General features: G+C 32.9%; 2 protein-coding genes across 2 annotated transcripts; one reads left to right on the forward strand and one right to left on the reverse strand.

Moving 5' to 3' along the window:
* The first annotated feature begins 5,113 nt into the window (after positions 1-5,113).
* LOC127712047 (uncharacterized) lies at positions 5,114-7,440 on the forward strand. Its single transcript, XM_052218239.1, has 4 exons — positions 5,114-5,230; positions 5,914-6,115; positions 6,451-6,463; positions 7,161-7,440. The coding sequence occupies exons 1-4, from the start codon at positions 5,115-5,117 to the stop codon at positions 7,346-7,348; spliced, it is 519 nt and encodes a 172-aa protein (XP_052074199.1). The 5' UTR covers position 5,114; the 3' UTR covers positions 7,349-7,440.
* A 16,853-nt stretch (positions 7,441-24,293) lies between these two features.
* Positions 24,294-46,533, reverse strand: LOC127712048 (solute carrier family 23 member 2-like). The gene is made up of 11 exons (XM_052218240.1): positions 46,405-46,533; positions 45,570-45,727; positions 39,970-40,064; positions 38,392-38,477; positions 34,689-34,870; positions 34,176-34,296; positions 32,423-32,579; positions 31,221-31,474; positions 28,568-28,841; positions 25,464-25,559; positions 24,294-24,530 (listed from the first exon to the last, which is right to left on the reverse strand). The coding sequence occupies exons 1-11, from the start codon at positions 46,531-46,533 to the stop codon at positions 24,307-24,309; spliced, it is 1,776 nt and encodes a 591-aa protein (XP_052074200.1). The 3' UTR covers positions 24,294-24,306.
* Positions 46,534-72,089: the final 25,556 nt, after the last annotated feature.

Genomic DNA, 72,089 nt, shown 5'->3' on the forward strand with positions numbered 1-72,089 from the left:
TGCAACTGCAGTGTGTATCATGAAGATTCGCTTCATTTCTTTTTTAAATGTATATTATATTTAGAAATACGAGGTAAGCTTTTTTGGAATATCTTAGCTCAAAATAACTGTCCATTAAATATACAACTATTAACCTCTGGTAATTGTCTACTTACTCAGGAGAAAAATGAAAATATTTTAAGAATGCGTTTGAGTTTATTAGAAGGTCGAACAGATTCCTTATTGTTTAGATAGTAAAACATGACCGCACACATCATCTAAGTTCATTTATCTTTATTTTTATTATTTTTTTTTTATTTCGTTGTTGATTTTTATGTTCTGTCTATCTTTCTTTTTTTTTTTTTTTTTTTTCCTCTTCTTTTGTGCCACTTTAATTTTCTGTCCAATTTATACAAATGCTGAAATGATATGTAATGTATGCATGCTCTTATATATTGTATTGTTAAATAGGTTAAATGGAGAAGACTTCATAAGTCTGTTTGACTTGTGTCTTTTCCAATTTGTGCTTATGCAATAAGATATGTTTAAACTAAAACTCCGAAGTGTAATAAGCAGATCCTGTTCAACTAGAAGCATTCATCATGTTACTCAATGTAAATACAAATTTGGTGATGTCTCATGCGGTGATGTTACAATCGAGATAAAAAGGAAATGACTGTGATTCCGACAATTGGAACATATCCATGGTCATCTATGACACAGATATTCCATAAACGTCAATCTACGCGTGATGGCAACGGTAAAACCTTCGAATGGATAACTTGAACTTTACCACTTGGAACCCTTGGTTCAATATCTTCCTTGGCGCCATTTTTTTTTAAAGTTTCTTACTTTTTATGAGAGGCTGCCATACTTTCCTAAAAGCATCTGACATGAATTATTATAATTGTAGATACCATATAGTATCTGAAGCCTGAATTTAGAGATCAATCTCAATTTAAATTTATTAGCGTAAACTCTAGGTCCGAATGACCTACTTTATATGCAAGATTAAAGGTGGGTGAAAGTCTGGGATCTGAACTTGGGCGTGCAAAATATAAGTTATGAAAAAAGTCATCAAAGACACGAAGCTTATACATACATTCCCATCCCCAAAAAACTGTTTTCTTCAAACTTACAAAGAAGCATACAGTTTGAAAAGTTGGTTATTTGCATTGATTCTCTTCTGCAACTTTTAGATATTTACTTGACACTGTGTCTTTTCAAAATGTTTTCGCTAAGTTTGCTTATGAGTGATTTGCAAATTTAAAATGTGTGTTTGTAACTATGATTATTTTATTGTATTTTATATTTCATAGCTATCATATTATCCTATGTTAAATTATATCTATACACAGAAGAATTGAAAGCATAGTGATTCCGTATATGAATCCATGGCAATCATACCAATCTTCTATTTTTTTTTTTCTAAATGTATATTTTTTCTATTGTAGTTCCTTGCATCTACCTGTTTGAGTGTACACAAAGACCGACGTGATAGATATGCTATTTTTAGACGGACAATGCTACAACTTGTACAATAACAAGCATATTGGACGAAACTGGACATTCGAATCTTTTAACGACTTATTTTCATTAAAAAAATATATCCTATTTTTTTCTGCTATTATTCTTTCCTCAGTCAAAAAATGAATAGTAAGCCTTTAGACCAAGAAGTATAACATATCACTTAAGACCGAGTTTTATTTATACATGTACAATAAACCACAAGACGACGAAGATTTGGACCTTGACATTTTCAAGTATTCATGTTTAGCTCGTCAAAACATCCTCTTAAAATGCACTTTTATGAATCCTGTTAACGGATTTTGCTTACATCACTTTGTAGAAAATTGACATTTCTTCGGAAGGAATTATAATATTTCTTAGGAAAATGAAAGTTACCCTACCTAAGTTGGATATGAGTCTCATTTCCTACAAGTGTATGCATACAAAAGGATTGGAATATATTCCCAGTCTGTAAACTTGTTTAGAGAAGGTAAGGATATTTATATATTGTGTTAGAGGTACATGTACTAAGTATTCAGTTAAACATTTAAAAAATTAAATGTTAATGTATGTAGTACAACTGATAGTTATTATATAAAAACGAATGAGGGATAAATACTTGTGTGTGGGGGAGGTGGAGGAGGGGATCGAGTGCTTTGTTTGATCATCAAAAATTGTTATTCTAATTCTTCATTTTTCTGTAAAAACATGCACTAAATTTACCAGATATTTCTCATACATTTCTTCGAGAAATCGATCGCGAACTTCATGCCAATTTCATGTTGTATTTTTAGCGCATATTCATTATACTATTTTCTAACGTATTGTTTGCGAAAATGTTTATCCGAAATCAGTTGCTATTCTTATTGACATATTGTGACGAAATTGGAATGAAATTATTATTATCAATATAAATATATTAGATTGAAAAGAACAATTATGCAAATTTATTGAAGAACAAATTACATCCGTGTTTTGAAGAAAAATTTACGAAATGGAACAAATGTAGTCAGGTAAATGACATAAAGGAAATTCCTATAGTTTTTGCACAAATTTCTTAGTAAGGCTGTTCAACAGAGCATAATGTTGATGATATGTAATTTCTCTTTGAATCTGTACAATTTATATAAGTTTGGAGTGCCGTTTTGTGATTTTGAAATGTTTAAAGGAATTTCAAACTATTTTCTCCACATTTTTAAGAGAATTGTTTAAATCTTAAAAAATACTAGGCAATTGACACATATGATTTTTTTAAACTGGTATGTCAATTTTCTACATTCTTTGAAAAAAATAAATGGTATTGATTCATATGGAGAATTGATTCAATTTTGGATTACTTCATGATGTTAAGAAAGTTCCGTAGTCTATTTATTACCGATTGCCTCAACACTTTAACATGTTTAAGTGTTTATATATATATATATATATATATAGAAGAAACAAAATGGAGCGTTAACATATTGAATATGTAGATTTTGGTTTTTACCATTCTAATATCAAAATATTTGAGTTATACATCGTCTAATTGTATATTTTCCACAATCCATTCAGTTTCGCAAATCAACGCTATTGTGCTAATTATAAGTCATGTGGAAAGCCAGTCCAAGGTGTGTCAGTGACGCTGCCGTCTGTAAACTTCTACAATGTACACTTTCCGACAAACCATGCAATGACTACGGTTTCTGTGAATGGCTGTGGACAGAAACCAAAGACACAAGGATGAAAGCATTAAACACCAACTTTGTTCAAGGTGTTAAAGATGGAATGCTACATCCAACATCTTTTGGTAAGGTAAACCTCTGGCGCAGGAAATTTATAGAGTGTTATGTATATTTAATTCGAGTAACGCACGGTGTATTTCCTGACATATGATGTAATAATAGTATGGCGATTGTACCATTCTCACAAAATTTTGGAACTTAAACATATCATAAGTTAATTATTCCTTTTTATGACGTACAAGTAAAACAACTGGTTAGATCTAAGGTTACGTTTTGAAAATGGCAACTGTATTTGTTCAATTGGAAAGTTCACTTTGCAAGGGTTTACGTGCAGGAGGACACCGGTTGGTTCTGGGGAAATGTTTTATTTCCTTCGCAATAATCTTATACAAAAAAGGGATATTTCTTTTCAAATTTGTAATAGATCATGCAAATAAACGTCTGTGTGCATATATATATTGTATGCCTTTTTTAAGGAAGCTATTGCACCAATGTTTACTGTTGGTAAAGTATAGGGTCATCTCTAAGAAATTTTAACGAACGTCAGCATTATTGGATAGTTATTGAATATCTATGTCAGAGATACTGATGGGTATGTTCTTACTGTCGTTGCTACAATCCCGTCCTTTATTTGTCGTTCATGTTATCACTCAATCTGACTTATTACCGACCTTTACTTGTCATGAGCAACATGACAGATAGAACTAGAAGAGCACGAAAAAAGAAACACATCGAATGTTGTTCGTTCTTGGTTATGTAACAAAATAACATATTTGACCAATAAGAGGGAAATTCTGGTTATGCATATGCAAACAAAAATATTTTGAAATTTTGTGGTAAGTATGAGTGAAGACAATGTTCGGATTCACTGAATTTAATTCTTTTTTCTTGAAATTTGCCTAGCATTCATTCCTCACTGAAATTAGCAGAATTTTGCAGGTTGAGACCAAAGTTGTATACGGACATCAATTTTGCCTGATTTGCAGTTCAATTATAAATGGTAAAATCTGCACACTGGACATACACAAAATTTCCAGCTATCACGTATACGTATGCAAGCAACACGTATCGTAATTTTATTGCTGAATTTGTTATGATGGATTTTCAGAAAAAATAAATCATAAATCAATGTTTTTTGGCAGATTTAATGTAAGATAACTGATTTTTTTATTTAGACCGAAGTGTCTGGCGTTCCAAAAACTATAAACCGGGCATATTTGAACAGTTTTAACAACTACTGGGACGATGTCACTGTGGTAGACGTTTAGTCACGAGGTATCATCAGCACAGCAATCAGTACTTTTGTGTTGACATAAAATATCATGATATTTTTCTGTAAATTTACTGTTTATTAGATGTTGAACTATCGGAAACATTAAGGTTTCTCTACTCCAGGCATGTATTACCTTGGTCGTTTTTTGCACACCTTTTTCAGAATTTTTATTGCTCTTCATTTTTTCATTCGATTTGGCCTTACATCTGATTTTAATTCGAGCGTAACTAATGAGTCTTATATAGACGTAACGCGCGTCTGGCGTACCAAAATTCTGTTGACAGGAGAACTCAATGCCTTCCACAAGATATATCCCAAATGAGTATATTATGCGCAGTAACCCTACACAAAAATGACATAATAAAAATAAAACGAACCTAGAACAACAATGCTAAATATAAAGCTGTATTGAAAAATAAGCAAACAAAAATAGAAAACGAGTATATGCAGGTTTATACATATTTTAGGCTTTAGGGATTCGAATACTCTATGACATAAACAGTTTGTGTATATCTTCATGAAATGTCCTCTTATAACTGAAAGTTGTGGTCTTTGTCATGGGAATTTACAATTGTCAATGTTTTGTTTTCTTCTTTTGTTTTAAGTGTAATTTCTTTTTAGGGGCTTACATGATGCAAGATGCAGTTTGTTGCCTAAAAGCACACGAACCTCTTTCAGTGGCTGCGAAACGAGCAGAAATGAGTCCATTAAAAATATTTTTAGAACATGAATCGAGTGATTACAAAAGGTATTATTATATGTATGCTTAACTTTAGCTTTAACTTTTCATAAAAAATTATTACTTTGCTATTAGTCTGATTTTTTAAGCAAATATGGAACAACTATTATATATATAATATATAGTTTTTTTAAATATAATATTTTCACGATGCTTATAAACAGGTTGAACACAGGGATTTGCCAAACATTTCTGTCCTGTCTTGAACCAAATACAAATAAACTTTAAATTGCCCTTTCGTATCTCCTTACTTTGTAAAAGAGAGAGATGAAAGATAACGAAGGGATATTCACACTCTTAAGTCGAAAACAAACTGAAAACGCCATGGCCAAATAAGAAACACGACCAAAAGACAAACAACAGTACACAAAACACAACACAGAAAACAAAAGACTGAGCAAGACGAACCTAATCAAATACCGGGGTGGTCTCAACAAGAGTCACCCGTCGTGTTGCTCATGTAACTTTGTTACCTAATTTTAGAGCAAAAGGTCTCATTTCACTTAGTACAGGTGATGGCTTTTATTTAATGTTTTAAAAAATGCAAACATTTGTTAAGTTTTAAGATATCCCACTCAATTCTAAATTCACGAAAATTCTGTTATTTTCATATCCATGTTTACTTGTTTATACCGCAACTTGTCATATCTTAGTGGCATGGCAAGCTACCTTTAAAATCGCTTTTATTACAGCTATTACGAAGATTTATTTGACAAATGGCATATAAGAGATGGAGAGGCCATCTACTTGGGAAAAGAATGTCAAGAATATGTTGATACTGTGGCGGATGTGGCATCTAAGGATGATGCATATTACATGTTAGTGGCATTGATTCCATGTGCACGTTTGTGGCCATGGCTTGGACAACAACTGACTGCAGCAAAGGTATGTAAGGTGTATTCCTACTATTAAGTTTACAGTTTACTTTTTCATTTTTATTTCTATATTAAATAAACTGATTGATGTATACCCTACATCTCCTTTTATTCATATGACATATTTTAACGTATACGTGAACTCTCTGTCATTCTTTGGTGCTTTAGTTTATATCTAGAAAATTTAATCCACCGAAAAGAAACTTCTAGAGAAAACATCATGCAAATCAATTATTATATTATATGTATGAAATAAGTATCAATTATAATGCGATAGTCTGGAATCTTTCTTTGTCGAAAATAAGTTTTTTGAAAGAAGAAAAGACGCAGAAAGATTCTTATTATTTCAAACAGATTGTGATAAACGGTATAAGTAGCCGATATTGGTTGCTTTAAAGTTGATATATAGTCAATTTGAAAATAACACTTTGCAAATTTGTTTATACTAAAACCCTTTTTAGGTAAAAAAACAAAATTCATCTTAGACATAGTAGAGACCTTTTTATAACAATAGACATGACTTTGCTCCTTGATCTTGTTGCTATAAATAGTGTTAAAGTATCATAAGGGCTGATTGAAAAATCTTTTCTTCAATAATTTGATGATGTCCTATTGCTTCATGTGTATAATATTATGCATCCAGAAATTATCTTATATTGGAATAATTTATTTTCCTCCTTTCAGAGTTATCAAATTGAAAATGCATACTTGAATTTTAATGGGTTTTTTCCCCATTTACTGCTCTTAAAAATCGCTTCCATTGTTTCTATCATACACTATCGATGTACGCGTACATAGTTATGTCATTAAATAATGATTTTCTTTATTTTTTTCTACATCCGCCAATTTACATTGAATTATACTGCCTTATGAAAAGAAAAAAAGGCTTTCTATGTTTACATTGTAATTATTACTTACGATAAAATATACTATTAAATTTTATCATTATAACAATTTAATGTGGAATGTCGTATCACATGATAATGTTTCCTATATTATCAAAATATCATTTAAACATTATCAAAATCATGCATTACAATTTATACTTTCTTTTTATTTGTAAGATGATTTTGGGGCATACACTGACTGGGTCAATTCAAATTTTAATCCTTCTTCTGAAGGATATAAGAAGTTGGAGGTCCGTGTGAATGCTGCTTTCTCAAAGCAGGAAATAGATGAAAAGAAAGCTCTGAGTATCTATTCCAAATGCATGAATGGAGAAGCTGGCTTTTTTGGTTCAGTACCGATATGAAGACATTGAGCTGGGTTTTTACTCATTATGTAACGAAAAAGAATGCAAAGAAATTTCAAATCAAATTATACAATAAAGACTTTAGGGTATAATATACGTTGCTTTTTATTGCATATGTTGGGTGGTTAATGCTAAAAAGGTGTTTAATATACAAATAATTAGTGTTAAGAAAAAAATATAATGTCATCGAGAAAAGTTGTCAAGGAAAATAGTAACTTTTTTCACATTCCTATGTTTTTAACTATGTAATTGTCAATATAAAAACATTGTTTGTTATGAATTTATATCAAACATCACATGTTAAAATTAGATTACTTTCATTAAGTGTCAGTTTTCCTGGTTTGTACAAAGGGTTGTTTGTTTCCGCTTCACATTAACAAAACATTATTTGCACATAAGCTTGCAAAAATAAGTAAAGGTAGTACTTTGTGTATGTATAATATACTTGAGTGACAGACTTATGGTGAACTCCTTTTCATTTCTTCGAAATACTAAAGATTTTCTACACCAGGAATAAATTGCCTTAACTGTATTTAACAAAACCTTTGGTAATTTTGGGTCCTCAATATTCCTCAACTTCGTACTTTATTTTGCCTTTTAACTTGTTTTATTGGAGCGTCACCAATGAGACTTTAGTAGACGAAACGCGAGTCAGGCGTAAGTAAGAAAGAAAGAAAGGAACTTTTAAACTATTGCCAAAGATGAAAAATTGCTGAAAATGTTGTAAATTTCATTTTGTTGTAACGTTTGACCTGGTATTTACTTATTTACTTATTTGAATATATATTACAACGGCATACTTCTTTTAAAATTGATCAACACTCGAAAAAGCAATATCTCTGTCCTTCAATGTCTGTCTTCTTATTTTTCTCCGGATTGGTTACTTTCTTATTTTCTTCTTGTTCCTCATTCTCCTCGCTGTCATCCTCTAACAATATTCCTGATGTTGAAGGCGATAATGGATTTGGACTGGTTGTTGGTTGTTGTTTTCCTAGAAATAATTCATCAGTTTTGATGCCTGCAATATACTTCTCGGTGATAAATTTTTCTAGCCACTCCTGCTGTTATGACTGACCTCAACTCCCCGTCTATCGTGGTAGAGTAGGAATGCACACCAATGTATTTTACATTTACAAGTGCAGTCATTCTTCTAATCAAAGCATCCGAATCTTGTGATCATTCAGAACATTGTCTTTCTGGTTGATTGATACACCAAGATCCAGTTTGAATATGGAAGTTGAGTCTCTTAATCCTAACGTAAGTTGTTGTAAAGCCAATCCCTCATAAATAGTTGGTCTCGTTTGGGGATTGTTGGTTCTTGCTCAACTTCCTCCTCTTGTGTTCTCTTAGCCATTTCTTTGGGGCATTTCCAACCAATTATCCAATCTTCCTGCATTATTGTTGTTTCCTACTCTGTTGATAAACTCGAATACCTCGATCTTTGCCTTCATATCCTCTTGAGAATTCTCGTTGGATTTGAGAAATTACCTCAGCATAGGTATCCGGATAATTGGCTATCCAAAATCCGTTTTTTTCAGAGAGAAAGTTGTATGGCATCAGTTCAATTATGCTCCTATGGTTTGCCATGATATGTTCTTTCAGATAAATATTTTTTGTTTTACTTTTGTAATTTATTAATATCCTCTGTTCACATGAATATAATTTCAGTCTGTACAGTAGGAGACAATTGATGCACTGTCTACTCATTAGTACAGTCAAGACAGCCATGTATAAGAGGCATCAGTGTTTAAGCTTTCTAAAATGAAAGTACTGAATTTCTTCTTAGGCCTAAGTACCAGAAGAAATCCCTGTAAAAGTTTAACCCCTGTGAGATGCCAGTGAACCCACGGCATGTGTGCATATTATTCACTGTATGTCCTGGAGAGGTAGAACTTTTGAGAGATAACATAGTAAGATCACAAAATGAATCTTCAACTGACGATACAACATTCGAGATTTGAAAAGAGATATAGAATCAAGCAGACACTTTACAAAGACAAATACTGTATATTAGTGTTCAACATCATTTTTTTGAAGATGCAACAGAGGTAAACAAGGGTAAACTAAAAGTCATGTAAATAGACATTTGCGGAAACTGTCATACACCTACGATTAGGATAACAATTACACTTACAGGTAGCATTTATATCTTGGGTCGTCTCAAAGTGTAATTATAAACCGTCGTTCTAAAAAAAAGTCTAACTCGTATGATAATTTTATACAGCTGAACAACGGGGATTTTAAAGAAATATAAGTTGTAATGTTTACACATTAATTATTGCACATGGTGTTACCCAGGTTGAACATGCTGTAAATGTACGGCGTATGATAGAATGGACAAAACACAATTTAATAAATTGTACACGCGACATGAAAAAAAAAAATCGCAATTGACGTTGGCTAGGTCAAGACATTTCAAAATTATTTTCAGCAAGACTTGGTGTTAAGAATTGGGCGATCAATTAAGGAGCATGTTTACAATGTTAAATTTCTATGCTAAGACATACATTTTCCATTCTTTAAAAGAGAATGAGGGGATCCAGCGGGTGGGTGTTTAAGAATTGTTTATTCTTCATGGCATTATACTTGCCGTTCGGGATATTTTTATTATCTTTTATTTTTTTATTGAATTGGTCAAATACTTTTGTCCACTTTTTTGGTTTTAAAAAAATCAAAAATATACGAAAAAAAACACTACTATCAATGAACATCTTTGTGTTGAATATATAATTTAAACTATTCGTCAGACTCTGTTGGAATGTAAAATAGGTGTACTAAAATAGTTGGAATTTTACAATCTATCTTTTCAAATTAAATAAGACCAATACCGGGTCTGTCCCTGCGTCGCTTAATGTTATTTATTGACGTTGGATGTTTACTGAAGCATACCTGATCATTCCCGTTCATTGAAGGCAAGAAAAATTTGACGAGAATTCTCATTTTACAATGAGTATTGTAAAATTTTAAACTACTGGAAAACATGTAGCGGCTGCATGGCTGATGTAAAAATTGCATACACGCTACTTCTCATCATTATGAAGCTGCAGACCAAATATGAAATCATACCTTTTAATACAAGCAACGAAATTTTTCTTGTGCAGTGAAAATTGTCAAATTTCAAACTATCTGCAAACAGGAAGTAGCTGCACGGCAATCTCCTGCGCAGAGTTCATATCCGTTCCGTACATGCTCCGCCATACTACACTTAATATTTGTGTAGTGTTACGTAGTATGGAACGGAACGGATATGAACTCTGCGCCGGAGATTGGCTGCACGACAGATGTAAAAATAGCTTACACGCTGCAACTCGTAATTATTAAGCTACAGACTAAATATAAAATCATTCCCTTCAATAGAAACCAAGAAAAAATATTTTGAGGAAAGTTTTCTACCAAAGGTCTTTCGCACTGATGGACGGACGGATGGACGCACGGATGGACGGACAGACAGGGTCGAGCGGTTACTAGACCTGCTTTCGCCTTCAGCGACGCAGGTAAAAAAAGACTACCGGATTCTGAGTTGTTTGCTTTTATAGAGATCTTGGGAGTCATTTGAGTATGGACGAGTTTTTTTTTCACGGTGTCGATAACACTCTACCATGAACATAGGTGGGGCTGGACTGCTCGAAGCAAGATCAGTAACTCATGATCCGAGACCGGTACAGTTTTCCTGAAATTGTACGATATGGTGCACTTATGACGGTCACACAAATTTTATCTGCAAAATCAATCCGTTGATTAAAAGGGATTAAAGGTGCAAAGGTATGTCAGACGAGAAGAAATTGTTGAAAAAATCACACTATTTAGTTCGGTTAGGGAGCAGTTGCGGATACAAAGATTTAATTGTGAAAACGAAGGACATTAATATTTCAAAAGCACTGCCCTGCGGCGGGTTTAATATTTATATTGTGTAACTTGCTTATCCCATTTCCCGTGATTTTCAAGTTCACCGTTTGTAGAGTACCCTGTTAACGATTTTTTTTTTATTTTTCTTTACTAAATTAAGGTAAGACACAATTTTGGAATTATAACATAAAAAGATGTACTGTGTTTTTCGGGAAACGCGTATGGTTCTCTGCTGTTTTTGGTGGGCGATAAAATATATCCGAACAGACATACAATATTGACACGTCATACATGTAAGACAACAGATTGTTCGAAAAACCCCAGAATATGTAGAGGAAGTGAAGACAATTAAATAGACTTATAACAAACCATAGAATAAACGTTGAACACGCCATCGGAGAATTAAAAAAATATAAAGTTATGGGGATTTTTAGGTGACATCCAATACAGCGATTCAAATCTGTCATGACCATTTGCGCTGCATTAGTGTGTCGTCGAAAAGATTTATATACATAACCCCAAAAAAAATCATTTGGCTAGACTGTGTATCTCTAGTGTTGCTTTTTTTAAATTTTGAGATTACCCCTTGTCTTTCGTCAACTGTAATCGTCAGTCTAAGTATAATCCTAGGTATAGACCTAGTTTCTGCAAATGTCTATTAGTCATATAACACTTTTAACAGTTTTAATTGCTTTTTTAACTGTATACAAAGCTCATTCTGAATAACATTAATTTGTTTAAAATTTAAGACATATTAGCTTATTTTATCTGTTAATAGTATTGTAGAGCAACAAAATAAGATAGCTGGCATACCAGGCTCAACAGCCAACTAAATTTATTGATATTGTTTTCTATGAACCTTTATATTTCTTTTCCTCTTTTCAACTATCTGTAATCTGTAAACGATTTTTTTCAAAACATGGCACACCCCCAAACACTCGGCGGATAATGTAAATACACAATATCAATATGTTATACGGCTATCACCACTTGATATATATATATATATGACTTGTTTATATTTTTTCGTTTGGGCTTGTATTATATTTTCCTTCGGGTTTATATGATCCGTTCATCCTATTTCGACTCTTTAAAATTCAAGAGTCTATCCTAAATTGAGGTAAATTTTATGGCCTTCCAAATACTGTTTCGATCCCTACCATCACTGAAGAGACATTAATTGTCGAAATCCGGATATGGTGTACTCATTTTTGCACCTTTTGTTTGCGGTATACCATCTTTTCCGCAAGTTTATTGTTTTCTGTTTGGTATTAGATTATTAATTTTTAAAGATCCATTTTGTTACATCTTGTGATCCGTTTATTTGGCAATCGCCAATGGCAGTCAGCAGGGTTTAAGAACATCAGTTGTTCGACCTGTTAGTCAAATGCGTTTTGTTAAAATATACTTTTTCACTCTTTTGGTTTATTGGAAAATGTTGTTTGTGCTACCAAGAAATTTGTTTTGCATGCACACGTATAAAAATTGCGGTTTTTATCCAACGCAATCATAGGTTTGAACGTCGTTTTCAATTTAGACTTGTATATATATATATATATATATATATATATATGTATCTATAAATGTTGCCACCACCACTACAATGAATACACTCCCGAATTTATTTAAATTATTAAAATCGTTCGGCGGTAAGGACTTATACGTTCTTTGAATACAAAATTAAATGATTCTACGACCATGTGTGCCCATGCAAGCTACTTATATGAAGTTTTATTTTTAGAAATTAGATTTTTTTCTACTGCCTGTTATCGAGACTAGATAATAAAGGCATTACGTTAATTATGCAAATCATATAGTAACTGTCTACACTGGGGTTCTATTTTAGCTGTATTATACAGTCTCTACATTTTTCATGAAAGAGTATGTAATCTATATCTGGAGATGAGTTGCCGCTTGCATGTGTATAGGTTATTCCTACTTCTGTGGTTGTCAAATTGTTGTGATCAGACATAAAGTTAAGTATATACTATTAGAATTATTTTTATTAAAAATATTTTAATTGAAAAATCTCCCAAATAATAATCTTGCGAGTGGCATTATAAACTTCCATGATTTCATGTAGTTGGTCAATAAATTTGTAAATGTTATTTAGATGATTATACGCAGATTTAAAGGGAAGATACATATATATATACAATAATATATTCTGTTTTCCAGACAACTCAATACATTGTATTCTCTCATTTCCAATTGGTAAGGTTGTAGCAAGTTTATCAAGATTCTTTTTCCATCAATCAAATGCTTTAACCGTTCCAGTGAAATCATTGTGTAGTTCTTGAAGGATATTGAGTTGACAGTCATATAACCAGTGTTCTTGAAGAAGAAATATATCAATTTGTCTCTCTAACTATTTAAATAGTGGACCACAGGTCAATATATGTTTGCATAAGCAACATGATGTTTGTCTTTTTATTTTTGGCTATGGCGTTGTAAGTTTGTTTTCGATCTATGAGTTTGACTGTCCCTCTGGTATCTTTCGTCCCCCTTTGCAATTAAAATCTAAAATCTTCATTGTAGAGGCACTGGATACATCTTAAACTTTTTTTGCACAATGCACATTTATACAGTCATTTTTAAAATCTAAAACGTTATGTTCTAGTTTTGTATCTTTACATGACTTTATATTGTCTGCGTTAGCAAGCCTAGATAGTTTTGTAACTTTAAAACAGGACAAGATCGTGTGTTTCAATAAAACTGAATTGCACGTGAAATTATGATCTATTTCACTTTACTGAATTGTTAGTAATTATTTCACTTGGAAATTACAATAATTTATTCACCATACAACTTAATAAATGTAATAATTATAGGAAAGTAAAGTTAGTGCTATATCAGTTGTACCATAGGCGATGTCGGGTTGATGTGAATAAGTCAATACCCGAAACACCACCAAAAACAACCATATTCTGAAAATACTGCCTCATATACTGAAGCATGAAAGTTTTGTTCTAAAAAACAAACTATATAAAACCAACGTTTGTAACTATTTTCCTTATTTTATTTTGTATTTAGGCAATTGAATAGACAAACAAACGACATCCTTTTGAACGTTTCAGTGAAGAAAAGTAACAGTCCTGCCATTTCTCAGTTATACAACTTTGTATATGGTATAGACTGTGGAGAGCATTTGACATTGGTTCAGGTAAAACAAACAGTCATTAAGATTTTTAATATTTTGGCATATTGCCCATTGTTTTGATCAATTAAAGCGACAGTAGTTTACCGATGTTCAATCTCATCAATCGATTAGGAACAGAAAAATAAAGGTAACAAATAGAAACTGACTTAATAACTATTTTTAACAGTTCCAGAATTTAAGTTTGACTAAGATAAGTTTTATTGGGTATATTGTATAATCTGTTTGAAAGGGCGTTAGCTGTCAAATTCGTGTTTCCCGAATTGACAACAGTTCTCATGTTTGATTTATAACGTACTAAAGCGCAGATCTTTTCCGGACCATATGAGTATTTGAACCATACGCGTATGGTCATGACCATCTGCGTATACTCATATGGTCCGATCATACGCGTATGGTCGGACCATATGAGTAAATACTCATTTGGTTATAAACATGCCGGACAAATTAGCATTTAGACCATATAGGTGTTTCTCTAAGGGATTCTTACTTCCTTCGCAGGAACGCACAGCTCGCTCTCCAAACCAAAATCAGCATACATTAAATCCTTTATCTTTGACAGTCTAACTGAAATCCTTTATCATTGACATATTATCTTGATATCTTCGCTAAAGTCAATTTAATGCGCATTAATCATGTCAACATTTTCATATGTAAGTGAAACCTCTGGCGCAATCGGCAATCCTAAGGTGAATCCGCTACTCTCCTTCTATGAAGGTTCGGAATCGGCCGAGTTGTGACGAATGACCTCTGGCGTTTTGGACATGAATCTTCCTTTCCGGTGTTTAGATTGTTTTTTTTTTCTTTTTAATTTCTTCTAATTTTAACTTGTTTTCACTTAATTGTTGTTTTTTTGTTCCTATTTATACGATCTTACAATAACAGTATGAAATTCATGCTGTCCCTCAAACTTAGTTTCCACATAAGAATAGAAGGACAGCACGTATCATCTATAATAATTGTAGGATCGAATGAATAGGAGCAAGCTAGAACACATTAAATTACTAACGAAAAATGAAATATTTAAGAAATTTGAATTTACTAAAAACAAAATAACACACCAAAATAAAAAAAAATAAATATAAAAAAGAAGGTATAATGCCCCAAAGAGCCTGTGAGTTAAATAGTAATGTTGGCTTCTTGTTTAAGAATTCATTTAGATATGTCTTGAAAATATATTTCGAAGTCGACATATTTCGTTTCGTAAGTATTTTGATAATGACCATGTAAAAATACATTTATTATAATTTTAATTTGTAAGTAAAATTCACTTTACTTCATTACTTATATAACAATAAATTAAAATATGATTAAATAAGTCAAAATTTCATTTTAAAAACACTTCATTCGTGACACCTTGAAGGGTTATATTTTCAACGTTTATCGCCTTAAATACCCGGACCATACGCGTATGGTTGGACCATATGAGTATATAAGCATATGGTCATTACCATACGCGTATGGTCCGAATACCCATATGTTCTGGAACATATTCAAATTATAAAAACTCCCACAGAAACAATTTACAATGATTGATTGATTGATGGTTGGTTGCTAAACTTCCAGTGGAAAATATTTCATGCATGTTTAGGAAGAGATCAAGTTAGCAATAAATACAATAGGTAGGTACTATAAGAGGGATCGTCCAGGATGAAAGTCGGGGACATTCGGACTGCCACTGGAAAATGAGGATATATTGGGTAGGGACAGCAATATAGCCGTGCAACAGGTCACCTACGGACCCCTTAAGGAATTGTTGCAAGGGTTCTTAACGTACCGAGTGTGGCACATTCTACACACGAGGCATCGGATTTAAAGTTCCCTTTTTTGACCGGACTTGGCTGCGTTTGTATGCATCCCGCACAGCTAAACGGACGCCCAACTTTGGCAAGGATTTACTGCCTGTCGGACGAAGACCAAGTGTGACCATATTTCTATTTTCCATTCACATTTTGGAGCAGTTTGCAATTCATGGACTCATTATAATGGAACAGCAATAAACGCAATTTCAATAACCATCAATATGACCTCCAAAGGATGCCGATTGTCATTTGATTCGATATAAGCATTAACATAAACAACTTCACCAAGATGTCGTTAAATGAAATTGGATACTCTGCATTTATCATGCTTTTCAAAAACATATGATCAAATCGCTGAAAGACACCATTCTAAATTATTGTAAACTATCATTTTGCATTGACAATAATATCTTGGTGTAAATTTGACACATCCATTCGAGCTAACGCCCTCAATGTGTATCTAATACATGTACACCGACAGGCACGAGCAATCGTATAACGTCGGTTTTTTCTAGGTCTGTTTGATTTCATGTCATTGATTTAAAATATGTAAATCATCGTTTTACCTGAATAAGAATGATTTTTAGTGTAAAGAATCAGTCAACAAAATGAATCTTCCCCGTGGCTCCCTAGTTTCACTTTCCAATGTTGACATTCTTATCTTTTTAATAACTGAACATGCTTTACACATGCATGACCCATCTCTAGCTGATGTTCAATTGAATTTCGAATGATTATGTATTCAAATGAGTAGAATTGTTGACTTGCAAGCCAATTATGAATTAACGATGTTTTGAGCTTGACGACATTAAATCAAACTGACTGCTAATAGCGAAATATTATTTCACAATTCCGCTTTCATGAATGTTTGAAACAAAAATTGTATTTTAAATTGTTGTCAAAATTGTAGTTAATCCTTTAACGTTGAAAATAGTGCTGTTTGTTTCAGTAGGTGGTTTTATGTTAAAGTTTAAATGTATACTTAGCATATTTTGTAAATACACCAATTTCATTTTGTTTTCCATGTGAATGTTCTAACATCTACAGGTAAAAAATATGTATCTAACATTTTTGACCTGCGGAATTGGGAACTTGCATAATTATGAGAAAGATGAGGGTAATGCAGTAATTTGTAGTGATAATTATCAACATAATACAAGCATTTATCATGTTCAACAGTCTTCAACATTTTTTGATTTTGTCAGTAATAATGTACGGTATAAAAGAAAAACTCAATTTTGAATTTCGAATTTTTTTGATGATGTAAGAATGACTTTCAAAAACTTGTATTTGTCTTTGAGCCTTCTCCGTTTGAATAGAATTCAAAATATATTTGAAGAGGTCAAAATAATTTGACTGCAGAATCTTTTATAATATACTGTCAACAATTGTAGTTCATACTCTTAGTGCAATTACACCAATTGTTTAAGTTAAAATAATCATTCTGATTTTTGAGATTTTTTTTGGTAAATTTGATTTATCCAAAATTATATGATACAAATGAAACTGAATCACCTTAATTTTGCAAAAATGTTTTAAGATCAACATCAATAATGATTGACCGATGCGATGAGTCGGTGTATCAACTCACACGTGTTTTCGCGGGCTTATACATTTGGACAAACCAAATACTATACGCATTTCCTCAAAAAACAGCCTTTATTAATCTGTATTGTAGTTGTACACATTGAGATGAAATTGAGCTAGATTTGGAATGGACTTTATAATATTCAAAGGCTCTAACAAAGGTCAATGAGCGTCAAAAGAAATGTTTTGTTGATAAATTCAACAATAGCAAACACAACATTGCAGCAGAAGAAAAATTCAGAAACTTCATTCGACATGAATATTTATCCGGAGAGCAAATTAGCTCATACTTTTTAAGGTTGTGTCAGAAAGAAAGACAGTCAACAGGTGAAGATATTGAGACTGCTGAGAAACGATTGATTGATGGTTGCTTAACGTCCAGGGCAAATACTTCATGCATGTTCAGAACGAGAACAAATTAATAATAAATACAATAGATAGGTCCTGTAATCGAGGCCGTCCGGCATGAAGGTTGGGGAAATTTGGACTGCCGCTGGAACATGAGGGTATATTGGATAGGGACAAAAGTTTTGCCTTGCAACAGGCCACCTACGGACCCCCCAAACAGTTGTTGCAAGGGTTCTTAACGTAAAAAGAGCGCGGCACTCTCCCTACATGAGGTATCGGAGATTTATCGTCCCCTTTCTGATCGGACGTGGGTGTGTACTTGTACGTCCCGCACAGTCAAACGGACGCCTAATTCGGCGAGGTTTTTTTTTTACTGCCTGTCGGAAGACGACCAGACTGAGCATATTTATATTTCTCATTCACCCTTGAGGTAGGCTGCTGAGGAAGCGGACAGGAAAGATAAGTTAAAATGTGACGTGGAAAACATAATCAGTTAATTGTAAATTTGATAATAAATACTGCAACAATTTTTTTCATATCTATACTTTTCAGGAGAATATGAACTATAACTAAATAAATAATTTGACTTAAAACCACATTCATGGTAATCGCATGCCCCTATAAGTTATTTCCACTAAATAAGCTCTCTAGAATATTTAAATTAGATATGTAATAAGTCTATATAGCCTAAATTATGCCAATCTGATTAAAACACAGTTCAGTGTGCAAGCCTTGCTTACAAGGATCTGACAACAATCTGTTCTACATTTAGATTGAAATTTGGCAAACTCATTTTAATCAGTTGTTATGGTTTTTTTTTGTAATTTATTTTAGACACGTCGTTTGTTGCTGTATAACATATTTGTTTTTCGTTCCTTATTTTGTACATAAATCAGGCCGTTAGTTTTCTCGTTTGAATTGTCTTACATATTGCCTTTTATAGCTGACTATGCGGTATGGGTTTTGCTTGTTGAAGGCCTTACGGTGACCTATAGTTGTTAATTTCTATATAATTTGGTCTCTTGTGGAGAGTTGTCTCATTGGCAATCATACCACATCTTCTTATTTTTTACATTAGCTTATTTTGTCTGTTCAAAATATAGTTAAGCAAAGACCTTAGCTAGCTTGACATACAAGGCTCAGCAGCCAATCAAATGTCGGTACTATTTTCTATGACCCATTATATTTGCTATTATATTTTCAACTTCAAATTGACAATAAATACAAAAGGTAGGTCCCGTAATAGGGGCCGTCCGGGAAGAAGGTTGGTGAAATTTGGACTGCCACGGGAAAATGATGGTAATTATGATAGGGACTGAAATTTTTCCTTGCAACAAGTCACCGACAAGCATCTCAAGTAGTTGTTACAAGGCTTTGCACGAGACATCGGAGTTAACGTCCCTTTCTGCCGCACGTGCCTGCGTACTTGTACATCCCGCACAGCCAAACGGACGCCCCACTTTAACAAGGGTTTTACTGCCAGTCGGAAGAAAACCTTAGTGACCATATTTCCATTTCCCAGTCACCCTTGTGGGGTACAAAATGGATATTGGGTAGATGTAATCGGTTGCTTTTCATCTAGTGGCAAATTTGTCATGCATATTCAGTACCAGAATCAATTAACAATAAATACAATAGGTAGGTCCTGTAATAGGGGCCGTCTGGGAAAATTAGGGTATATTGGATAAGGGCAGAATGTTGCCTTGCAACAGGCCACCTACGGACACCTCAAAGAGTTTTTGTAAGGGTTTTTATAGTGCAGAAAGCATGGAACTCTTTCTTCACGAATCATTGGATTTTACGTCCGCATTATTACCTGGCGTGGTTGCGTACTTGTACTTCCAGCACAGCCAAACGGACGCCCACTACTCACTTTCATTTTGTTTTGCATGTGAATGTTCTAAGTTCTACTTTTTACTAATACATGTATGTTTATAAAATTTGTATCTTCTGAATAGGCAACTTTCTCGTAAGATGTGTTTGTGTTGTGTTTATTTCAAGATTTTGTTAAGTATTTCGTGTAAAATATAACCATGGAATGAACTTGACAACCTTGAGAAAACAGTTGAATTGAAAGTATTTGTAGACTGGGAAACTGAGAACTTGCATAATGATGAGAAGGATGGGGATAATGCAGTAATTTATATTGATAATTATCTACACAATACAAGGATTAAACATTCTCAACAATCTCCAAAATTTTGAGATTTTTGAAGAAATACTTACTTTCCAATAAAAATCATAGTTAAAACAAAAACCTTAATTTTTTTTTATTATAGAATGACTTAACAAAACTTGTATTTACCTTTGAGCCTTCTTTGTTAGAGTTCAAAATGTTTTTTAGAGGTCAAAATACTTTGACTACAGACATTCTTTTGATTTACTGAATTAATATCAGCAATTGTACTTTATACTCTAGTGATAGTAAATCACAAGAGATTTGTCTCGTTCACTTTATGAGTTTTTTTGACAAATAATTATAAGCTTAATCCAAAATCATATGATACAAATCAAATGTTATAGAATCATCTTTTTTTACACATATTGTTTATGTCAGACCGGGTTTTTCAGTTTCCCTTATTTATTCTTTCATGAGAATATCACCAGTCTGCAAAGAAAGTCCGTAAAGCTGAACTTGAAAGTACTCTGAATGCCTATTCAATGCTGTTTACAATAACAAATGCATATGATGTAAATTTGGGATGGTCTTTATACATTTATCGCTATTTATGCAATTCTGGATAAGTTCTAATATTACACAACGTTTTCAAACCAGTTGAAGCTATCTGAGTCCTTGTTCAAACAATATATGGTGCATAAAACTTTTCATAGAGACATGTTTAAACCATCGTAAACACACCAAACAAAGCATTTTTAATGACTTTAATTTGTCTTTTAAAAATTGCTTCATAAACTATCAAAATGTTACAATGTTCACTTTCCAAACTTTTAAAATTACTGATGACCTTTGTTTTGCGACATTTGAACCAAATAGGAAGTTGTCTAAATGACTGGTTTTTTTTTCGGAATGAACGAAATAACGATAATGTCTATACAATCAAAGATTCAAACAAAGAAAAACAAGCGTCAAAATCAACGTAGGGTTGATCAATTCATCATAATAAAAAACATCAGGGGAAAAACATCGACCATTATATTGCATAACTTTCCAGGTTGTGTCAGTAGGACAAAAGCAACTGTTGAAGATATTGAGGCTGCTGAGAAAGCAGACAGGAACGATCTATTGAAGCGTGATGTGATAAAAACATATTGAGCTCATTCTAGATTAAATTGCAATGTTATTGCATTGCATTGCATCAGAAGAAAACAAATTAGAAACTTCAGCCAAAAGCAACGTATGGTTGACAAATTCAACATAAGAAAAACAACCGGGAAAACAATCGATCTTTACGTTGCAAGCGGAGGAAACAAATCAAACATTAGGACATGAATATTTATCAGGTCAGCAAATTAGCTCATACTAGTCCAGGTTGTGTCGGCAGGAAAGAAAGTCAACTGTTAAAGATATTGAGGCTGCTGAGGTTGTAGACAGAAAAGAAAGCCAACTGTTAAGTAATGAGGCTGTGGACAGGAAAGATCCATTGCAGCGTGTTCTGAAAAACATATTGAGTTCATTCTAGATTAAACATGATAAATAGTAGAAACTGTGGCATTGTTTCTATTACTTAATTTTTTGTTACTATTGTCACCATTTTTCTTTCATGTAAATCTAGAAAAGTAATGATATAGTAAAAAAAGAAATATCATCAGTATCATTTTGCTTGCAATAATTAAATTGTGTAAATATGAAAGTGAAATCAAATGAATAAAGTTAACAAATTAAGGAGAGGCGAAAGATACCGAAGGGACATTCAAACTCATAACTCGAAAATAAACTGACAACGCCATGGCTAAAAAGAAAAAGACCAACAGACAAACAACAGTACACAAAACACAACATAGAAAACAAAAGATTGAGCAACACGAACCCCACCAAAAACTCGGGGTGATCTCTAAGTGCTACGGAAGGGTAAGCAGATCCTGCTCCACATGTGACACCCGTCTATGGATACAACGGTTTTTATTGTAACCAAGTAACATATCACACGACACTTCCCGTATTCTAACTATTAACACAGTTTTAACAAATTTAATGGCTACATACTTCTAATAGTTAAACGTTCATTTGTTTTCGTGTCTTCTTGTTACCCCGAGTATTGACTGGCGAAAAGAAATGCGATCATATAAAATTATTTTAAATCCAACGAATCAATGCTAAAGAAGTCGTGTTCGTTTTGCTTTCGGGGATATACAAATACGCAGCCACGTCCAATCGCAAATGGGACGTTAGTGTAACCCAAAGATCAATTATATATACTAATATCGACGCATTGAATCCAAAGTTGAAACAATGACTTTACTACTTTCAGATCACTTTGCACCTTTTAATTATGGTACAACAGATAATTACAAAATCCTGTAATGCAAATCACTAAATAAAATGGCGCAAAACTATGTTGAACCTCACAGGATGATTAAATTTCCTACTTTTAGTTAAATGATCGTAAGGAAAAGTCTTCATTAGCTGTGATGATGTGTCAATAGGGAACAAATGGTAAACATTCTTAATTCCAATGTTACGAACACTTCATATATGTCCAGCCGTTGTATACGCGTAGTGCTGGGAAGAATAAACGTTCATTGGAAAGTACCAAGACCTAATTATAATAGATAAATATTCAGTGTCAACTTCACAAATAATACAGGATGGTCTTGAATTATAGATTCTATGAGTCAAACTTGTGTTTCTTTTTATTTACTTTATAGTCTCTCTTTGTTTGTCTTTTTGCTATTATAAAATTGAGAATAGAAATGGGGAATGTGTCAAAGAGACAACAACCCGACCATAGAACAGACAACAGCAGAAGGTCACCAACAGGTCTTTTAGTCGTAAGACTTTTGACGTGACTCGGTATTTATGCATCCCGCTATCAGGTTTTTTGCTCTGGGCGTTCCTAGCGCAGGTGGATCCAGAGGTGTGATTCGGACGCAAGAGGTTTTAAGTGTCGTTTTCATTTTGTATACCCTTGTATTTATATTTTACTTAATTTGTACTTGATCGGGTATTTTAACCCGTGTAAACTAGTACGGCATTATGTTTTAATATACCGCATGTACTATCAAGTACAAAACTTATGTTGGCGTCTTTGTCAGATTTATTTATACGTTGTTTTTTTAATGCTTGAGTCACTTGTGTTGTATGTCTGAGATGTATGTTTACACATTCTTGGCTGCTGGATCCCAATAATTGTTACACTAACCAATTATGTCTGTTTGGTTGGCTCATCCTTATTTGATTCATATAACAGAACAATAAACAACTGTCATACAAGTGAGAAGTTTATCTAGCAATAAAACCAGATTTAACCCACCATTTTCTTCTTTTGAATTTACTGCTCACTTCGTTTTTTTGTTAATATTTTTTTATGGTATATTATTATGTTTTGTTTACATCTGTTTAGCTTATAAAATGCGGTGAACTCAAATTCTAAAATACTTAAAACGATGAAATAAAAGATTGTGTGGCAGTTAAAATGAAATTATCAAATAAAGCAATCGATAATATAAAAAATAATAGGAGAAAATAGTTTACTATATATGTAAAAAAAAATTGCGGTACTTTCTAATGCAATGGTGTGCATGTGTGTGATGTACTTTTATTGTTAATTATTTTAAATACTGTGTTAAGGAACATAAAAGCGAGGTGAAGGATACTAAAGGGACATTCAAACTCAAAGTCGAAAATAAACTGACAACGCCATGGCTAAAAAATAAAAGGACAAACAGACAACAGTACACAAAACACAATACAGAAAACTAAAGACTGAGCAACACAAACCCCACCAAAAACCGGGCTAATCTCAGGTGCTCCGGAAGGGTAGGCAGATCGTGCTCCTCATGTGGCACCCGTCGTGTTGCTCATGCAAGTACAAACCCGGAAATAAGTCCATAATGGCTTTGTCGGTCTTTTTTTCATTGTATTGTTTGTCTTCGGCTCATTTGTGCTCTTCATACATAAAGTGTTTCAAAATTCAAATGTTCCTTCTGATTTCGTGGGCATTGAAAATTGCAATTTTGTCATAAAACAGACATTTTTTATTATAATAATGATAGCTTAATATGATTTTCTATACTAAATGTCGACTTCGTTATACAAATTACGCATATTGCTTTGATCCATTAACAGTCACATCATACGAATCTATATATGGTTGTAAAAATGGCACGTGACGAAGAGGCTTACAGCTATTTTGCAGTCGACTAACAAATGGAAGGTCAAATAATCGAGATCGGGGTATCACGTGATCATCATTAACTAACAGCTGCTTATTTATCGCCGAAAATTCATCTTCATTCAATATACCTCTTTCCCTATCGGTACCTACAACAAAAAGTACAAGAATTAATTTGGTAACAAATGCAGCTTTGTTTGTAAAAAATGCAAAATGTGTTTTTTTTTTTATCAAGTCCAATAGCTCAAGCAAGAATTCTAAAATCAAAATACTGGTATATATAAAAATGAGAAGATGTGGTATGATTGCCAATGATACAACTTTTCAACAGAGACCAAATGACGTAGAAGTATGGTCAGCATAATGACAAATAATACCACCAAGAAGGAAATCTCCGATCGTAAAATCTCGAAAATGTAGCGCGCACATGGTGTAATTGTCGTGGGAGAGTCCATAAAATTGTCAAATCAAAATGTCTCGTATGTTTTTTTACAAGATTGGTAATTAGATTGCCAATGGAAAGGTAGTAAATTCAGAAATAATTTCCTTAATAGCAATGACCCTACTAAGAATTACTGCAAATATTATTGACAAAAGAGGTTTAAGTTAAGCTTGATATTTTCTATAATCAGGATATCGAATTTAACATCCCGCGAAACCAAACGAACACTCCCTTCAAATGGATGGTGACGTCTGACGAAAAAACTAAATCAACAGTAGTTTACCGATGTTCAAATCTCATAAATCGACCAATGACCAAACATTGTAACAAACAAATAGCTAAGTGAATCGTATAAAAGCCAAACATGACGATGCGTCGACAAGGTAAGCATCCGTTGCTATATATGCTTCACTCAGCACAATATAATCTATGTTGTTTTTAATCCATTGTCGACTTTCGAACTAATCTTTAAAAGAAATTTGCAAAGCGAATTTTTATTTTTCAACTTTTGTATTTCAAGATCGGACAGCAAGCATTTCATTCTATCATCGTCAAAGTTAATAGTACCATTGCATTTACTAGTTAGTATGTCATTCATTCAGTACAGGTTATACACATCTTACTTTGAAGATTATCTTACCTCTCACTGTGTTGTCCATTATCAAAGAAACAATAAATCCTATGAACATGGCGTTGCCAATGGTAACCTTAACAATTTGATTTAGTTGGTCCGAATCTGAAAAGAAATATCCTGTATAATGATTGTTGTTATACAATGCTTGATTCAACTTAAAACATAGTTTTCATAACTGAAACAAATGAATCTATGACAACAATTTTCGTGCAAACTACACTTGTTTTGGAATAACCATAATAAGATAAGCTCGAATTTGGACCAAACGAAAGACACTGAAAGCAAAAAGAGCAAAAGGAGCCTACACATTACAGAATATTTGAAAGCACTAAAAGAGTTACATACACAGAACAGTCATAACCACCTTATGTACACTTTAAACTTTGCCTGCTGCCCGTGAATTTCGTTGGACACATAAATTCGGCGGACCCACCCCCAGTGTTGTGTGTGCATTTTTTTTTCAATAGAATAAACATTTTGCTTCTTCTTTATACATATTATGATGTAAAATGCTAAGTACACGAGTTCCGACGGCTCCTAAATTTATATATCAAAAATGTCAACACTTCTGTTTCTGCAACCATATCACGTTAAAAGCACCGGTTTTCGTCTGATTACCGAAGCTAAACAACGTTGCGCTGCTCGGTTAGTACTCGGATGGGTAACTGCCTGGGAATACCGTTTTTTTAATACTTAAATATTTCGCACAACCCGATAACTGACTGAGCTTAAAGATATGATTATTTAAAAATTGTATTAGCAAGTTTCAGAACAGCAGCCAAGTTAGCACACTAACAATTTTTTACCTCCCTGCATGCATGCTTTGTTGGTAAATATCGTTAGCTTTCCGATATCTAAGCATTATCTACTGGACGATTTGTACTCTCGGGGATTGAAATTTCACAGCAGCAGCATTGCCTGGTTGTAGTAAAAACATTTGCATTAGTTACAATAGCTGGTGACTTATAAAATATAAAAACAAAAACACGACAGTCAGAACAGGTAATGTTAATAGTATAAAAGTCTGACATTGTTTCTCGCAACACTTGATTATTATACACCACGCAACGAGTTGCGGAGGGTATAATGTTTTTGACCCGTCCGTCCGTCTGTCCATCTGTCCGTCTGTCAGTCCGTCCGTTCGTCAGTCCGTCAGTCCTGTTTCTTGTCATCGCAACTCCTGTCAAACCACACAACAAAATTTCATGAAACCTTTTCAGATAATAAGGACATACTACGTAGATGTGCATATCGACAGGAAATTACGATTCAATTTTTTTTCCAGGAAAAACGCCCCTTTGAACTTATTTGCCTAATATACTACTGCAACCTTTTGTCATCGCAACTCCTCTCAAACCACACAACAGAATTTCATGAAACCTTTTCAGATATTAAGGACATCCTACGTAGATGTGCATATCGACAGGAAATTACGATTCAATTTGTTTCCAGGAGTTACGCCCCTTTGAACTTATTTGCCCAATATACTACTGCAACCTTTTGTCATCGCAACTCCTCTCAAACCACACAACAGAATTTCATGAAATCTTTTCAGATAATAAGGACATACTACGTAGATGTGCATATCGACAGGAAATTACAATTCAATTTCTTTCCAGGAGTTACGCCCCTTTGAACTTATTTGCTTCAATATACTACTGCAACGGTTTGTCATCGCAACTCCTCTGAAACCACTTAACAGAATTTCATGAAACCTTTTTAGATAATAAGGACATACTATGTAGATGTGCATATCGACAGGAAATTATGATTCAATTTTTTTTCTAGGAGTTACGCCCCTTTGAACTTATTTGCTTCAATATACTTCTGCAAGAGTTTGTCATCGCAACTTTTCTTAAACCACACAACAGAATTTCATGAAACTTTGTAGATAATAAGGACATACTACGTAGATGTGCATATCGACCGGAAATTATGATTCAATTTTTTTCTAGGAGTTACGCCCCTTTGAACTTATTTGCTTCAATATACTTCTGCAAGAGTTTGTCATCGCAACTTTTCTTAAACCACACAACAGAATTTCATGAAACTTTGTAGATAATAAGGACATACTATGTAGATGTGCATATCGATAGGAAATTATGATTCAATTTTTTTTTAGGAGTTACACCCCTTTGAACTTATTTGTTTCAATATACTACTGCAACAGTTTGTCATCGCAACTCCTCTGAAACCACACAACAGAATTTCATGAAACTTTGTAGATAATAAGGACATACTATGTAGATGTGCATATCGACAGGAAATTATGATTCATTTTTTTTTCTTATACAATTTTTTTTTCTTACAGTTATTTTATTTCTCCAGTGACAATGTGGGGACATGGGGTATGTGAGCGCGCTCACTAAGGTTCTTTAATTATTTAACTTTTCATAAAATAGAATGATCGAAGCAGAAGAAGATCCAAGTGGAAAATTACAACGTCCAATATAGACAGACAACATCATTACTAAAAGAAGAAAAAAAATGATGGATGGTCAATTTGATTTTTACGTCACGTAGCAAATATTACAAGCACATCAGGACGAGAAATGATTATTAACCATGTTTGTATAAAAACCACGCTGAGACGTATTCATAACGTGCTAGCTATCAAGGCCACGATACCCCCCCCCCCCCCCCCCCAAAAAAAAAAAAAAACAACCCTCCAAACTACCCTGACGCATGTTTGACTGAAAGCTGACCAGCCTTTGCGTTTAATCCTAAACTTCCAAGTACAAAGCGGATATATTTACGTGTTTGGTTTCACCTGGTTTGTGATCACTGAGACAAACAACCTTCCACATCCGAGAATGTCGAGTCAGTAAACACGACTAAAACCAAGCAGTTCTCATACCACTACACAGAAACTTGAAAAATGAACAACCTTTAATCATCAAAAAACAAGGGCTTAATTTAGGTGTGCCAGTGCGTCACAACTCAAAACTGAACACATATATACTTCTCGGAGAGTTCCATATTTACTCTTGTATTTAGTCAACATCCGACTGTTTTGTTTTCGTATCAAATTACCCAACAAAATAAAATAATTTCCGAAATAACATGAATTTTTTTATAGGCAGTCCTAAAATAAATTCTTATAAAAATACCTGTTTTCAATGAATCCGGAAATTTTCGTTGCCATTCCGAAAACACCACTGCAAAATATAAAGAAATTCCAATTACAGACAAGTTTCTGCTGGATCTGAGTTCAACGTTTTGTAACGCAGAAATGCCAAGAGAACAGAGTACTCCCAACATAGCAAAGGTAATGCCTCCTAATACTGGATCAGGTACTGACGTCATTACAGCTCCAAATTTTCCAATAATTGCTAAAACGACTGCCATTATTCCGGAGACGACCAAGACTATTCTGCTACCTATCTAAAAAAGATAAGAGATGAACAAAATAATCAGTTAATTGATGGTGGCCGCGTAATGGTGGAAGGTAGAACAAATGGCAAAGTGCAATAATAGTCAATGAAGCAGCAATCTAAATGAACCTTAATACAAACGTTCTATTTTTGTTATATATGTCCTTTCTTGTTGTTCACAAATAATATTAAATGAGTATCCATCTGTTTATTGCATAATGTCTCCCGTAAACAGACCCCAAGGGTGACTGGGAATAGAAATATGGTCACGTTGGTCTTCTTTTGACCGGCAATAAAACCCTTGCAAACGTATGGCGTCCGTTTGGATGTATAAGTACGCAGCCACGTCCGATTAGAATGGGGCCGTTAAATACGATGACTCGTGTAGAGAGTGTGGCATTCTCTCTGCACGTTAAGAACTCTTGCTACAACGTTTTGGTGGTTCCATAGGTGGCCTGTTACAAGGCTTAATTTTGGTCCCTATCGAATTTTCCCTTATTTTCCAGTGGCAGGCCAGATTACAGGATCTACCTATTGTTTGTATTGTTAGTTTGTTTTTTTCCTGAACATACATGAAATATTTGCCACTGGACGATAAGCAACCAAGAATCAACCAATTTGTCGTAAACGTAGTCTTCACTAAATCCAACCAATCAAATACGAATTTTGTTTGTAAAATGTCGCTTTTCTTATATTATTTATGTGCATGACTGCTTATACTTCTAATAACTTTTAATATTTATGGTATCAGCGACACTGTTAATCGATTTTAACTACATTTTGCAAGATTTTCTGCACGGCATTTTATCAGTCACAAGTACTCTCGAAACAGTATAAACTGTAAGACTGATATGTTTAATTCCTTTCTCAAATTCTGCGTTTAGATTTGAGATCTTGTCACCTAGTTTCCCGTTTGATTGAATAAAACAAATAAATGAATTGATTTTGATTCATTAGCGATGCTGATTATTACAACTTATTAGGGTTAGGCCGGGCTGAATATGACATTATATGAAGTCAAACAAACAAAGTATAAATCTTTGACAACATGAATTGGTATTTATTTGACAAACCCCGTTATTCTGATCATTGACGACACTTATTTTTACATCAAAAGAGTTTTTTTAACGCAGATCCTTCAACACGCACAAAAGGGCCAATGGTAATTAAATGATAGAATTCACGAGGATAGTATGTCAATGTTTTAGGTCAATACGTGATCATAAAATCAATGATGCAAGAATTATAATGCACGAAAGGTGGTTGAACGAATATGATATACATGTAATGATAGTCAAAAGAGGTTTTCGGGTTTTATCGAATTATTGGTACGAACTTCGAATTGAATGAAAATGACAAAGTTTTTGAAAAAGACCTGGTTTTAAAGCTAGCTAAACCTCTCACTTGTATGACAGTCGCATAAAATTCCATTATATTGACAACAATGTGTGAACAAAACAAACAGACATAATAGGTAAAAATGTCAAAAAAAGGGGTACAGCAGCCAGAATTGTGTAATAATCTCAAATTACTATAAAAACAAACAAATATGTCAACAAAGAAAAACAAAATGGCATATAGACAAAGCACATACACAACATTGAAACACAAGAATACAAAAAATGACAACAACACAATGCCGGGATGTACAAGTACCGAGTCACACCTAAAGGATATTACCAAAAATGGACCAAACAGTAAACGTTAATAATTTACAAAGACAAATAAAAGAACACTATAACACGTAGTTCAGATGATAAACAACGTCAGTACCTAGAATCTTTACATCAAGACCATCATGTATTATTTGTGAAGATGATACGGAATATTTATCAATAAGATAAACAACAAAGGTTTAAATCGGAACAAATCGATGCATCAGATAATTCAGATGCACAGTTTCTCAAAATAGATGAAGTGGATTTAAGTTTCATAACTCTTTGTGTATATCAACTTAAACTGGCAAATTGCTACAACAAGCAACACCAAAATCATAATAGACAATATGACATATTAATTTCCCAGAAAGTCAGTGATCGATAAATGGCAAATATTCAACGTGAAGATGCACTGTTTATGGATGGTTCTGTAATGTCAGTCTGGCACACGAGTTTCGGCAATGTTGGCTGATGAACGTACATTTAATGTAATTCTTCACAAACAAATTATTAAGATTTATCCTTTGAAATTTGGTTTGAATTGGTAACAGTGGTTTCGAAAAAAGAGTTTGGGGAAACAAATGTGACTTGTGTACGCCAGTCGACAGCTGCCAAGAGAATACAAAGGCATTTTTGTAAGATGACCTAAACATCATATGAAATGAATGCTATAAAAATCAGCATAAATGTAAAACATCAATTAATTTACCTCCATTACAGATCAAACTTACTTTGGTCAATCCAAGGAGTGATACTGTCGTGCTGTAGGATGTTGTTGCGTGACCGGTACCGAGAGTTCCAGATATTACACTAAATATTCCTTCTATAGCTATTCCTCTGTTCAGCGCATGCCTGGGTACAGGATATGCATGACAGACGCGTGCTGTTGCTATGTAGTCCCCAACTGATTCGATCACTGATGTAATCACAGAAATTAAGAATCCAAGGAAAATTGCTGTGTTGAATTTAGGTGTTCCAAATTGACCTTTATATAAAAGAATGCTCAATTAATCATATCTCAACTTTATTGATGAAGATGGATTTAATGTCACAAAGTTTGTCAAAATCTTATAATAAATAGTTTATTTTAGTGTGAATGAAATGGAACGTATATTTTTGCGCGATGAATTCAAGAATGCGAGACAGTGAACCGACTCGATCATTTTCATATCCCGACCAATCATATGATAATGATACTATCAACCAGTTCAAATAAAACGGAAAATAATAAAAGAGAGGCGAAAGATACCAAAGGGACATTCAAACTCATAAGTCGAAAATAAACTGACAACGCAATGGCTAAAAAAGAAAAAGACAAATAGACAAACAATAGTACACAAAACACAACGTATGAAACTAAAGACTGAGCACCACGAATTATCGTAATTAAATGTCCCTACATTCCAGTTGCACATAAATATGGGGTTTATACCTCCCATTTTATATCTTCTAAGCGGTATATTGGCAAGCTTGGTTTGCTGCTTCAAAGTATGTTTATGAACTCCGGACTCCAAATAATGAAGGTGAACTCGTATTGTCGAAAAGTTGATGTACATTATCATGATTTAGTTAAAAGTGATTGGATATTTTTGTCGTAGATTGCCACAAATATGTTCCAAATGTCGTAGCCAAATTCCGATTCCGTCTTTTACCGTTTTATGACACCACCGAATTTCTACCTAGAATAATCAATTACCATATCGGGATGCATTAGTGAATCAGCAGTTGTTAAATTGTCGGGGTTAACACACGGACAAGAAGAGTTCCCAAATTTTCGATACAAATGTGTTTTTGAGGTATTTTTTACTTTTATTTTGATGTTGGTATTTGCTTTTCTATGACATATGTTTTTAATTATTTTTTTCTTTTCATGTAGGATATTAACCAGTTTTCCATTTTAAGTTTGAGCTCAGCACACCATTACATGACCTACCTGGATAAGGAATAAGAATCCAAGGCGTGTCTTGGATCACTTTGTTTCTAACATCTGTTCTTGCTTTGAACGACATATCATCAGGATCATTAGAAAAGACGTTTAATTTCGTACATACAGCACACACAACCCACATTATTATCAGAGTGAAAAGAACCTGTAAACAGGACGAAGAAATATTAAGTTTGCAAATAATGTATAAATGAATCGATCTGATGAGTTAAGCCTTTTTCAACTGATTTTTATAGTTTGTTATTATGTTGTGGTGTTACACCACTGTCCCAGGATAGGTGGAGGGTTGAGCGCTCACATTCATGTTTAACCCCGCCACATTCTTTATGTGCCTGTCCCAAGTCAGGAGCCTGTAGTTCAGTGGTTGTCGTTGGTTCATGTCTGTCATATTTGTTTTTCGTTAATTGTTTTGTTATAAATTAGGGTATTAGATAAATTTGTTATTGAATTGTTTCATATTTTTTCATGTCGGGGCCTTTTATAGCCGACTATAGGGTATGGGTTTTTCTCATTGTTGAAGGCCGTACGGTTGCCTATAATTGCTCACATCCACTTAATTTGAACTTTGGTGGATAGTTATCTCATTGGCAATCATATCTCATCTCCTTATTTTTTTATATAACACATACTAGGAATCGTTAATTAGGTAAATAATATGTGGTTGATCTTTTCTAATCCATCAAAGTACATGAAAACCAGTGAAATTCATGCATTGGTACAAGAAAACTAAAAGCCATTATAGATTCAAATAGTCTGACAGATAAAAATGTTCCAAATGTAATTATTAAGTAGATTGGATCCTGGCTCACTTCTTGATAGTAGAGCCAGGCGGAATACAACACCATGTATTCGTTTATTGGATGTAAGAATGATGCATTGTGGGATAACATCATTTCTTGATACATTGACGGGAAAATAATATTGCCACGAATTTATTGAAAGTTCCTTTTAAAATTATAAAAAAAGCAAATTCCAGAAAATTATAGCCATTATGATATAAACATTAGTGATTAACATCGTAAATCAGCAGTTAATTACTTATCCGATCGATATATTCATTGTTTATAGAACGCGCACATGCGCAGTTATTCAGTCCTGTTCACGTTGATTGTATTACGCCTGGCCGTTCTGACGCGAAGGGGAGGTTTCGCCAGGATGCCTGTTTATTTATCAAAATGCGGTAGATTTGCATTACAATTGTCAGATTGTGTTATATTTTGCAAGCTATAATAGTTACATGGAGAAATATGTGCCGAATGCCATTTTCTACTTTAATTGTCAGAAGACTTCTTTACGGTGTATTGCCTTGAGAGGATTAAGTACAGAGTAGCATGTTTTGCTCTGAACGGATGATTTCTGAACACTTGTTTACGAAATTATCGGACCAAAGAGGATGATTTATGTCAAATGCTTACGTTCAGGCCTATTATTAATCGACAAAAGTATAAAGAGCATACTTCTTCAATCAAGGCAATATATGCAAATACGTTTCATTCCGAAACTGTCTGTATACCTGTTTTGTAATATTTGCCCTTAACTAAGCCTTTTCTTAAACAATCTGCACCTCTGAATTTATGAGCAATTTTATCCGAAACATTAAATAAAAGTTGATACATGTGTATAGATAAAAAAAACAATCTATCAACGCATGTTTCCCTCGAAGCCACATATCTGTACTGTTTGTTTTTTAATCAATGTTTCGACTCAAAACTGAATTTGTACCTTAGCAATATATACTTACCGGAAATACTTGAAAAACCGGATATGGCTTTGATTTCTTCTCTGACTTCCGATTGCAGTTTGGAAGAGTAACTTTAATATGCGACATGTACACAGAAAACAAAACAGTGATTCCGCAACCACTAAAGGAAATAAAGAAAAACAAATGTGTTATTAAAAGGATGTTATAGTTTTGAAAAGACAACTAGAACCGATAAAACCATTTCGTTTTAAGAATTAAAAAAAAACAGGTGTGAACTATATTTTATTCTAACCTATCATTTTTGACAGCTTCTTGTGATAAGTTCATTGCATATTATTTGTCCGAAGATGAAGTATATAACTGTCAATTTGAGAAGAAGAACAGCAATAAAAGCGCTGTCCCTTTGCTTTTTGTGTGTTTTGCTGTGCATGTACTGAATTTGTGTCATGGGTGCACACCCCATATCCTTTCTTTTCTATTATATAATTTTCCTTAATTTTTTTCTTAAGATGATGAAGCATTAATATAATCATAATTATGTTTACCACATACACAAGCGATATACCCCAATGTGCTTTACACAGGAAAATAGCTACAGGATACAGTGAGTATCCTAAACAGAAGAGTGTTACTCCGATCGTGATTGGTGATATAAATTTCATCAAAAGGCCAATTAATCCGGTTAATCCAATTACAACTTCAAACATAGAGGCTGCTATTAGGCTTCCTTGGAGCTGAAATGTCAAAATATTCATATAATTCTTTAGGTCTTTTTTTGGTTTTATATGCTCGTCAAAGTTTGTTTAGGATTTTTTATTTTCAAATATTTTGGCAGTGAGCATCACAAGAGACATACATTGTCGAAATGCGCATCTGGTGCAGTAAATTTGGAACAGTTTATGATTTAACACAATAACCAGGTACAAACATATATAACTGCTTTATTGCACTTTATATTGTTCAATTTTACTTACATTTAGTTCATTGTCAACAGCTGAATGCAAAATTAAACATATGCTTACCTATGTTCTTATGAATCTCACTAGTTGAGTTGGTATGATTTGATTTGATTTTTGGTGTTTTAACGCCACTTTTAAGCACCGCTTTTGGGCTATTTCGTGGCGGCCAGTTTTTATTGGTAGAGGAAGCCGGAGTGCCCGGAGAAAACCACCGACATCCGATAGGAAATCTGACAATCCTAGTCAATTAAGATTGGAGTCGAGTGCACCCGCACGAGCGGGGTTCGAACTCACAACCTCAGTGTTGACTTGCTAGTGATTACAGTAGTGACTACTTAAACCACTCGGCCACCGAGGCTCCCTGAATTGGTATGTGTCTTGTGATAATTTTGTCATTTGTCGTATTTAAGTTGAGTTTGCTATGTCGTCTCATTACTCCTTTACCATTTTTATCATGCATCATGCGTACCATTTAAAATTACCCACATAAAAGTTTTCAGGATAATTTAAAGTTTTAATATATCTTTTAAATTGAAATTTGAAGACCATACAACCTTCCTCAAGCACAATCATTATTCTACATACACAAAAATCATAATACTATACACGTTTTATTGGGAAGCGTCAAAAGGTCAAACATATTGAATATACGCCTTAAAAGGATTCGTAGAGGAGTGCCGGTGGTCATTATGTAGTCTGACTGAAATCGAAAATTCATAAGTATTCACAGTCATCATCATGAAATGGTATTTTTATAATGATGTATCTGTGTCTCAATTCAAAAGAGACATGTTTTTCGCATTATTAGATATTGACCCCAACGGTGACTGGGGAATGAAAAAGGGTCACTCTTGATCGTTATCCGACCGCCAGTAAAACCCTTGACAAAGTGGAGCGTCCGTTTGGCTGTGCGGGATATATAAATATGTAGCCACGTCCATTCAGAATGGAGACGTTAAATCCGATGCCTCGTGTAGAATGAGTGCCACGTTTACTGCCCGTTAAAAACCTTTGCAACATCCCTTTTTGGGATCCATGGTTGACATGATGCAAGCCAAAATTTCTGTCCCTATCAAATATACCCTCATTTCCTAGTGGCACTTCAAATTTCCCGACCTTCGACCCTGAAGGCCCCCATTCCCATCCATTTTCAGTGCACAATGTCAAAACAATATTGTCGGCATTGCGATATTAAACATGTTAACACGAGATCGTGTCCACATCCTTAGCATTGTAAGACCTCTTATATACTGTTTACACCGTTGACATCGTTAAAATCGTGATGTATACAATGTTGTAATGATATCGTGTTGACATTGCGATATCAACAATGTTAACACGAAAGCGTGTCAACATCGTTAACATTGTAAGAACTCTTATATAGTACTTACATCGTTAACATCGCGATGTAAACAATGTAGTAACGATATCGTGTTTACATCGTTGACATCACGATATTAACAATGATAACACGATATCGTATCAACATCGTTAACATTGTAAGAACTCTTATATACTGTTTACATCGTTGACATCGTTAACATCGTGATGTATATAATGTAGTGACGATATCGTATTAACATTGTTTACATCGCGATATCACAAATTTGTTCACGATATCGTGTTAACGTCGTTTACATTGTAAGAACTACTATACAATTCGTTGACATTGTTAATATCGTGATCTTTACAAAGTAGTGACGATATCGTGTTTACATTGCGATATTGACAATGTTTACACGATATCGTTTTAACATCGTTTACATTGAAACAACTCTTATATACTGTTTAAGCCGTTAATATCCTTAACATTGCGATGTATACCATGTCTAATCAATATCGTGTTTACCTCGTTTACATTGCAGTGTTGACGATATCTTATCAACAGCATTTATATTGAATGAAATCTTATATACTGTTTACGATGTAAAAAATGTAAAAACAAAACTCAAGACTCAGTTTACATTATAAACACGATGTTGACACGATTTTAACAAGGTGAACGATTTAAACATAAAGACTCGTTATATAATATAAACATGATGTTGACACGATATTGTCAACATTGCGATGTTGACGATGTGAACGATGTAAACACAAAGGTATTGACTTGTTATACAATATAAACACGATGTTGGCTCGCTATTGTCAAAATCGCAATGTCTTTGATGTAAACAATGTAAACACAAGGTATAGATTCGATACAATGTAAACACAATAATGACACGATACAGTAGACATCGCAATGTTGACAATATCGATAAAACATCGTGCACTGGACATACTTCCCTATTTCAGGACCTACCTATTGTATTTAATGTTAATTTGTTTTCGTCCTGAACATGCATGAAATATTTGCCACTGGACGTTAAGCAACCAACAATCAATCATCAAATATTGAGATACCAGAATAGTCGTCTTATCTATATACGTACATTTACCGATTAATAATATTCCTTCATGTTTCATTTTGACGACTTAATTATGAGGGCTTATATACTTTTAGCGTGGCTCGGTATTTATACATTCCGCCATTGTGTTATTGTGCTATGGACTTTTTTTTATATTCTTGTCTTTCATTTTTGGTTGTAATTTGTCTATAGAGTGTCTTTATGCCATTTTGTTTTTCTTTGTTGAAATAGTTATTTGTTTATAGTGATTAAGATAATAACACAATGTTGACTGCTTTACCCCAATTTTTGACATTTTTACCTATTATGTCTGTTTGTTTTGCTAACACATTGTTGTCAATATAATGGAATTCTATGTGACTGTCATACAAGTGAGAGGTTGAGCTAGCTATTAAACCAGGTTTAATCCAACATTTTCTACATAAGGAAATGCCTGTACCAAGTCAGGAATGTGACAGTTGCTTTCCATTCGTTTGATGTGTCTGAGCTTTTGATTTTGCCACTTGATAAAGGAATTTCCGTTTTGAATTTTCCTTGGAGTTCGGTATTTTTGTTATTTTACTGTTTATGCATGTATATGAGACTCTTATCCTGTCGTTTTTCTCCGTTTTAAGTGAATGCGATTCTGTCAGGTTTTGTTTCATATTGATTTTGTATATTCTTAATGGCTGTACGATATTTGAACATCGGTTACCTAGTTTATCGTCGGAAGACGATATTTTTAAAATTATCTCATAATAACAGATTTTTTATAGATAGTGTAAAAAGTTATTTATTTATTTTTCGGACAAGGTACAAGCACTTGGCAAATGAAAGCGGCTGGTTTATGAAGGGTTGATTTGTGTCAAATAATAAAAATGCTTAAAAAGTATAATACATACTTACTTCTGTTAATCTACTGTATACAATGTTTGTCGTCAGTGAATTTGAAATGTTGCTTGTTGTTACATTAGTTATATTACTTTCTGAAAACAAGATATAAATAGTTAAGGCATGACAATATTTAAAAAGTTAACTTTGATTTTTATTAATGGACGATTGATTGTGGTTAAGGCTGCGTCAGCACAAATGGACTATAGTGCAGCGAGATCAATCGTTCGAAAAATCGTTAGAAAAAGGCAGTTATACATTTCGTTCACTATTATCAATGAATAGAATGGAAGAAAAACGACAAGTTTATGCATTCATTTTTCATAATATATCATTATCAGTGGATTTTGGTACATAATTAATTGTAAATAATTTAGAATGTTACATGTATTATTAAGGTCTTTTCTCTAATGACGTCAGGTTCCTTTGTCTCTAGCATTTAGGGTAAACTTGGTTTGACTTTCAACCACAAGTAAACTTATTTTGATCTAAAACGGTCATTTTGATTCTAACAGCTCTTTTAAGACTAAATAATAAGTTGTTAAATTATTTTCAGTCCTTCAGTCTTCTTCTGACTTATCTACTGTGGTAAATCCAGTACTGTTTAGACAATTCGCTTGCAGTCAATATAATTTTGTTCAGTCTATGTTCAGTAGAAAATTATCAATTAAAATACCGAACTCCAAGGTAAATTCAAAAAGGGTAAGTCCATAAAAAGCGACAAAATCAAACGTTAGACTTTATCAACCAACGGATCGAATGGAAGACCACTATATTCCTGACCTGGTACAGACATTTCCCGCAAAAAATGGTGTGTTGTCTTGATAGCTGTTATTTACCTATACTCTTCAATAACTTACTAAATGTTCCGAAAAGATACTGAACAGTGGAATTAACTGCAACTGACATGTCTGAATAGTACTGAATAAGAAATAGTCCGTTCGATTGTGTTTGTCTTTTATCAATTTTGTTAGGCGTCGGTCAATTTAAAACGTTGTAATGCATTTTTTGTTGAACATTTGATTGGTTTGTCGTTTAATTTTGATTATTTTTTTTTCATTTTTGTAAAGCCGACAATGATTGCTTAGAATTTCCTAATTTTAATTCACAAATAAAGTAGGTGGAAATAGCTGATTATCTTGTTACTCCCCGTTCATATGCAATAGCCTGTTTAATAATTTTGATTTGATATGATTGATTGGTGATTACTCAATTTTCGGCACTGTTGCCTTTTTCGTGTCGGTCAGTTTTTATTGGTGGAGGAAATAGGAGTACCCGGAGAGAACCATCGACCTTCGGTAATAAGATTAAAGTCGAACGCACCTGCCACGTGATGGACTACTTAGACCATTGGGCCGCCGAGGCCACTAAAATATTGAATATAAATACATAAATATATAGGAATAGGAATTATTTATATATTTATGTATGTAAAAGTATTACCACCTTCTGTGTATTTGTACATTTTCATGGCGTTGTCAGTCTATTTTCGACTTATGAGTTTCGACATCCCTTTGGTATCTTTCGCCTCTCTTTTTGAACATAAAACTCGTGACATATTAGGTTGCCCTCTATCTGATACGTTTACTTAACCTTTCAAATCTGATGGACATTTCCATGTATCTGAGCTTTGCAAAGCAATAAGTGGTACCATAAATGATGATGAAGCACCTTGGAAAACTGGTAACCTAAAATCAATTAAACATGTAAACAGTGATGTATGTTGCTTTCAATAACACATTTTTTTCATAACAATTAATGAAGGAAGGTTTATATTCTTTAAATGCTTAAAAATAAACATGCTAAATTTTGGACCCCAACTTCACGCCCTTTCTATTGAATTACGATCAACGAGACAAATACATGCATGCTTGAGTATAAATCAAGGAAAAATAAGAATTAAAATTTTAAGTATTTAATGATGTTTGAAAAGGAAAAATAGAATAAGCACCTATAGACTAGTTTACTTAAATTGCGCATGTTCCTCATGGGCTCGAAAATATGAAAACGAATAAAAGGATGATGATGATGGATGGCTGCTTAACGTCCAGCGGCAAATTAATATGCATATTCAGGACGAGAACATGTTAATGTAATATGAATATTAACCCTGCATTGTACTAGACCGACAGGCTGAGTCGGATTTTTAACGAGCTAGTACACAAGGGGTTTACTCCTGGTTTGCACACTTTTAATTACACCAATTATTTATTAGTAAAGAAAAAAAAAAAGACAAAAGGTTTAATGAGCGGTTTATTCCCGATTGTCCCACTTTTTAAAATTTTAGAGTTCTGATTGTCCCACATGAAAAGTTCTGATTGTCCCACATTATTTTATGAAGTAAAATGTTCTTAGATAAACAATGTAACTGTTGTTTGTTTTGCTAAATAAACAAGAATTAATTTATTGCACATTTAATATTAATTTTATAGAAGTATAAAAAAAAATGTTTTTTAAATCATTAGATTAATGCACTTTTGATTAAAAAAAAATTATTTCTGATTTATGAAATATATCTACAATGTTACGTTATTTATAAAACAAATTTCAATACCGTAATTTTAGTTACATTTTCTCTAAAGTTTTTGAATAAATAATGCATGCAGTTTAAAAAAAAAGGTATAAACTCATTTACATTCTACACTTTACACGAACTTGTTGATGGAGAGATTTTTCCAGAAGTCTTTACAATTTTACTAGGGAAGTCAGAGGACATTAATACAACATTCTCTGCACTATTGAAGACTACTAACACCCAACGTCAGATTCACCTGAACCCAACAACTTCCTTTTTTTGATAACGAAGCTGTTGTCTAGAATTCTGCCAGATCAGCCTTTCTAAGAATCAATATCAAAGGTTGTTTTTCCAATATTCCCAGTGTCTTTGCCATAAAGTGCAGTCAACAGGACTCGTCACCAACTATAAAGAAGAACCAGACTTCCATAAAAAAAAAGATGTGGTATGATTGCCAATGAGACAACTCTCCAAAAAAGACTAAATGACACAGAAATTAACAACTATAGGTCACAATACGGCCTTCAACAATGAGCAAAGCCCATACAGCAGAGTCAGCTTTAAAGTTCCCATATGAAAAATGTAAAAAAATTCAAACTAGACAAACTAACGACCTAATTTATGTACAAAATAATGAACGAAAAACAAATGTGTTACACAGTAACAAACGACAACCACTGAATTACAGGCTCCTGACTTGGGACAGACACATACAGAACGTGGCGGGGTTATACTTATTTGAAGGCGCCAATCCTCCCACTAACCTGGGACAGTGATGTTACAGTACAACATAAGAATAAACTAAAAAAAATAAGTTGAAAAAGGCTTATCTCATCAGATGGGTACAGACAGAAATACATCTAACAAATCACAGAGTGGACATGGACGTGAACGGCTACTTATACATCCCCACAACAAAGACACTAAGTACAGATCTTAGAGTATTCTCAGTTACTGACAGCTAGTTCAAAGCCAATAAAAACTAATTAAAAAAATCATGCATCTAAGACTAAAATTTTATGATTTCATATTATATTCCATGTTTGATGATACTTCAATTGTACCTACTACATGTATGTGCAAAATATAATAAGTTAGTATTATTATTTGTTCATGGTTTTTTTCATATTTTATAAGTTACAGTGATTAGTAACTTGTAATTAACTGACACAGACTATAAAAACAAATTAATCACTATCAGAACAATTCCCAATTGTCCCACATTTAAACTTCCCAATTGTCCCACAAACATATTCCCGATTGTCCCACAAAATTTCATTACTTTTTTACCTGTAATTTCAAAAAGTGGGACAATCGGGAAGACACCTAATGAGCATACAATTATATAGTCTGTTCCAACTTATGTATATAGTTTATCAGTGTTTCCTATGCAAGTTCTGTTTTAATTATTTTTTGACAACATTTTAGTCTCAAGGCAAAATATATAGTTTCAGTGTAAGACTTTTAGTCATCAAAAGACCAATATGTAGGATAAAGCAAAAACAAGTAGTTCACATATAGTTTTATGGATGTGGCTGCTATTTTTTTTTAGATAAAAAATCCTTAAAAAAAATAAAAGTTAGGTTAATTTTTTTTACTAAATTACAAATGGAAAGCAACACTAAGAGAATAAAGTAAATGTTCCTAAGACAATATACCTTAGTTAAATGAAACCATTTTCAAACATTTAATTCAAGTAAATTAATATATATACATTATATTATTTAAAGATTTGGGAAAATTTTCCCTAAAAAGAACGAAAAAGACTAATTTTGGAAGAATCTGGTGCCATCTCATACTTTAGAATAGTATTTATAAAATGGCTTAAAAGACCTGCCGAGTTATTTATTTTCAATACATTTAAAGTCAGTTTATTTATTTTCAAACTACTACAGGACAAACCATTATTTTTTTCTTATTATCAAGGCTGAGTTATTTATTTTCAAAATCCTCCCCCACCCCCTACAATATCAAATGGTCGTCACCTAATATATGAATCAAGTTTATAAATGTATTGCATAATGAAATAAATAGAGCACTATGGTAAAATAACAATCTGTTGGGGTTTTTTTAAAGAAGAAAATGCTAGCTTGGATGCAGATTACTGTTCAAATTATTTCATTTGTAAAGCTTGGCTACTGAACAGTTGCATTTTTATTCTATTTGTTAGAATTTATCGTCAAATTCAATACATTTTCCTGATAAAAACTATATTAAAAATTTTGAACATTTTCATTGATTTAATAGCAGAATATAGTATTTGATAAAATTTTATAGGTAAAATAAAAGGTAAAAAATATGACTATAATTCAGAAATAAACTATAATTGTTAAAACAACAATCCTCCCTATGTTTACATATGCACGTAATTAAAAGTGGGCAAACCAGGATGACATCACACAAGGTGACAGTTCGCAGGAAGATATGTCACCTTATCCACACATTATTCTGACTCCGAGCTGATCAGTCTTTGTTCTTACTCCTTAATGCCGCGTGCTTAGCGGAGAAGCAGCAAATACCAATTTTAAAGTCTTTGGTTTGACCCGGCCGGGATTCAAACCCACGACCTCCCGCACTCAAGGCGAACACGCTACCACGAGACCACCGAGGCGGTACGAATAAAAGGATGTGTGGGGTATGTGTCAATGAGAAAACTACATAACGCCAAAATAAACCCCCAAAAAATCGTTTGTAAAAAGTAAAATCGCAAAAATACTGAACTCCGAGGAAAATTCAAAAAGGAAAGTTCCTGATCAAATGGCAAAATCAAAAGCTCAAACACATCAAACGAATGGATAACAACTGTCATATTCCTGATTTGGTACAGGCATTTTCTTATGTAGGAAATTTAATGTAAATTTGCACTTCGCTTGAAAAGTTAAATGTAAGTTTTTATCAAACATGTTGTACCTGACAATAACTTCATAGAATGTAATCAGGTTACCTACTTATACATTATGCCCACTTAAATGAAATTTCAATACTCCCGGTACAATCACTTAATTAATTCACTGTATGTCAACAAATGCACATTCCAAATTAGTCACATTAACCTATTATGTCTCAATAGCCTAATATGTCTTTTTGGATTACTCACCCACTTTTGGCAAGATAACGGACCTTATAAACAACTATCACAAAGATGGGAGGTTTAGCTAGCTGCATGTATATAATTTGGTTAAACCCACCATTTTCTTCGGAAAATGCCTATACCAAGTCAGGAATATGACAAATGTTTACCATTCGTTCCGTTAGTTGATTAAGTCTAACGTTTGATTTTGTCAGTTTTTATGGACTTCCCTTTTTTTTTATTTACCTTGGAGTATGGTATTTTTGTTTTACTTTTTTGTTTACGCATATCATTCAATAAAAGCCAAAAAATGATTACTTAACATTTCCTAATTGTAATTCCCAAATACTGTAGGTGGCTTTCATTAAATCCATGTCTACCGTTTGCAAATGCCTGTTGAATTTGATAAATAATTTATTGTCGATGAATATATTTGGTGAAAACAGAAACATACGCATTTTGTATAAACTGTCTACAACATACACTCTAATGTGTAGATTAAATTTTAATTCATATCCTTCACAATTTTTTTCTATGTCTGAAATTTTTTTTCTCGGTTTCTATAAAATGTTGCTAATAACACATTTGTAAATGAAATTGATAAACTACCAAAGCTTTAATTTTTAAGCGTATATATCAAACATTCGCATTTGATCCCATTATACACGATATATATATTTGTGATATCTAATTCAGAGGTAAATATGATTCGTGTGGACGTTGGTCAATTATACATCTATAACCTGGTTCTTTTTGTCTGTAAGAACAGACAACTTCATAAAATAAAATAACAAAAATACCGAACTCCAAGGAAAATTCAAAACGGAAAGTCCATTAACAAATGGCAAAATCAAAAGCTCAAACACATGAAACGGATGGAAAACAACTGTCAAAATCCTAACGTTGTACAGGCATTTCCTTATGTAGAAAATATTGGATTAAACAAGCGCACATTCGATGCTATTTATAAGAGAAAAACAAATTCGAAAACCTGCAAAAAATTTAAATCAGTATTCAGTATATATCATGACTCTTAAATAGATTAAATCAACTAAAAGATTATAAAATGTTGCCAAGAGATCTAAATCGTTCATTATGTAGTACGTTATCAAACATTTAACATGTTTAAGTGACGTTTCACTTTTTTTTATTAAAATTTCAGCGAATAAATAATTGATTAACTCGTGCTTAACTTACAGTGTAAAACATCTCATGCTTGTGCAGGACGAAATAAATAATAGACTCAAGTGTGGGCCAAACTTTACCATAATTCCTCAATAGTACAGCTTTTTTAAAATTACCTAATTTAAATCAATGATTCATTATAGTCATTGTATCAAACTATCAGTTTTAATATGGCTTATGAGCTTCTACGATTGCTAAATGAATCTGTTCATATCTCTTCAAACTATAAGGTACATCTCCCCGTATCTTTCGAACTTTTAAAACAATACATGAATAAATTAGTTGATATAACAAAGATAACAAACATTCATTTGTGGTCGTCCTTGTTCTATTTTTAAGGGACTAATATTTCCAGATATATTTTCTGTTTTTTTATACATGAGAAATAATAACGTGTTTTACCAGTTAAAAAAAAGGTTTTACCTGAGACCAAAGTAAGACTGGATAGCTGTAGAAAGTCCAATTACCAGAATGGAAGAACTAAATAAGATGGACCGTACAGGGTCGTTCAAATCTGCACATACTACATCAGAAAGTACTGTGACAATTGCTAATACAGCTCCAACGCATAGAAATGTATGCTGCAATAGAAATTATCCTTACAAATGCATCTCTAATGTGTATGGTACAAGTCGTACTTGAAACAAAACAGGAATTATGATCACGTGTTATGCAAAGTGTACATGAAGATGAAACACGGACATTTTTGTAAAGTTTACGTCATTCCTTAAGGTAAGGATGACTGGTGTATAGAAATGTGATCACCGTGGTCTTCTGACCAACAATATAACCCTTGCAACGTGGGCTGTATAAACACACAGACACATCTGGTCAGATGCCTCGTGTAGAAAGAATGAAATCTGCTATCTGCACATTATAGAACATTTGCAACTACTTTTAAAGGGATCAGTAGGTGACATGTTTACCAGGTAATATTTCTGTTCTTTTTACCAGTGGCAGTTCAAATTAAGAGCCCTTCACCCTTGCCGTTCCCTTGCAGAAGTTGCCTATTGTATTAATTGTAATTAGTTTCTCGTCCTGAATATGCATGAAATATTTGCCACTCGGCGTTAATCAAACAACAATCATTCTCATTATTGAGGGATTCCTCTGGTTTACGCAACGGAAAGAATACTCAAGCTGTATCATCATGCACTTACAAATTATGCATTGTTAAACATATTAAAACCTGACATATTTCACAAACTTACTTAGAATGCTGTTGTTACTGACTACCTTACATACTTCACGAACTCACTTGGAATGCTGTTGTTACTGTAACAAACCACGGTGGGCGTTCATCAACATCATACGCCAAATTTGCATCAAACTCGTCTATTTCAATCCTCTTACCTAGCAGACTTTCTGTGTTCAATGTTTCATTCATCTATTGAAAAATCCTCACATTAAAGTACCCGATAGTTGTTTAAGATTAAAACAATTAAATTAACGAGGGAATAGTTTTCCGACTTTCGAATATTTTAAATCGATTAGGAAGGGACAACTGAAGGTAACAAACAAAACCTGAGGGAATCGCATGAACTACAAAAAGGAGCGAGGACGGGTGCGTCGACAGGATAAGCGTCTCATGCTGTGCATGCGTCACCCGCCATTCGAATTCACACTCAGTCAAAATGTCACAATCAGGAATAGGACACATTTGGTAAAATGACAGATCAGATGACTATACTGGTAGCTAAAAATCCAAGACCGCGAAAACATGTCGCTAGTGAGTTAAGACACCGACACATCGTATCGGTCAATGAATTCGTAACGGTGAGCGTAAACCTCATGTAGTGTTGTTCTTCATCATACTTCTGTTGGGAAGAGCACACTTCTGTTCATGAACTCCATAAAGTACAAACATGCACAAACGTCAAATATAAACTGAGATATAAAAACGCCAAACGCTAGACAGAAGGTCTGTTACTGCTGAGAAATGAGAAGTTGGCATTTGGAAAGTTATATCGTCACGTTATGTATTTATAAAGGTTACTCGGGGACACTTGTATTTGTTTATTTCAAGCACGTGTGTTCAAATCAAAACATGGTTATGTTTAATTTGATTGGACAAACAGTACGTTATTACCGGTTTAGGTAATATTAATCATGATAACTTCATGCTAGAATTTAAGCGCTAAATTATAGTATTATAGTCTAGAATTGTCATTCGAGGTTCGCCTATCCGACAGTACAGTATCGTTTTCGTAAATTTTCAACTGGTAAAATGTCCGAATCGTCTCCACGTCTAGAATTGAACGAAGACCTACTACTTGCAGGAGATATACCGCAACCTTAGATTCCTACAGCAGCTGATAAGTCGTCTGATTTGGTTGATACCGTAGAGCTTTTCAAGACTATCTTAGACAGCAAATTAGGTGAGTTGAAGTCAGAACTCATCCAAAAGCAAGACAGCCTTAAGAGAAAGATTAAGGAAAACGTCACTTTAAAGTCCAAGGGTGAAGGTAACAAAATCCAATACACTTTTAACGAGGAATTATAAAAAACTGTAAACAAACTGTCTAAATTCATCCCTTCCTCTAATACGCAAGCCTATAGATTAGTTCTTGATCTTACAGATAAGCTAACAGGCCGTAATAAGAAAATTCGCATAGCTGATTCTTCCCCTGCTGGGTGGGGAACCGTAAAGGAATACGAAGCCAATGCCGTGGCTTCAGATTCTGAAGATGAGAGAAAGATACGCCAAGCTTAGACCAGAGCTATCCGTACCTCTAAGAAGAAGTCAAAAACTCGCCAGCAACCTTACCCTAAGAATCCGCCTCGTCAACAACCTGCAGAATCTTATGCTAACCCTGCTTATGCTCAGCATTATCAACGTACTTAACAGCCGCCCTTTCGTGGGAGCTTCGCAAGGCGTGCGCCACTACTGCAAGCAGCATAGCCACTAGAGAAAGAACTGTCCTCTTCTCGCCAGCTTCAGGTCATCCAACAGCAACTCCACAACCTACCAAAAGTCGTAAAGAAGAGCCTGCACTTCACTCTTCAGGCATCGTGAATGATAAGTATTAAGATAATGACCAATTTTCAATATGTTTTCATGATAACGATCATATAGAATCTTTTCTAGAACAAGTTCAATATTTTGAAAATTGTCAGTCATACGACAATTTTAAAGGGGTGAACGATAGATTAGCTAGTCATGTAAAGTATTGGGAAAATATAGGCGCTTGTCCTTTTGTGCTTGATACAATCAAGAATAGTTATGTTATCCCATTTATAGATACACCTTTTAATATGTATCACACAAATAATAGATCAGAAAGGCAGAATACTGAATTTGTCACAAAGTCAATTGAAGATTTAGTTCAAATCGGTTACGTAATAAAAGTGCCTTTCCAACCATATGTGGTAAATCCATTGAGTGTTGCTACTCAAAAGTCCGGTAAGAAACGGCTTATTTTAGATATGAGTCAATTGAATAAACACATAAAGCGCGAAAAAAATAAAATTCGAGGATTGGAAGATAGCTATACAATATTTTGACAAAAATATGTATCTGTTTAAATTTGACCTTAAATCTTGTTATTTTCACATCGACATCATTAGATGATGGATTTGGCATGAGTCCAGATGAAAATACATGTAATGAGCAGTCGTCCTTCGTGAAAAGGTCTTTGGTTGATGCTGGTTTCCTTACAAACGAGGAAAATAGATATAAGAAGATGTGGTATGAGTGCCAATGAGACAACTCTCCATCCAAGTCAAAATTTATAAAAGTAAACCATTATAGGTCACAGTACGGTCTTCAACACGGAGCCTTGGCTCACACCGAACAGTAAGCTATAAAGGGCACCAAAAAATTACTAGTGTAAAACCATTCAAACGGGAAAACCAACGGTCTAATCTATATAAAAAACGAGAAACGAGAAACACTTATGGACCACATCAACAAACGACAACTACTGAACACCAGATTCCTGACTTTGGACAGGTGCAAACAAATGCAGCGGGTTTAAACGTTTTAATGGTACCAAACATTCACCTTTTTTCTGAAACAATAGTGTAACATCACAACATAGAAAGACACACTATAAAATATCAACTGAAATAGCTTAACTCAATCAAAGGACATATTAACACCATTGAACATACACTGAACAAATAAATTTGACCTATGACACAATATTAATGTAAATACAAAATAAATAAACTAAGGGAAGAATAATAAAAGTAACATATTATATCGGTAAGAAATGTTAAACAATTAAAGAAAAACAATATGCTCGAACAAAAATATCAGCCATTTGCAATAACTTTAAACACAGGTAAATGAAAATAATTTTGTTGTTAGGTATACGTGTACAGTACCAATAGAGAAAGGAAATATTTTTACAAAATAAATAATTTTGATGTTCATAGTACGAAGTGAAAATTTATAGTTATACCAAACACTTATCAAAGCTGGTATATAGACCAGATATAACCCTGAATAACATTAAATAACAAAAAAGCAATACAATTAGTATCAACAGGTCAAATAAACAAGAAAGTACGATTTGAGAGTACTCGCAGTTACTGAAAGCTAGTTAAAAGCCAAAACAATTAATAATAAAAAATCATGCATCAGAGACTAAAATCAACTAAAACACATCCCAGGGATTTAGTATTTTAACGTCATGGACAGTCAAAGAAGACATGACTAGTGCAATGCCAAAAATAAATGTATCGACAGACAGTAGGATAGTTAGGAGTTTAACCTCTTTATAGATCTAAACGAACGTGGGTGTGTCTTTATACATCCCACTTGAAAAAAATACAAATTTAGTTATGTTTTAATTTGCTGATGACAAAATCGATATTAGTGCCAATGTAAACTATATTCAAAGATCTAATTACAACATAATATACAGTTTTTTCCTACTTACCTTACACTTTATTTAGTCAAGAGTAAAACTGATGTATATAGGGAAGGGAGAGATGTTGTCATTTCAAAAACAGGGAATGTTACATGCCCGGTAGATGCACTTCAGCGTTATCTAAAGTTAGCTAACATTCCGGAAGAATCTAATGAATTCATTTTAGATCAATTTGTTATTGTAAATCTTTGAACATATACAAACTTAGAAGGACTAGTCATATTTCCTACACTAGAGCCAGAGAGTTATTGTTATCTGCACTTGACATTTTGGCCTACATAGTTTGAGGTCAAGAGGAGCTACTGCCGCGGCAGAAGCTGGAATAGATGATCGGTTGTTTAAGAAACACGGGAGATGGAAAAGTGATAAAGCCAAAGATGGCTATGAAAAAGAGAGTATACAAAACAGATTGTCAGTCTGAAAAAATTTAGGCTTGTAATATTTTATTACTATTTTCTATTTTTATTTATTTATTTATATATATTTTTTTTCTATTTTCTATTTGTCCCTTTCTTTATCATTCGAAGCTTTCTGTGCTGTCGGTGCGAGCTGATAACCAAATAACGGTGTTGAGTTTTCCTTTATAAATGATTTATGTTCGTTTGAAGTATTGAATAAGAACATAAATGTATTTATTAAGGTTACTCGGGGACACGTGTATTTGTTTATTTCAAGCACGTGTGTTCAAATCAAAACATGTTTATGTTTAATTTGATTGGACAAACAGTAAGTTATTACCGGTTTAGGTAATATTAATCATGATAACTTCATGCTAGAATTTAAGCGCTAAATTATAGTATTATAGTCTAGAATTGTCATTCGAGGTTCGCCTATCCGACAGTACAGTATCGTTTCCCACCCACCCACCCTTCAAGACTTCATAGGAAAGTACAAGTATGTTATGTAGTAAATAGGATATATGATATGTATTACTGTAAAGATTTTGTTCTTCAACTTTAGAATACTTTTCTATTGTAGATTGTGTTTATATGTGATGGCAGCGGTCGATGACAGCACATTGGACATTTGTGTTTTTATTTATAATAAAATAAGCTTTCTGTGCTGTCGGGGCAAGCTGATAACCAAATAACGGTGTTGAGTTTTTCTTTATAAATGATTTTTCATTTGAAGTATTGAATAAGAACATAATGTCAGATTCTAGTTTGAAGTCGTCTTCTGTGACAATATCGAATTAAACATTTTTATTCAAATAATATAATCCAGGTCTGAATAATGATTTACTTCAATATTCATGTATGAATAATACATACAGTAATATACTAAAATCAAAGTTGAATGCAAATGACGTAACACGATATTCCTTTGTTTAAATTTGGTAGTGCACACGGTATTGTTTGGCGATACTACAGTGGTCATACCTGTATGAATGTCACAACAATATACTCCTACCTTACCTGTGCCCTTGGCAGGTGATCAAGGGGGTACACAAAGTCAGAGCACGTGCAGTTATATTGCGGAATAACTATATCTAATCAATCTCCCACTGTCACGTGACACCTTATGCTCCCAACTTCAAACGAAAACCGGAATTGAGAAACATTTACTGCACACATGTGACATATGATGGCCTCATGGTAGGGCATACCGAAATCCCTCATCATCTTTGAGTCACGATCGTAATATGCCTTGGAAAAGTTGGCGGACAAAAGTCCCATCTCCACGTCTTCTTTATGTTCTTGTATTGTGGGTAATTGTTGCATCCAACGGCAGCACACAGAACCATTGTTTGTCACTGTCATGCGTTTTGTTAGTAAATAATTAAAAATAAATTTGCGACTGTACATATGACTGATTGAAACCTGTGACATGCACCCTCGTTCTAGTCAACTTCATGGATGGACGTGTTTAGTAACAAAAAACAAAAGAACTATGTCAATTGGACCTGCTTTGATATGATTTGAATATCTAGTAAAACATTTTTGTTCGCTATGGAGATTCCGTAAATCGCCAAGTTATCGGAATTCGAATGGGAACTTACTGTGCACCACTTATTGCTGACCTGTTTCTGTATTGTTACGAATTACAATTTATGACTAAAATCAGCAAAGACCCTTTGAAACAACATCTGATACAAAAGTTTTATAACACTTTTAGATATTTGGATGATATATTGGCTCTCAATAATGACGACTTAAGTATGTACACTAAAGAGATGTATCCTGTTGAACTTACTTAAAATAAAGCCAATACTAACAATGAACACTGTCCTTTCCTGGATTTTTATATCTATATTTTAACGGGAAGCTTAATACTAACATTTACGATAAAAGAGATGATTTTTCATTTCCTATTGTTAAATATCCAATTTTAGATGGTGACGTTCCCTTGGCACCATCTTATGCTGTTTAAATATTTCAAATTGTTCGATTCGCTCGTGTATGTAACAGCGTATTTGATTTTAACGAAAGAGATATCTGTATTACTGAAAAACTATAAATCCAGGGTTTTAGATATCACAAACTTGTCAAAACATTTACTTATTTTTTTCAACGGTACAAGGACATCATTTGTAAATATAAATCATGCGTGCAGACATCTTATACGTTCAGGTATTTCACATCCCATCCTTTATGGTATTATATACAAAACACAATAATGTTGTTATTCCATCAAAAGCTAACCATACATTTAAACCGACTTATTCTGAAGGGATATAGTAACGATACTAGTACTGCTGTCAAGTCTGTTGTCAAGTTATTAAAGATAGCATTTTTTGGAATTTATATTGATTCACTCATAGGGTCTTTGCATCGGAAATGAAAACATCTATTCTACATCCAGTTGCTGGCATGATACGGGTTATGTTCTTCTCGTATAATTTATAATTGCATGATCCTAAACTAATAACTGGAGGATTGTGCTTGATTTTCATATGATAAAGACATAATCTTTCGATCAGTTTAGTTGAGGTCAGGAGCTGGCATGTCATGTCAGTAACTGCTAGTAGTTCTTTCTTAATTTATGTTGATTATTGTCATTTTGCTTAGTTTCTTCGGTTACCTATTCTAACATCGGACTCATACTTCTTTTAAACTGAGTTTTACTGTGCGTATTGTTTGTTTATTCCACATTGGCTAGAGGTATAGGGGAGGTTTGAGATCTCACAAAACATGTTTAACCCCGCCGCATTTTTGCGCCTGACCCAATTCAGGAACCTCTAGCCTTTGTTAGTCTTGTGCGTTTTTTTAATATTGGGTTATTTATATGTTTCAGAGTTTAGTATGGCATCCATTTCGCTGAACTAGTATACAATATTGTTTAGAGGCTAGCAGAAGCCCGCCTCCGGGTGCAGATTTTTTTCGCTGCGTTGAAGACCTATTGGTGCCCTTGGGCTGTTTTCTGCTCTTTGGTCGGGTTGTTGTCTCTTTGACACATTCCCCGTTTCCGTTCTCAATTCTATATTTACCAGGGCGATAGATCGATACATTTCATAGCAATTCTCTGTAGCCACCAAATTGCCGTACGCATAGTCTCAGATTTTTTTGAAATTTTGTTTTTTGGTACCTATCGACAAACAAATACGAAATATATTAACAAAATATTTGTTTATGTCCCCGTTGCCATGGCTACGGGTCCCCTTGGATCTTGGCTCAAAATTGCATTTTTTTGAGGTAGAAAAAGTACCATTTTTAGGCAGTTATCATGCACACATTTCAATGTTGATGAATAATATAACATTTGTTTTTTAAAATATAACATTAAATTAGTTAGATAAAACATAAAACATAATTCTAATGAAAAAGGGAGAAGGTTGCAACACTGATTGAAATAAGGGAGTTTTCATTGTATTCAAGAAGGCAAGTTATAGGCATTTTGCATGAACTAATTACACACTTTTGCATCTACACCCATTTACATTGAAGTTACTAATGTAAACTAACACTGTTGCCTAGTAATGATTTATAACTAAAGGTTTGGGATTCAGGTTGCTAGGGTGGTTGTTAAGGGAACCTAAAAGTGAATATTTTGTTAGTTTGTAAAATAATTTTGACCTTGTTATTAAAATATCTCATAAACTATGACAGATAAAGGATGAAAATCAATTGAAAAAAACCTTAAGTTTGATCCAAAGGTATAAGGTTACTGATGACCTTGACTTTTGACCTTGAGTCTTTTTCATTAGATTTTGTCAGAAATGGTTACAAATATACCAATACCTTGAATAGAAAAAAAACGTTCAGAACGATTATTGCTTTTTTTGGTAACAAGGTTAAATGCCAGAGGTCAAGGTCATGTCAAAACTTCTCAGCAACGACCCGTATTTAATATAAAAGTACCTAGCAACCATACATATTTGGGTTCAGACTAATATGAACTCTTATATAGATCCTTATTGAAAGGTGATGGGTCAATATCGTTACCAAAGACTTAAGTAGTCATTATCATATAGTTGGAAACTGCCTAGCAATCATCAATGTTTTGATCCCTTGAGACTAAATTCCGAAATTTTGAAACTAAAATGTAATTCTTTCTTCCAATTAGAATGTCAAATTCCTTTTAAGAACAGAAATAATGTACTGACATGATTTTACTCATGTGTAATTCACGTAATTATCAGCTACGTTGTCTCCTGTTCTGACTTAAAATATCATAGATATGTTTGTGTGTATTTAGTGTTCAGGAAACTTTAAATCATTCGAAATAAGTACTAAGGCTGTTTTCTCAGGCAAATTGTTATGATATTGTAATTGTCATGCTTATTTATCTTGCCCCAATATGTTTTGTGTGGCCTTATAGTTGTTCACAAAATAATGTTATGACTGTGCAGTTTAGAAATCACTGGAACAATCATAGATACTGATGGAATGATTAGAACTTTCTATTTGACTTGTATAATAATTCTGGAATGATCATAATCTACGATGTGTCATTTAAACTTCTACAATATTCTAGAAGTTTCCGTTCTACAGTTTTCTAGGAGTTTCCCTTTTACAGTGTTCTAGAAGTTTCCGTGACAACTATATAAATGCAGACACCAAAGTTAGACAGACAGACATTAATATACTTGTATTGCTATTCTCAGAAGATCTCTGGAGTTGTTGGATTGACATTTTTATTTACGAACAACATCATACTAGATTGTGAACTGATTGGAAATATATATTACATTGGATTCCGTACAGTTAAGAGAAGAATTCCGGATAAAAAAAAAGACAAAGGATCGGACATATATTTTAACAGTTAAGTTGACATTTCAATTTGTATAATATTTCTTGTAAAATTGTATAATAAATCTTTATTTTATTATTGGTTTGTGTCTTTTGTTGGCTACAATTTAAAGGTGATTTATGGCCGTAACAATATATATATATATATATATATAGGTTTACAACAAGGGGCTAAGCGGTCAATATCGTCACAGTAGTCTTAAGTAGCCATTCGCATATGCCTAGCAACCATCAATTTTTGTAATGCTGATGACAAAATGTTAAACAAATCTTTCTGATCATGATTCAAAGAACTTTCGTTTAAACTCACCTGGCTCTTAAGAGCTTAGTGAGGTTATACAAACACTGGGCGTTCGCCATTGTAATAATTTTTTTCCATTGTCCGTCTAAAATATTTTCATTTGAAATTGCATAATCAAATGTTATTAAACTTAACAGTAATTAATAATGCGTAGCATATATTCTGTAAAAAGCCCATATTCTGTTGCCACCTGATAAAAATAATGGCTGGTACAGGTACAAATAGATAACTGATTAGACTATTTTCATATTACCGACTTTTGACTCTAGAGTTTGTATTTTTTCAACAGATAACCTACTCTGCGGTAGGACATCCTGGTACTCGGTCAAGTAAGTGCAACTTAAAGAAGTAAAGCCAAGCTTACAATCGGTACAATTTGAGGGGGGGAGAAACTAACTGTTTTATGCTTTCTATACAAGACAAAATCATCGGAAAACAATTACCTTTCCGCCCCAAGTTGCACCTATTATATGTTTGATTTTACTTCTTTCGGTTGATCTTAGTTGACTGAGTACCAGGATGTCCTAACATAGAATAAGTTACATGTCAAAAAGATATATAGTCCGCAGTCAAATGTCGGAAATATGAAAATAGTCTTACCGGTATATCATGGTAGGTAGATGTTGATCAATCTTAAAAATTTCAGAACAGAAATTGAATGCCAGCTTTTAGCAAATTTTACAGTTATTTTACTTGAAAGGTATTTAACATAGAAAATCAAAATAATACTTAAAATGACTTTAAACGATGATTTTTACCATTTTTTTTTTGTTATCCTAGTCTGCAGGGCAAATTAAGCTTTTCGCATCTTGCCAAATGCCATCTTCATCTGTAAACTTGTGCAAAAGTCTGGTTCTCTGAAATTACTGGGCTAATTGGAACCAAAACTTGTGATATATAGAGATAAAAAAGCATCTAAAGGGACATAAATACACTATGATATAGAATAAAGCACACTGTTGAATAAAAATTTGATTTTGCGTTTTTGCTTGAAATGTTATTCTTATTTTATTGTATCAATTTTACGCAAACATACTAGGTGAATCATGTAGCATCCTTGGGCCTCGGATAGAAAGTAATGTAGCATATTTAAACTATTTGTATCGAAAACTTTTATAGAGAGATGGAAAATTTAATAGCAAAAATTTCCAACAAGACTAATTAACCAACATGACAGAAATTGTCTATTGACTACATATAGGTGTTATGTCATTAGATGACGACTGTTACCATTTTTAAATCTAATTAAAGGTAATCTTGAAGCTGCTATAAATCGAGAAAAAACTTTATAAAAAAAGAAAATATTTAGCCAGACAAGATCTACAAGAAAGTCAAATCTTGCCTGAATCTTCAGTCAACTTCCCCTTCTAATGATGATTGTATCATTTGTGTTTTTCTAAAACTTATGGTCGATAAAGAGAAACTGTACACAACTAAAACAATCAGCAAAAACAAGATGTTGAAAAACCATAAAACGCAGAGAGAATTCAAACTTTAAACATCAAAGTAAATCAGCTACATAAGATCTACAGACATGTCAACATGATCAAAATCAGTTTGTCTACTTCTTTAGCGAGTTATTGCCCTTCAGTGAAAATTTTCTCCGAGTTCAGTGTTTTTAACGAAAGCAATATTAGTTTGAATAGCAACAATGTTCAACTGAAAAAGATCTACAAATAAGTCAATTGACGATCGGCACATATTACCATTCTAATTAATTGTTTGCCTTCTTTTTTCTTTTTGACAGTTGATTAAAAAAAAAGAAAAAAGCCCTGGGTCAGATGGTATTACAAATGAATTTTTCAAGTTTTTCTGGATAGATGTAGGAAAATTTGTATTTCGCTCTATAATCGATGGTTACGAAAAGGGGGAATTGTCTATTACTCAAAGACAAGATATTATAACCTGTATACCAAAGGAAGATAAATCAGGACTGTTCATGAAAAACTGGCGACCAATAAGCTTACTAAATACCACATATAAATAAGCATCGAGCTGCATAGCAGAGCGTATAAAATTAGTCCTACGTCAAGATTTAAACAGTGATCAGACAGGTTTCATTTCTGGTACGCTTATAGGCGAAAATACTCGTCTTATATATGACATTTTATTTCATACAGAACTAAATGATTTACCAGGACTGCTCCTTCTCATAGATTTTGAAAAAGCTTTTGACTCTGTATCATGGAATTTCATTGAAAACGTATTAGACTTTTTTTCAATTTTGGCCCCTCTATAAAACACTGGATAAGGACCTGTTACACAAACATAAGTTCTGCAGTTTCTCAAAATTGTTTTTTATCTGAGTTCTTTGAAATTCAAAGAGGTTGTAGACCAGGGGATCCTTTATCACCTCACATCTTTCTTTTATGTGCAGAAATACTTGGAATATTAATTAGAAAAAATAAAGAAATAAAAGGAATTAAAATAGATGATATTGAATATTTGATCTCTCAATATGCAGATGACACTTTAATTATACTTGACGGTTCACTAGAATCTCTGGATGCATCTCTCCGCTTATTATTACATAAATATGCTGAAATGTCTGATCTCTATATGAACTTGGACAAGACAAAGGTGGTGTGGATAGGTAAGAAAAAATATAGTCAAGACACAATGTGTGTAAAGTGGGGATCGGAATGGGGTTCTAGTAGGTTTACACTACAAGGTATAAACTTTTCGGTTAACTTGCAAGAAATGGAATTGTTTAATTATTATCCAAAAATAAAAGAAATTAAAAATATAAATACAATGTGGTCTTAACAAACACTAACTCCAGTGGGAAAAATAACAATAATCAAGACACTAATTATTTCAAAATTAAATTATCTGTTTTTAACATTACAAGCACCATGCCATACCACTCTTAAACAACTTATAAGTACAATATATTCATTTATTTTGGTAAACAAGCCTGACAAGATTAAAAGAGAAATATTATGTCTGGATCATAAATTTGGAGGGCTGAAAATGCTAGATATTGAAGAATATATTAAAGGGCTAAAACTAACATGGGTCCGACGGTTGTTAAAAAACAATACAAAACTCAAAAAGCTAGTAGAAAGCATAGAAAATATTAATATTAAAAACCTAGTATTTTTAGGGCCATCAAATAGATGTAAAAAAAAACCTTTTCGAAAGAGGTTTTTAAAGCATGGACAGAATTACAAAATAAACTTATACCAAAAAATGAAGAAGAATTTGTAACAGACTCGCACATATTTTGGACATGCTATGAAATATCAGATTTATGGATTAAACTCAGTGATTGGATTTATAACCAAACACAAATAATAATTCTATTCAATATGGATATTATTTTATTTGGAAATGTAGGAAACGCAGGAAATAATAAGATAAAAAAAAACTTAATAATACTCCTGACAAAATTCTATATCTATAGTACAAAACTTTGTGAAAATCAGGTAAATTTTACAGGAATAAAAAATTACCTCAAAGAATCTCTTACACTAGAAAAGAATATATTTCTTAAAAGTAACCCTTTTTCACATGACCGACATCTGCTGGGACCCCTGGCTTCCAATACTAGAATAATTTTTATTATAAAACACTAGGTACTTTGTATACTTAAATTAGTCTCACTTTACATTTTTTTATCTTATCCACATCACCATTTATGTTATAATTTAATATTCTAATATGTTGGTTTTTTTATGTATGTTTGTTGTTTTGTCTAAGTTTATATCTGCATTTATGTTCCTCATAGTTGCTTGTATAGATATAACCCGAAAGGAAAAAATCCTTGTGAGCTTTAATGAATGTTGTAAGTAAGATATATTTTTTTTTTGGGGGGGGGGGGGGGGGGTTGCTGTTGCCAAAATCCCAAGGATAACATTAAAGCTTTAGGGGTGCACCATGGTTATAACATGAATAACAGCAAAATATGGGATTCCATAATTGGCAAGATACGAAACTGTATTGACGTTTGGAAAACAAGAAATTTAACTTACAGAGGTAAAGTATTGATTATAAAAAAAAACCTTTGCACTTTCCTTTCTTGACCAGGAGTCATATCGCCAAAATAAAAGATGTTTGGAATATCGAAACGGAAACCTTTTACAGCAATACAATAATATTTGATAAACTAATAGATACACGTGTTTGGATATGCAAATACAATCTTATAAAGAACTCAATCCCAACTGATTGGATTAACGAACTAAGAAGCGCCATTAGTTATTCAACGAAGAACATAATAACAAAATATATGGTATGGAAAGAAAATTTATTCCCCCAGAAAAAAATCAATTAAAAAGCATTACAAAAAATACTAAATAAATGTGTTAGTGCAAAATGTAAAATTAAATGGAATAGAACATTTGATACGGAACTAGACTGGCAATTAGTTTGAAGCTGCCTGTATCAAACAATATTTTCCAATTCCAATGGAAATCACTACATAATATACATTATACTGAATTTAAATTGTACCAAATGCGATCTATTATCTTAATAAAATTCAAAACGTCATTGAAAAAATTAAAAGATTGCTATCTCTGTGCATAGATATAACGCTTATCTTTGATATCCAAAACATGGATATTAGATATAATCAAGATCTTGATAAAACGCAAATAAATATTGGAAATTGTATAGTGTTTTTTGGAAAATTTAATATTTGGAAAGGTCAGAACGACATTAAATTCAACAAAACAGCATTTAACGAAACATCCATCCCCCGTATTTTTAAGAAAGATATAAATGATTTTATCAAAATGATCGCTTTCAAACAAAAAAAAAACTTATTCGGAATAGACAAACTTGACGGTTTATCTCAAATATTGTTATTACTATTAATAGTCGAATTTGCTTATTTTTTGCTTATTCTTCGCTCATTTTGCAGATATATATATACATTTTTATGACATAACTTGTGCCTCTGTATTATAGTTTTAGTTATCATTTGAATACAAAAGGCTCACTTTGAACTAGTGTATTGTTTACACCTTCATTTACCAACAATCGCCATCATTCCTATAAGTTAATTTTATACTTTATATTTTATACATAATTATATTACATACTACATAATTGTATTTCTTTTTTTGAAATAGTATTTTACTCACCACAGACTGTGTTTCTTTATTAGTGCCAATACTTTTATTTCACAAATAATCCTTCATCGCAAAAGTGTTAGAAGCACGTGTCCTGTCGATGTCAATATTTAACATGCATTTAACTGGGAACACAACTTAATAACAAAAGATTTCATAATTTTTTATCTTTTATTTACACCAGATAAATGATTAGAAAGAAAAAAAAAAAAACAGTTATATATATTTTTATAATTGTATTTAAAAAAGATAAATTTACATGAAAATGCAAGATTTCAAGTAGTGTAGAATACAGCACCTAATTGGAAACAGATACTGGTTTTTATATTGAATATATTATGTAGAGTATTTTTTTTTCTCATCCATTTGTGTTTTCCCTGGCAAATGGAATATGTAAAATAAAAGCAGGGACCCCCATATCAGCTGCCCTGGGCTGCTTAGGGTTTAAGTATCCAGTGATTTTGAAATAAAACATGTAAAAGATATTATTCACAAAAAAAAATAAAAAGATACAGTACATATACATGTCCATTTTAGTGCAATTTACATTAATATTTTATCGTTATAGTATGAAGATAATAATTCTAAGTAAAACAAGTAATCATTTGCACACTGTACAATATAAATCACTCCTGTTTCACTACATAAAAACAAAACGTTTCTTTTGATGAACACATTAAAGACTTTTATTCGCATAGTATCGAAATACAATAAACATTTTAATAAAATAATGGTTTCTTTAAGAAAAAGTCCCAGGTGCGACAAATTGTCATTAAATAAGTAAATAAATAAACTGTAAAATGTGTTTTGGCTATTTTCTTGAAAAGTATTATAGATTTGAAGAAAATGTTAGCGGGAATAGATCAGTCATATACGATCAACAAATAAGTTAAGATAATTAAATTGGAAATCAACTCCTTAACATTTATTATCCTAAATAATTATTTTCCCCCATTCTGCGTTTTGGGTTTTATTTTAAGAACTATAATAGACAGAGATATACTAAAAAAAAACAGATCAACGAGAAAAGAGTTGAAATTCGATGACATAACTGAAATTGTCATTAATTTTTTTGCCGTTGTTGGAAATTTTAATAGGTAAAGTGAGGCAATTAAGAGCTTAAAATAGCTTAAAGATAAGATTCACCAATGAGTTAACATTGCTTAAATTGTGAATCAACTTTCTTTAGCAGTGATTGCCCGAAACTAATTTTTTTTAGCTAAAGGAGTAGGTCTGGTAAGACCCCATTTTGGTCCCAAAATACAGCGCTTTACAAAGTTGTTGAAAATATAAACTTTTAGCTATTTATTGGAAAGTAGAATACTTTTGTTACATAAATATGGGCTGTTTTGACGGTACAATGGACATGCATCAGGTACTAGCATCATAATTTCATGCAAAAATACTGAAATCTTCACAATTTTAGCATTTGCGCTAATTTTAAGACGGTTTTTGTCTAAAATGGAAGTGGCCGCACTTGTGTTCAGTCTTAATATTTAGATATATGTTGTATTTATTGATAATACATAACATATATAAATGTTGAGCACGAATGTGGCCACTTCCATTTTAGACAGAAACCATCTGAAAAGTGACGTTTTATGGCATATTTGATAGATTTTTCACATATTTAAGCTTGAATTTGAGCCTCTTTGATGACCAAATCAGTTAAAATCTTTAACATAAACTAATTCAACCGACTGAAGTAGACACTTAATTGTTTAAGAAATGTCAAAAATCTTTCATCAGATGTACTTCGAATTTTAGGCCAAAATTAGCCTTCACCCGACCTTCTCCTTTTGAGATTTTACAATTAGTTTAAAAGCTATAATAGATATGGAGAATATGTGAACGCCAAGATAAAATCTAAATGAAAAAAAGTAAATTTGCAGAACACACAATGTATTTGTTTTTAAGAAGGAGTTGTTTTATATATATATATTATACACAGAATACAAAAGTAGCAATTGAGCGGATTCAGAGTAGTTCTATTAGCTAGGGAAGGACCATTCTATATTTTGTGATGGGATAAGGGATGCTGAATGAAATGAATGTGATGGTGTCTAGAACTTAAGATCAATTTCCGAAGACATGCTGAAAATGAATTTTCTGTACATTCAGATGCATATACAATTTGATATGAAAAAAAATAGGTGACTGTATACACAAGGGAAAAAAAAAGTTTTTTCGATGAAAATATTTTTTCGATGAAAATATTATGATGAATACGGGTGGTAACTAAGCATTTTTAATAAGACCTTGACTTCTTACTGTTGACCTGTAAACAAAACAGTGGCTTTAATCATCCTGAACATTTTCCTCACGTATTGTTTGCTTCTTTTTTTTTTATCTTTTCTTACAAAATCCAATAAATATACGCAAGGTCAAAGGTCAAGGTCATTAAAAAATGAAATAAGTAATCCAGCCTTATGAAGGGTGAAAATAAATATTCTGTCCACTCAAAACCTATTGCCCAAAAGCCAAACCCTAACCAAAGAAATAAATTGGTCGTTCTCTAAGCAATTTTGTTCGTTTCACCTTGTTTTTGTAGATTCAAAGGACCCGTCTTAAAAATAACATTTGCTGTCTTGTGGAGAGTAGTCTCATTACCAATCATACCACTTATTTTTGTATTTGGATTTGTAATCAAACCCTTATTTTTCAACCTTGCATGTGTACAATCAAGTCAGTGTAATTCAACAATTCGGTACATATAATGTGTGTTCTTCAATGGGATTACTGATTTAAAGAAAACTGCATGTTTGATATCAATTTTTTTCTCATTTTTGTCTAAATGAAAATATATTGTTGCTAGGCACTTTTCCAATATAAATAAATGGTTGTATGGCAATTTTCCAATATAAATAAATGGTTGCTAGGCACTTTTACACTATACACGAATGGTTGCTAAGGACTAGTGTATAACATTCACCCCTGACCTTTTAGGTAGGGTCTATGTAATAATCCATACAATCCTGGATCAAAACATATATGGTAACTAGGTTCTTTTGTATCGAATACGGGTGGTAACTAAGCATTTTTAATAAGACCTTGACTTCTTACTGTTGACCTGTAAACAAAACAGTGGCTTTAATCATCCTGAACATATTCCTCACGTATTGTTTGCTTCTTTTTTTTTTTTTATCTTTTCTTACAAAATCCAATAAATATACGCAAGTTCAAAGGTCAAGGTCATCTTTGACCTTGGTATAAATTGAAGTCATTTTATGCTCAATAGTTTTCACATCATAGTCATTCAAGAGTAATTACTGTTTTCGGGTAATTTTAATAAAATGGTAGAGTTTGTGAAGAAAAAAACAAAAATGACACATTTTGGTTTCCATAGCAACCATCCTAGCACCCTGAATCCCAAATAGTTTGTTGTAAATTATTGACTAGAAACATTGATACTTTATATTTATAACCACAACTTAAATGGAGGTGGATGCATAACTGTATATTTTGTTCATGCTAAATGTGTTTAATTTGCCTTTACAAATACAATGACAAATGCCCTCTGCTCCTGCGGTTGTGAAAGTATTTTTTTATATATGACATTGCTGTAATGTTTCTGAAAAATATTAACAAATATCATTAAATAAAAACTGGTTTTGCTTCAGAATGCCTGCCAAATAGTTGTTTTTTTACTTTTTCACCTAATAAAATGGTCAGGCTAAGTTTAAGGAAAATCGGTGACTATGTGTGCCGACCCCCTATATGAAATGGTTGGTGGTTACAGAGAATTGCTAATAAATACATACTTATTTGACACTTGTACTGCTATCGATGTTTATTGGGGGAAGGTATGTAAACACAAACATTTTGGAACACAAACAAAACTAAAATCTTGTCACGCCTCATTTTAGGGGTATGTTGAATTTTTCAGCACAAGCCAGGATAATGTTTAGTTTTGACATGAAATTACTGCCACATTATGTAAACTTTAAACACAATAGCTTTGAAGTCTTGAAATTGCAAAAGTTAACATAGAAAACAATGGCACTTTGAATTAATGGTGTTATTCCTATTCATACTAATAAAATATGTTTAATATTATACTTGCACCTGGTTTTCAGTTTTTGGGGATATGAGTTTTCCTGATGAAGGTTAATCCAGAAAAAAAATGATTCGGACGTAAAAACTTTATAAAGTGTTATTTTATTTATTTCTCTTTTTTGCAATTGGAAGAAACACGATTTGGTTTGTACATTTTTTTTAATATAGTCGAGCGTTATTCTAGTTTGTCCATTTGGCACATGATACACTAGGCCCGAGAACACAGTTATTTCGTAGTGCATTTCTTTTAGACAATAAATTCAAATTAAAAAAATCGCACCTGCTCTATCTCAAAAAGATTTTTACAGTGTAGTGTACTACTATTGATACAAATAATATCAAAATTATAGAAACTTCTACCAGCTCTAACTCAAAATATTGACAATTCTGTGTTACGGGGGGCTAAAATTCAGTTTGACAGCTTCCGACATTCTAATTTTTGACCTTTTTTAACTGGACCAAATCACTACTTAACATAAAGATTCAGCACCCAATTTTTTTTAACATGTAATTTCATCCCCTTACTTAATATTTCATGCATAAAATATCAAGAAATAAATTGGGAAAGTGTATCAAAAAAAAATGCAAGTTATACACTATTCACACTAGGGACTATATTCGTAGACAACGAAAAGAAAACCAAAGGACGATAACTGTGTCCTTGGACCACTAGCTGATCTTTTCTATCATTTAAGGAATTTAAACACTGGATAATGTAAATCATTTTTAATATCAACAGCTTTTCAATTTTGGCATTTGATATGTATTATTCCAAACAAAATTCTTAAAATGTTTAGTGATTAAGGAGCATTGTATCAAATCATCAGATTGGCGAATAGCACTTTGCCTTAAATAAAGCCGAGAGCAATAAAACTAGACGACAACAACACAATTGCAAGCAAAACAATTAATTGTTAACGATAATATACCGTATAGCAGGTTATTTTCACGAGGTGTAAATTTTCGCTTGTTTTGACAGATAGAACGAAATCGCCAACATAAATGCCACCAATTTATATGCACATGCAAGTGTATTGTATGAAATATTTAAATCTTTCAAAATAAAAAACGCCAACATTTTTCGTACACCTTTTTCATTCACAACCGCGAAATTTTTTCCAGGGAAAATTATCCGTTAGACCGGCGGTACAACAACTGGCTATTAAAGCAAGACAAAGGTACGTAGTCTGATGGTATAGACAGAACACCTTTCTATTTTCTAAATAATGGCGCCTTATTTTGATGCAATAGAGATAATTTTACTTGTATCCTAAATAAATTATAACATACAGACCTTCGTAATCAATCTGATAGAGTTACTCTCTTTTAACGTCCAGCTTTATTCGTACGAGTTTAATTTAATGAGCATTCAACTGTATAGTTGGAATGAATCTAATACTTATTCAAATGATTATAAAGCAATGTTGTTAAATATGTTTATCAGAAGCCGTACATATTTATAATTGTGCTACCTGGAATAAATGGATACATTTGCATGGTAATAAATCTAATACATCTAATCTGAACGTGATTATACATTAATCTCAGACAAAAGTTAAACGCATATAGTTTATAAGAGAATAAGATGTATTATACGAAAATGAAGGTAGAAATGATAGATCGACATTCATTTCAAACAATAAGCAGGGGTTTCATTATTTAGTATCAAAAATATTGTTCTAAATTACTTTACAAAATAAAGATAAAGTGTCAATTTTCACTGAATGAATTTTAAACGAGGGCCACACTCAAATTTAAAAATATGCACAATGGCACAGATCCATATGTGTCCTTTGAGGTTCTGATATAAATTAAATAATGGCTTATTTCTAAACAGATAACCAAGTAATGAACGTTTGAAGATAGATAACAGACCGATTTTTTATAGATTTTTTTAGAATGTTTCACCAAAACTAAAATTGTGTAGGGAGTCTGTTATTAAAAAAAGTAAAATAACAAAAATACCGAACTCCAAGGAAAATTCAAAACGGAAAGTCCTTTATCAAATGGCAAAAGCAAAAGATCAAACCTATCAAACGAATGGGAAACAACTGTCATATTCCTGACTTGGTACAGGCATTTCCTTATGTAGAAAAATGTTGGCTTAAACCTGGTTTTATAGCTAGCTAAACCTCTCACTTTTATGACAGTGGTATAGAATTCAAATTCAAATACTGTATCTTTTGAAAAAACTTTATAACATTTTTGTTAGTTTGTTCGTCTATGCAAAACAAATAAAAAAAATGTAAAATTATGCAATTCTGTTTCAAAATTACTTCAACAGAAATAGGTAGTGCTAAATAAGATTTTCATTTACATGGAAATAAGTGCAATCGCTAACTTATGTTTTTCACCACGATATATACCATTTAATATTCAAATTCCAGTAGGATTTGACAACTTTTAGATTTTGAACTTGTCAGTTAAACGAATACTTGGTAAATCGGTCTTTGTTTTGTCGAATATAAATGGTTTACACCAAAATCATTGCTGTCAATTAGATTAACAGACCTAAATGATAAAATGCAAATATTGGGAAGAACGTGAGAACACTTACGGATAAATATGTTCCTTGTTGTTTTGTTAGCAGACACGTCCGGTCAGAATGAGACGTTAAATCCGATGCCTCGTGTAAAGAGAGTGCCAAGCTCTGTGCACGTAAAGAGCCCTTGCAAAACTCGTTGAAATGTTCGTAGGTGATCTGTTGCAAGGCAGAATTTCTGTCCCTATCTAATATACCCTTATTTTTAAGTGGCAGTCCAAATTTCTCCGACCTTTATGTTATCTCATTTTTTTTTATAGTTCATATGATTCCCATTGTTTTTTCCCTTATTTGATACATTCAAAACGGATAACTGCTTTAAAACATACTTCGAAAATAAATTTCTTGTCGGATGTAAAATATCATTTTTGTAGTTTCGTTCGGCACGCGTATCGCAATCTTTATGAAGTTTCAAATAACATTTTCCTTTGGTCATATTAAGACAGGCAATGACCAGCAAAGGGCTCGTGTATCCTGCAAATTTATTTCAAGGCTATTTACTCTTCATATATCCTGAAAATTTATTTGAACACTGTTGCGTAGTGGCGCCAATCTAAGGTTATAATGTGTTCCGGAAATACAATATATATTAAGCTGAAACCTTATTCTTTTAATTTAAACCTGCAAAAAATCTTACAACAAGACTTCGTCATAGAATTTACCCACGGAATAGATTACATTAGTTGTATTTTGCAAAACCTTTCGGAATTTTAGGTCCTCAATTCAATTCAACTTCGTTATTTATTTGGCTTTTTATACTTTTTGATTAGAAACGCGCATCAGGCGTAAAGGGATCGTGTTTTTTCTAGTGATATGATCGGATTTTTTCGAGTGTAACCACGTTTTTTTCGAGCGAAAATGATCAAAAATGTACTTATTTTCTTGTAAGATGTGAAATAGATGCGTTTACTTAACATACAAGATCATACAAGGTGAATTAGTTTTTGTGATAAAAAGATATTATCACCCCTACATTATTTTGTGTTTTAAAAGTTTAATTTAGCTTTACAATGCTTTTACTCCAAAATGTAGAATAAAGTTATTTCTATACAAATACCAATGCAAATGACAAAGGAAATGTATAATTGGAATCTATATATCCTTAGATATATAGACACTATATAAAAATTCTTGTTTTTGCATTGAGAACCACATTTTTAGAATACACCTATTTTCATATGTCCGTGTTTTTTCGAAAACAGTGCGGGTTATTTGAGTGCGGTCCAGGCTTTGATCGAGTGAATAAACAAAATGTCAATGCTTAAAATGTTATATGTCAATACATTTACGTTTAAAAAACAATGACAAGTTCAAATAAAGTACTTTTCAAAGCACGAAACCAATGCATTTAAACAATTTGATAAGAAATGTATTACGTAACACGTACATTCCATAAAAAGCATCGGTCATTTGTATATGTTATTGTTTGCCACATCTTATAAATTGCAACGGCACCGACATAGGTATATTTGGATAGATCATGTCCACGCCCATGTAAACATGGTGGAACTATCCAACAAGTCAACGCCCAGGTACACATGTTGTATCGAACCAAACATACGTACATGTATATCGATGTCGATTCCATACAGTAAATTTACGTGAGGTGAGCAATCTTCATGTTAGCGTACCGATATGGATATCATGCAGTAAATATTCGTGATGTAAACAATATTTATGTGAGCACAGACATGTATATAAACATAAGGAGTTTTGGTATGAATGCCAATGAGACATCTATCCACAAGAGTTCAAATAACGAAGATAAAAGTAATTGTATTTCACCGTATGGTCTTCTACAATGCGAAAACCCCATACCTTTATGTAAGCTACAAAAAACAAAATGAAAAAAAATAACGACCTAATTTATACAATAAAAAAAAACCCAAAATAACAAATAAAACGGACTATAACCGACAACCACTGAATTACAGGCTCTTGACTTGGCACATAAAGAATGTGGCAGGGTTAACAATGTTTGTAAGCGCTCCCCCTAACTTTGGACAGTGGTGTTACAGCACACCATAAGAACAAACTGTAAAAATCAGTTGCAAATGGCTTAACTCAATAGATCGGTACAATGCAAAAACATACCAACTAACATAAAAACAATAGACACAAAGTACCGATATAAGAGTACTCGCAGTTACTGAAAGCTAGTTCAAAGCCAATTGCAACTTATAAATAATTCATGGTTTCCCAGACTAAAGTATCAAGCAGTACAATGTTGGATTGAGACGTACGTACGTTATGTGTGTTTAAGCGGGTATGTGTATTTTTTAACAGAAAATACATTCTAAATGTTTTATTTACTAGTATTTGTCTTGATGATAATTTGTTTTATCGTTCTAATGATGGAAAACAAGAACAATGTACAAATACTACTACTGTAATGAGGAGTATAATCAAGCGTATGTTATACTTGGTCACACAGCAATAAAACACCATGATAGCTTCCTTTCGATCGGTTAATAGTGCCTCAAATAATGAAAAATACGGATGTTTCTTATTAGTATTTCAACAGGATCATATCAAAGCTTATGGATTATTTATTTCATTGTTTTTATATATTCCGTTCAATTCAAAATGTATTGTCAATGCGAAATAGTCAAGGCGGCTTAAGTTTGTATTTTTGTTTTGTGGATTGGTTTGGTGGGGAGGAGGGATATTTTTAAAACTCCAGGTTTCGCCACTGTGATATATAAATCATAAAATATAATTTACTATAAAAACGAAATAGCATAAGATAATATTGAAAAGATTATGAGTCCCCTCTTTTCGGTTATAAAGTCAGTTTTTCAAAGAATCCAGTAATTTCTAATATGTCTGACTACAACAAGGTTATTGTAAAATGTTTTCAGATCAGAAAATTTTCATTAAGTTGAAATGGGTTAAATAGTAATATATTTTGTGACTTATTAGGAATATATAATATTGTCCTTCGCTAAATTACAGTTACAAACTAGAAAAAAAATCAGTTTTAAGCCCGAGAATGCCTTCTTTCTTATTAACATTTTCTTTGAAAAACCCGGACCATTTGTTTAAAAACCCGGACATTTTAAATGTTGCTCTCTAAAAAAAACACGGACAATGTAAAACATTAAATTGTAAGTGAACTACAAGGAACTTGTGCGTCGTATGTGCTCAAAACATGTATAGTATTCAGAATAAGATAAACAGTCATGAATAAAACTGTTGTACACGTGAAATAGCAGTAAATCGATCTGATCGCATGTTATATCACTCGAAAAAATCTGATCTACACTCGAAAAAAATGAAATCGATTCACTCGAAAAAAACACGATCTCAGGCGGACACTTTACCTACCGTGTCTATGATCAGATTATTTGCAGTTCGTGTTGCCATGTGCGAGTATCTGAGTTCATATTGATTTATTGATGGAATTCTCGTTAAGTTCTGTTTATTATGCAGTATAGCTTGCTTCTTTTTTTATAATCTTTGTGTTTTACAGATGTAGCATTCATAAATATAAAGGCTTTAACATTTTAGTTATGCAGGACGATAAAATTGTCAACCATGATTTATTAAAACAAATAGAGTGGAATTGTGTGCAAAGAAAATTGTTTTCCTACAGAATTGGGACGAACTCTAATTTATGACAATATTTAACACGGACTCTTGTGGCTAGTTGACAGAAAAAATATTCCCATCGATGATATACCATATTCTATAAAGGACAATTCTTAAAAATAATGTTAGCTAACTTAAATAATTGTACAAATTAATCGACACATTTATGTACAAAATAATCTAATCTCCTTTCTTTTCAAATTTTGATTTTCTTATCCCCTTGTGTAGACTGTAATAAAGAAGGCTATGATTTTGAATATATTACACGAACTTGTCTAAAATTATATGATGGCCCAGCGGTTATTTGGACAGAAGCAAGAGCAATATGTAAACAAGATGGCGGAGATCTTATAGGCATAACGACCAAATTGAAATGGAACTTTGTATGCAGTTACATAAGATGTAAGTTTTGTTATTAATATCATTTTACGCGTTCCACCAATAGCACTGAATTGAAAATTTTGAATTCTAAAACCATCGTTACAAGAAATACAATTCTAAATCAGACAACAGGTATCTCTTTTCGATGTCAGGTCAATTTGAAAGAAAACATAATTTCCTATTTGCCTTTTCGATTAGTCAAGCCAAACTAAAAGCAACAAAACATTAAATCACAGTGTATATCCAGTGGCGGATCCAGAGGGGGGCGTAGAGGGCGTACGCCCCCCCTTTGCTTGCACTTTTTTTTTTTTTTGTAAAATGATTAATCAGACTAGACTTCGCGAACTTTGCCATTTCCCGTGTATTTAATTTTTATGCGACAAATCTTTACTTATAAAGATATTTTTCGCTCGTATTTACTGTAATATATTATTGATTATGTCAAAGTCATGTGATTCGCTACGGTGGAGTTGACCAGTACGTCGAAAAAAACGTCACTCAGTCATTTTGAAATTCAAATTACAGTAACACATTGCTTAGGCTGAGGATGACAAGCATGACGCCTTCAAAGCGACAAAGTATTGAGCAAGAACATATTGACTTCTATTTCACAATTCCACCCAACAGAAAGTAATACTCTATTACACTCTCATGAAAAAAAAAGTTCCACAGCAATATTATTTACCTACGAAAACATGTTTAACCCCACACGCCCCAGCCCATTAATAACATTGCTGAATAGTGATCCCCGGTCAGTAAGCTCTAGATATAGATTTAAAGTCTAAGGTACGGACCATTTGATTTAAGGGGGCAGTCTGAGATATTTAAGAGAAAAAATACTGACCCTAATTTTTGCCTTAAATAAAAATTCTGGCCGTATCTGGATTGAAAACAATAATCTTGTCCACTTTTTTGCTATTAGAACAAA

This window comes from Mytilus californianus, unplaced genomic scaffold, assembly GCF_021869535.1.
Source record: "Mytilus californianus isolate M0D057914Y unplaced genomic scaffold, xbMytCali1.0.p SCAF_8, whole genome shotgun sequence".
Taxonomy (NCBI): Eukaryota; Metazoa; Mollusca; class Bivalvia; order Mytilida; family Mytilidae; genus Mytilus; species Mytilus californianus.

Excerpts from the sequence above, each read along its gene's own strand:
- LOC127712047 (XM_052218239.1), top strand. The coding sequence starts at position 5,115 with ATGCAAGATGCAGTTTGTTGCCTAAAAGCACACGAACCTCTTTCAGTG. Across the intron at positions 5,231-5,913 it reads GAATCGAGTGATTACAAAAG|CTATTACGAAGATTTATTTG; the intron begins GTATTATTATAT and ends CTTTTATTACAG.
- LOC127712048 (XM_052218240.1), bottom strand. The coding sequence starts at position 46,533 with ATGAATGAAACATTGAACACAGAAAGTCTGCTAGGTAAGAGGATTGAA. Across the intron at positions 34,871-38,391 it reads TATACAGTAGATTAACAGAA|CTCCAAGGAAGCCTAATAGC; the intron begins GTAAGTATGTAT and ends TTGACATTTCAG. Across the intron at positions 24,531-25,463 it reads AATGGACAACACAGTGAGAG|GTACCGATAGGGAAAGAGGT; the intron begins GTAAGATAATCT and ends TTTTTGTTGTAG.